This window comes from Phaseolus vulgaris, chromosome 3, assembly GCF_000499845.2.
Source record: "Phaseolus vulgaris cultivar G19833 chromosome 3, P. vulgaris v2.0, whole genome shotgun sequence".
Lineage (NCBI taxonomy): Eukaryota > Viridiplantae > Streptophyta > Magnoliopsida > Fabales > Fabaceae > Phaseolus > Phaseolus vulgaris.
In genome coordinates, this window is record NC_023757.2 from 42,872,425 (window position 1) to 42,944,513 (window position 72,089).

Genomic DNA, 72,089 nt, shown 5'->3' on the forward strand with positions numbered 1-72,089 from the left:
ATGAGTTCTAAGACGATTGAGTCTATGACATGGCATGCATCAAAGGATAATCAAGATGGGTTGATGAGGCATCCTAGAGATTCTGAGGCTTGGAAATCATTTGATTTATTGCATCCAGAATTTGCAAATGATCCTCGAAATGTACGATTAGGCTTAGCTGCTGATGGCTTCAATCCTTATGGAAACATGAGTACAAACCATAGTATATGGCCAGTGGTTCTCATCCCATACAATCGCCCCCCTTGACAGTGTATGAAGCAAACATCTTTTATCCTCTCCATGATAATTCCTGGAAAACAAATGGTAGGAAATGACATTGATGTTTACTTAGAACCACTCATAAGCGAATTGAAGGATTTATGGTTTGATGGAGTGCAAACATTTGACTATTCAAAAAAAGAAATGTTTACTTTGCGAGTAGCTTTGTTGTGGACAATTAGTGACTTCCCTGGGCTAGGTAATTTGTCTGGATGGAACATGCACACTGGTCTTGCTTGCCCTACCCGTAACTTTGAAACCGACTCTTCTTGGTTGTACAGGGGCAAATTCTGCTTTATGAGACATCGTAGATTTTTAAATAAAGAGCACAGATTCAGATTCAATCATCATCTTTTTGATGGAACAAATGAACTAAGGGATGCACCAAAACCTTTGTTAGGGTCAGACATATGGAATCAAATTGAGGGTGTGAATGTTACATTTGGAAAACCATTAGACCCTATAGATACAAGTAAGAGGGCTCGTGGAAAGAATGTTGTTCAAATTGGAGCAGAGCAATGGAGAAAGAGAAGTATATTTTTTGAACTTCCTTATTGGCGGACCAACTTGTTACGCCATTGTCTAGATGTGATGCATATTGAGAAAAATGTTTGTGACAATGTTTTGTATACATTACTTAATGATCCTAAGAAGTCCAAAGATAATCTCAAAGCCCGAAAGGTTCTTAAAGAAATGGGTATAAGGAAAGAGCTTTGGCCAAATGATAAAGGAAGATTTCGGCCAAGTGTATTTTCATTGTCAAAAACAAAGAAAAAAACGTTTTTGCGGACGTTGAAAAAGGCTAAAATGCCAGATGGATACTCAAGTAATATTGCAAGGTGTGTAGATTTGAAAGGTGGAAAGATTTTTGGACTCAAGAGTCATGATTGTCATATTCTTATGGAACAATTACTACCTATTGCCATACGTAATGTTCTACCAAACAATGTGACTGCCGTGATAGTAGAAATGTGTTCATTTTTTCGACAATTATGTGGGAAAAGTTTAAGTCAATTTGATCTTAATAAACTTGAGTCTCGCATGATTCAAACTCTTTGCCACTTGGAAATGTTATTTCCTCCTACCTTCTTTACAATCATGGTTCATTTAACATGTCATCTAGCTGGTGAGGCAAAACTTGGAGGACCGGTACATTACCGTTGGATGTATCCCATAGAAAGGTAAATTTCCTGCGAACCTTTGTACTTTTTTTTAAGTTCAAAGTTTGATTATTCTAATTGCGAAAGAATTTTATAGGTATTTGGGACACTTAAAATCGTATGTTCGAAACAAGGCACAACCTGAAGGTTCTATTGCTGAAGGATACCTAGCTGAAGAGGTTTTGACCTTTTGTTCTCAATATATGGAAGGGATGAAAACAAGAACTAATAGACCTTCACGTGTAGATGACTCTTTCAACACAAATATTTCAGAATTGAATACCCTATTTCCACCAATTGGTAGAGTTGTAATTGCTGCTTCAACTTTTGAGATGTCAACTATTGAGAGAACACAAGCACATCGATATGTGTTATTTAATTGCCCTCAAGTTCAACCTTACATTGAGTGAGTATTAACACTCAATATAAATCTAATTATGTTGAAAAGTTGTCCTTTATGGAATTATTAGTAATATATTGGTTTCAAATTTTTTCTTAGGGAATTTAGACAACATTTACGAAGAAGGTCTAGAGGGAGAAGAATTCCAAATACAGAGCTAGAAAAGATTGTCAATAAGGATTTCATGAATTGGTTTCCTCAAAGGGTAGGTACAATATGTTTTTACAAGTTAAAAATGTCAATTTCAAAGATATACTGACAACAAGCATTATTTTTGTAGATTAAGAACACAGACATTTCAAGTACAGTTGCAAATGATCTTAAGTATCTAGCTCAACGTCCAACAACACATGCTAGAAGAATTTCTGCCTTTAATGTAAATGGTTTCAAATTTAGAACTGAAAGTCGAGAACATGACCTAAAAACCCAAAACTGTGAAGTGTTCTTAACTTCTTCAACATCATGTGTTGTAAGTGGTGTGGATCAAAATATTAGACAAGCAGATTTGGCATATTATGGAAAATTAGAAGATATAATTGAGCTTAATTACTATGGTCATTTTAAGGTTATCTTGTTCAAATGTAAATGGGCTGACATCACAAGGGACTGTGGGTTGAGGAAGGATCCTTGGGGTTTCACTTGTATTAATTTTTCAAGGTTAATTCACACGGGAGATCGTGAGGAGCATGATCCATACATTGAAGCTTCACAAGCTGGAATGGTATATTATATAGATGATGAGGTGAATAAGAAATGGTCAATTGTTGTCCATTTGAAACCACGAGACTTGTATGATATGGGAGAAGGAGATGGTGAAGTTTGTGAAGTAGAACCGTGTCCACAACAAGACTTACATGAATTTTTCAGCAACTCTGACCAATTGGCATTATTTAGGGAGGATGAAGATGATGAATTACTAAATGAGGACAACAATGATGATGAACTTCATGAAAATGACACAATGTCAGAGTAATAATAACCTTGGTTCAGCTGCACTATTAATATGTTCATTCATCTACTATGTGCATGTATGAAGCTTTTAATATATCTCCACTTTTAATATATCTTCAAATTTAAATTATGTTGTTGATTACTTCATTTTTATGTGCAGATATGCCTAAACCTAAAAGGATCAAGAACTTGCTTAAGTCAGTTGCTGGTTCAGACAAATCTGTGGCCAACTATGTAAACATTAATGCTACGCCTTCTACTACACAGGACCAGACAAGAACTACTTCTGCAAGTCCATTTGGATCTCCACTACCACAAGCTTCTCAATCTATTCATCAACAAACCTCACAACCTACACAATCACAAACTTCACAAGTTCCACAATCACAAGCTTCACAAGTTCCACAACCACAGACTGAATATGAAAATCTTGAATCATCTGAATCTGTACCTCCAGCAACTTCTGAATCTGCACCAGCACAACCAACTTCTGAGTCTGAAAGAGTGCAACCAAGAAAATCAAGGCAATCAAACCACTATTGGTTTGTTGATGCTATAGGTAAAATCTTTTGTTTTTTTTTTCTTTACATGTAATAAGTTTCACTGCACATGAAATAATGTATTTGGATTTTTATAGATGGCGAAGGAGTTAGTCAAAAACTAAAGGTGAAGGTTAGGGATGCTCATAACTTACCTACCGGATTACGTGTGGTGGTGAACTATGATGACAATTTTCAACCAATTGGAGAAGCATCTGGTTTACTTGCTGGAGTTTGTGGACAGCTAGCAGCAAATCATGTATTGTTCCCTATTAGTTTTGAAAAGTGGTCAACTTTGCCAGATACTTACAAGGATACAGTGTGGGAGAGTGCACTAAAGGTAATATAACTTACATTGAAATAACTTTAATTTATTCAAGACATTTGGACTAACTTCTTTTCTTTTTTTGAAGTCTCGATTTTGTTTCAAAGTAAATGAAGATTTGGCTAAAAGAGATGTTATGTTTAAAATTGGTAAACTGTGGAGGGAATATAGATGCAAGCTTTGGAATGAATTTTATGACCCTCTTATGAGCAGAAGTGACCTCATCAAGAATGTTCCAACTGGATTAAACATGGAACAATGGGTTGTTTTTGTTGATTATCGTTTGAGGCCTTCTACAGTGGTATAGTAAACTCTGTTTTTTATTATTATTAATAAGCTTACTTTAAGTTTACACAAAACTGATTCCATTTTCACTTTGTAGAACATGTGTAATAGAAATAGAGATATAAGGAAGAGACAAATTATTCCTCACACTGGTGGTGCTATGTCTTTGTCAAGAAGAAGAAATAATTTGGTATTTGTTTACTTATATTGTGCTCTTTATTTTAATATATTACAATTTCCATCACATTATACTTATATTATTATTGTTGAACATATAGAAAATTGAGACTGGTAAAAATATTGGACGAGCTGAAATGTGGAAGATCACACATAAGAGGAAAAATGGCATATATGTGAATGAAGAGGCGCTGGAAATTGGGGTAAGTGTTTGGACTACTTTGATGATGATGTATTGATCATAGAAATATATTGGACTGCTTTGATGATGATGTATTGATCATGGAAATATACTGGACTACTTTGATGATGATGTATTGATCATGGAAATATACTGGACAGCTTTGATGATGATGTATTGATCATGATGATATATTGAACTGCTTTGATGATGATGTATTGATCATGAAAATATATTGGACTGCTTTGATGATGATGTATTGATATGGGAAGTGGTGGATAGGAAAAAGAAAAAGCAGGAAATCTAGAAATAGTAATAATAATAAGAATTATAATGATAAAAATGAATGGTAGTTTATGTGATGGTGACAGGCACAGAGAGGTATGATAGCATGAACTTAAGTGGAATCAAGGGTGGGTAATTGTTATTTATAGATGAATAGGTGCATCTATATTTAGGGGTATGATTTTACAAATTTTGTCTCTAAGGTTCCATTGGGGAATGACTTGGGCAGCCATGCAAGGGCATTGCTATTTACGTCGAAGACTTAGCATAAGCAACCACATGGTCTTAATTTGGATAGTGATTGATGAGTGAGAATGCTATCATATAGATTTTAGCACTAGATTGATTGATGACCAAACACATGGTCTGTTCTTAATCGCACTAGATTTTAGCATGCTATGGGAAATTAATAATGGAGTGCAGGTATAAAGAACCTTTTACCACAAGAGAATTTTAAAATTAATCAATATTTTCTTTTATAGCATGCTTTAATTATTACGTACCATTATTCCAAACACAATCACATTATTATGTATAAATAATTAATAACCAAATGATAAAGTCACTAATCAATATCTGCATGCATGCTCCCCTTTTTCTTTAGTCAGTATATTCAAGCCTTTAATTTCTCAGTTTTTTTTCTTACCTTTTTACCTTCTTTGGGTTTTAAGTCACTGTCATCAAAATTGTAGAGAATTGGGATGAACTTTGGATGGTTTCTTTTATACCTTACCCTTATTCTATGTTGTAGTTGAGAGTTCAACCATTTCATTATGTTTACTGCTGCTGCCATGATATAATTTCAATTTTATCCAGGAAAAAATTGATGAACTAATGTTGACAAATCCAAAAGGTGGTTCAAATATATCTCCAGAAGATCCAATTGGTGTCATATTTGGTAAGGAGCATCCGGATCGAGTTAGAGGGCTATCATATGGAGCTTGTCCCAGCCTTGCTTTCAAAGGATCCACAACAAGGCTAAGTGGTATGAACCATGCTTCCTCTAGTTCAACTTCATCAAATGTGGAGGACAAGATAACTCAAATGGAAAATGAGCTTGCAACTGTGAAAAATCAAATGAACACTTTGCTTGCTTATATTGCTTCAAGAAAAGACGTTCCAGAACATTTTGCTGCAATAGCAGCTAATTTGGTTCATGCATCCACCAATGAGGTATTAATATATTTAAATATTTATTGGTGTCTTTTATTTTATAATTATAAACATACAAATTCATTAACTTAAAATTATTTATTTCAGGCATCAGATTATGGAAGTGGTGCTCCATCACCTAATCAAGTAATAGGATCAAGTGCCGAAAGCAAAACTGATTAGAGATGTGTGTTTTAATTTTAAACTTGACTAAGAATGTATGAACTTTTGAACAACTATGTGTTGGAATTTTAAACTTAATTAGGGATGTATGAACTTTTTATGTGTTTTAAACTTTTGAACATTATTATGTGTGCTTTAACTTTCAATTACATATAAACATTTGAACATTATTATGTGTGCTTTAATTTTTAATGAAATGAATGGATGATTATAACTTTATACATTATTTTATTTTATTTTGAAAAGTGGTGGTTAAATTTTATAATTGTATAAAACAGATTATAAAAAAGATTATAGAAAAGTGGTGGTTAAATTTTATAATTGTATAAAACAGATTATAAAAAAAGATTATAAAAAAGTGGTTAAATTTTACTTATTCAGTAATAAAATTACGTCAGTTAAAAACGCCACTACTTACGAATATTATGGTGCCGGAATCTTCTTCAATGATTGTAAATTGTGACAATTATAACTGACACTACTTACATATAAAAACCGCCACTACTTACACTATGTTTAAAGTGGCGGGTGTTGCGGCGGGTAACATAAAACCGCCACATTAAACTTTGTGGCGGCCACAAGCGTATATTGTGGCGGTTATAAATGTCACTTTATAAAAAAAAACCGCCACAATATACATTTTTTTTTGCAGTGAATGTTGAGTAAATAATGCATTTGTGTGTACGAAAACAATAATTAATAGTTTGATACGGTCATGTTTGTTTAACATATTATTCTTATTTCACAATAATAACCATGATCTCGAGATACAATAATTTAACTAACGTCAGCTTTTAATATTAGTTTTAAATAAATAAGAATAAATATAATATCAAATTCTATTTTTCTTCAAACCTTAATGTAAAAAATAGATAATTCTTCAGTCCTAATAAAATATTTAAAATTAATTAATTTGGACTAATAATACCATGTATATTAATTTATTATATATGTATATATATTAGAGATTATATTTTTATAAAAAGCTGAAGATATATTTAAAGAAGAAAAAAGTATAGTAGTTATCCCAATTAGTGATACTAGGTTACTCCTACCTAATACTTTCGCACTTATCGAAAAAGTGCAGAGTGGCCAAGTTCCATGGCATTCAGAAGGAATTTCGTATTATAAAATACAAAATGTTTTTAAATAAAAAATATTGAAAATTGATAGAGATTTCTTTTTCGTGGTTATGAGTCATCAACGGGCACCCTTTGGTGTGGGGCAAAAAAATTCATTAGAAATGGAAAAGAGTATTACATAAGCAACAGACAAAAGGAGGGAAGACTAACGTGCAGAAGCCAGATGGTGATTGCTCAGTGAAACTCAATGTCTATAGTTTTCCAAACCCTCACTGTCTCATCAAAATGATGGAGAAAGCATAAGATTGAGATTAAATATGGTGAATCACACATACTTCTGTCTGCAGGAAGCGTGTAGTTTTTTTTATTTCAGCAACATAGTTTGGTTTATTAATCATTTTATTGCATTCTTTTGATTTTTACGAAGTAATGAAATATTTTTATTTTTAATTGTTGTGTGATTTCTAACCTACTTTTCTCATATTAAGATATTTCAACTTATAAATTTGGAATCTCCAAGAATTTCTGAGACACTATAAAATTTGAATTATTGAATCTACTACAAATTGATCAATAATTAGTAGACTCCGGCACAAACTGCCCAGAGCATCTGCTTTAACACCACGTGAAACTTTATGGTAGAATTTGGGTTCCAATTTAATTCAATTTTACATTCTTTTCATCATATATATATATATAGACACACACATTTGGGTGTAAAGTAGCTTAAAAACTCTCATCAACTTATGTTCCGTTTGAATTAAGATTAAGGATGGAAAGTGCGCCGCCACCTGACAAAAGAAAAAGAATAAATTAGAAATTTGATGTATATAATTATTAAAAAAGCATAAGTTTCAAGAATCTAAACTTTTTTGCATAAACATTAAAATTTGAGTGGAAAGATATTATGTTGAAAACTGATTATATTACTATTTATTAATAATTATATGTTTTAGTTTAACAAAAAATATGATATAACAAAATAAAATATTAATAATAAATAAATATTTTTAATTTTTTTTCTCAATCTAATAAACTTTTTTTTTTTTCAAACAAAGTTTTAGAGTTTTGAGTTAATCTGAAATAAAGAAGCAATTTCTTCTAATAAATTTAAAATAAATAAATTTGACATGACTTCAAAGTGAGTTATTCTTAGTCGTACTGCATCAAAACTTAGATCAACCCAATTAACTTAGATCTCTAATAAAAAGAGTACAATCCAAAACAGAGATTATGAAACAACATATAAATGAAGACTTTTAAGCTTAAACTATAAGACTATTATGGCCAATGCCACAATGACTCAGAACTCATAGTAAGTGGTTGGATTTTGATATTTACACCTCCTTAATTAATAAGTATATCCCTATAATATTTTCTTAATAGGAAAATATCCTTTTACTATATAAACCTTTTATAATTATTTCCTGTTTTTTTCTCAATAAAAAAAAGATTTCCCAATAACATTAAAAGAAGCATGTTCACCAGGAAAAGAAAAATCCAAGTATATGCCAAACATCGTACTTAATTTAGGGAATACATTTATAATATTTTTAATAAAGAAAAAATATATGTTTAATATTTAATGAAGAATGAAGATGAGATGCAAACATATAGTTTAAGAAATAATGAAGATGAGTTTGAGAAAACAGTGTTGATGGGGTAAAAAATGGAAAAAAGAAGAAATAGAGTATTTTAGTGATAAAAATATAGAGAGAGAAAAATGTGGTAGACTTATTAATTCGGAGGATGTGAATATCAAAAGTTTACTTGTGGGGGAGTTTTCTTTTTTGCTACTTGCCTTGCATACTGTTTACCTCTGTATGGGCTTGGTCATACCTTTTGGAAGCAGCTGCTATTTATTGCTGCAATGTATTCTTCGGCTCTTTTTTCATGCACTTCATAATTTTATTTTGGAACAAACATGATCCATAAGATATTTGGATTGAAAATATCTTCTCGATTTTATAATGTATTTAAAATAAAATAAAATTATAAAATCTGAAAGTATTTTTAAATTATAAAATTCAAAAAATACATTTAAAATTTTGTAATCTAAAATATATTTTTTAAACAAAATATATATTGTAGAATTCGAAAGGTATTTATGGATTTAAAGATATCTTTCAGATTTTTACAATTTAAAAGATGTAAATAGAAACAAATATACTTTTAAATTGTAAAATTTAAAATATATTTATTTAAATTTAAAATATATTTATTTAAATATAAAATAATCTTTTCATACCATATTCTTTTAGGATTCTTTCTTCCTACACCTCCATACCTTTTTATGTCACCCCATATTAAATATGAAAATACCATTTTATCTTTTTTTTTTCCATCCCTTGGATTTGAAATAATAAGCCTATGGATTATGTAATCCGGAAGTCAATTTCATATTTAGAAAAAACTTATGAATTATATAATCCGAAAACTAATAACGCATCTAAAAAAAAGCTTTTGGATTAATAATTTGGAAGCTAATCTTATGTATAGAAAAAACTTTCAGATTATGTAATCCGGAAGCTAATCATAAAAGACTTCTGGATTACATAATCCGGAAGCTAATTCTGAATCTAGAAAAAGACTTTTAGATTATGTAATCCAGAATATTGAAAAGGATATTTTTGGAATACGAAAAATTTATGAGGGTGGCACAAGAAGGTATGGAGGTGCAGGAAGAAGCAGTATTCTTTTAGTGTAGGCAACTTAGCCCAGCCCGTTCAACCTTATTGGGCTTAGACCATTAGATATTTGAAGAAAAAAACTTTAGAGATTGACAAATCCTTATAAGTATTTAAATAAAACACAGCTCATAAACCAGTAGTTACATGTGACTATCTAAATAAAAGGTATAAATACGTTTGAATCCTAGAAGTTTTTAATAAATTTTTCATTTAGTGCTTTTTTTTTTACTTCGGAGATCCCAAACTTCTTTTATTTTGTATTTTGTCCCTCGCAATATATTATTTTTATTGATGTATACATCGTCATATAATAATAAAAATTATATTAGTTATTGTGATACAAAATTTTAGGAAGCAACAGATAAAAGTAAAAATATTTTAGAGACCAATTTTAAAAATTAAAAATAATGGTAGAGAAAAAAAACGTAGATGCATATTTTTTTAGGGACGAAATACACAATTTGTAAATATTTCAACAAGAAAAATTCCAAAACAAATATTAGAAACTACATACGAAATTCTAAATCTTTAAATAATTAAAAACATATTTAAGGGGAAATAAAATATGAATTTTTATAGTTTAGATACAGTTATATTTCATTTTCATTTTTCATAATTATAGAAAATGAATGAATTTTTTTTATTTCTTTTTGGTAAAAAAACATAAGTAACAAATGTAAAAATATGCTAATATGATTAGGTTAAGTGATGCAACATCATAATTGTTTTAAAATGTTTATTCTTGCTAAAATTTCTAATTTCTAAATAGGTAAGACAATCAAGAACAATGGTAGTATCTATATAACAACCTTAATATCAACTACCTAATCACATACTTATGAATATCATGAATGGTTCTTAGTGACTATGTATGTTAAATGAAAGTGTTAAAACTACACAATATTAGTAAGAGTTTGGGAATTTTTTATTTCACATTAAAATGATATTTTAAAGATCAAACATGATCAGTGTTAAAAAATTATTGAATTTAGAATAGGGTGGAGTGAATTCTAAAAGATTTTTAAAATTTGATTAAGTATTTACTTTAAAATATAAGTTGTTCTTATTGAGGATGAATTGTTCTTCTTTCGAGGTGTTTGTATGAGCATTGTGAGTTCTCTAAGTCGTTCTACCGAGTGGTGGGTCACCTGAAAAAGATTATCTCACGCTCGAGTCAGTACGAATATAGGTGATTTGTAAGTGAGTAAGTGAGTATGAGAGATTATATATATTTCTTGATAGAATGAAAGTATTTATAAACTTTTGGATCTATATAGGAGCCTAACAAAGTGACTACTTTATCGTAATCGTTAGACAACGTTTTCTTACATGTGTCCAATTCTTCTAGGTACTTGGCAGTTAAAACCGAGTTATGTATAATGTGGGTAGTTAGTATCAAGCTATAAGATGAACTATTTGACAATTTTTGTCCACTAATGCATAATGAATATACTTATTGCAATAAACATATAAGAAATATCTATATTTCAGGTAATGGGTAGTACAAAAATGTTAACTTACCTTCCATTGTAGAAAATACTTGTTTTTAACTCTAATTTCAAATATGTAATAAGAAAAAGAGAAACAACAATAATTTATGATTTACTTTTATATTATAGCTATATTTAGCTGTCTAATAGCAATTATTGGATTGATATAGTAACATTCAAAGTTTTACAAAACTACCATAATAAAACTATAATGGAAAACTAGCACACCTATCAATCTTGAACTCTAAAAGACCTTTTACTACCTTTTGTGAAATCATGTCTCAAGAACCACCTTAACCTCTTAGTCAAGAACTTACACACAAAAAAATAACAATACAATCATTTACATAAAAAAAATAACATAAAGTTTTAAACTCAAAATTGAATATCAACATCCAAATAAAATCACAATCATTTCAAAACTAATGGTTGAAAGTATGAAATCTTCTAACTTCAAACCTTTGAATCAACAACCACAAGCTACTCTTTTAGCTTTTTATAAAAAAAACACTCACATGTCTACAAATTTTTAAAAAAGTTAAATATTCAATCACCTTGATTTTTTTTATAAATTGCATTTTGACTTAACTCAATTACTTCCTTGACAATGTATTTCTCAACAATAAATGACTCTGGATGATACGAATTCTTCACATACCCTTTCAATATCTTCATGCATCATTCAACTTGGTACATCCAACATAAAAATACAAGACCACATATTCTAATTTCCCTCACTAAATGAACAATTAGATGGACCATGATGTCAAAAAATGAAGGAGGAAAATACATTTATAGTTGACACATGATAATGATAGCCTCATTTTCCAATTCATCTAAGTTATTAGGATCAATGACTTTTCTACAAATTGAAGAATATCCATAGACGAGTGATCACTTGTCTAACATTTTTTGGTAAAATTCCATGAATAACAATTGGGAGAAGGTCTTGCATGAGAACATAACAATCATGAGACTAACCTTAACAATATATAAAACTTAAAAAAAACTAACCTTTGTGTGGTCGAATCATAAGCTTTCAACGACGACAATGTTCAGTGGCGACAGTGAAACAACCCTCTCAATGTGCAAACAATGGAAAAATGGGACAGGACAACAAATAACAATGATAGCAAGGAGCAACGATAGTGACGATGAACAGTGACAAAACAAACATAGCTACATAGTGAGCAACGAAGGCAATGGCAACAACGTTTTAGACAAAGCAAACAAATTTCAAGCGCAAAATGAACAGTAAGAGCACGAGAAAGAAAATAGGGTAAGCGCATATTATATCGGTTCTTAGTAATAACCGATGTAATATATGTACCTGACATTAGTTACCTTTTAAAATTTATACATTTTAATACATATTACACCAGTTGGACCTCCTAACCAATGTAATATATCATCTTGAAAAATGTAATTTTTTAAACATTTTTTTCACTCAGAACCAATATATATTACACCGGTTGGGCCTAACAACCAATGTAATATGTCCCTAGAAAAATGTAATTTTTTTACACTCAAATTCAATACATATTACACTGGTTGGGCTTAATAACCAATGTAATATGTCCTTGGAAAAATGTATTTTTTTAAACATTTTTTTACTCAAAATCAATACATAATACACCGGTTGAGAGTAACAACCAATGTAATATATGTCAAATATTTACATAAATGGCACCACATTTTTATTTACACCGGTTTTCATTTAACCAACCTAATATGTTATTGTAGAAAACATTATTTGCACTAGTGATTTTGTCATTTTCAGGGTCATTAAATTATTGTCTACATCCAAGATTGTTTCATTGAAAATAAAATGCTAGTTAACTAGTATCAAATATCCATGTTAGCAAGGAATTCATCACTTATGCCATGTTTGCATCCGGGTGAACACGCGCATAGAATATTATGAAAATAGGTTGTTTGTATCAGTTCATTGGAAGGGAATTGAGAGCGTGAAAATGCAATGAAATAGAGGAATAGGTTCCTCCATGATGTGACGCGATTGCAGAAGAAATACACGTGGACCAAGCTTTATTACATTCTTACCCTTTTGAAAAGCTTGTGAGATTCCTTTGTCAACCATGCACAGTGTCAAAGCATGAATGCACAATTGATTTTGACGAGAGAGAATCGATTCTCATGGTATTTTTATTGGAGAATCGATGTTCTAGCAAGGCATAATAAAGACATATATAATCAATATTTGATATTTTTTTGTAGGAATAATCAATTATCCCCGTGTAAAATCGATTATCCATCATGGTCTCCTTATGATTTTGTTAGTTGCTCCTTCTGCTTCCTGTATATATGTTATTAATAAAAGTAAATAATAATTAATAATAATAAAAATAAATATAGTTATTCATATAAAAAAATAAATTTATATAATAATAATATTATTAATTATAAAAAACAAATATATAAATGAATTAATATCTTTTATTCAAATATTTTTGTAAACTTACATTTTACACCTTTTAAAATAGTTAAAATTTTTCCCACACACAACACTCACAAACTTCAATAAACCTTTTTAACAAATTCAACATACTCTCAATTCAAACAACTTCACTTTCTTTGTACTTTCCATTCAAATAATTCCAATTTTCCTCTCCATTCCAAATACACAATTAGAGATATAATGTGAATTCATATTTATTTTAAATGATGAGAGTTTTTTCATGTACAAATATTAGTTTCATGTTAATTAAATATCTCATACAAACAAGTCAAAAGACAAGATGTCAATAAAACCCTTTAATATTAACACACATGTTTATTGAGGAAAGTCACCCTCTGTATATATATACTTTAGGATTTCTTACAAAGTTGATATTAGACTTTGAAATAAATAACAAAATAGAAATAGAAATAAATTAAGTTGGAAAAGAATAACAATAAGTAAGAAATAAAATTGAAAAAGAATACAAAATATTTAAAAATAATGTAATTTGATTTTTGATAAAAAAAATAAAATAAAATATTAAAAATAAATAAAAACATATGAAATATAATATAATATATTCCACAACTTTTACTTCTCTCTTTCCTATATCAAACAATCAATATTATTTCCTTCGTCCTTACTCGTTTACACCCAAACAACCTCAGGGTGTGTTTGGATCCAAGGGTGGTACTGTTGTCGACGACGGAAGTCACAACAGCACCCCATTTGGTTCTATGGTTTGTTGCGGGTGAGAGTGCAGCGAAAGAGAAAGTTGAGGGAATTTGGTTTCTTCTGAAAGGTGAAGAGAAAGTGTCACTGTGCAGTGGAAGTGCCAAATCATCACCACCCATTTCCAATCTTGCCCTCACTTTTTTGCTTTTTTTTTGCTGGATTCAAGAAGCACATGCCTCTGCATGCATGCCAAGTGAACAGCAAGATGCGAAGTGAACAGCAAGAGATTCCTGACTTGGTTCAGGAATCTATTGACCATCTTAAAGTTTGAGACCTCATGAATGAAGTGGGTGAGAGGTAGGTGTGTGAGGTTCCTGGTTTTTCTTTATAAACGTTGCTTCTGAGTGAAACAATTCACAGATAAGCGAAGAGCAGAGCGAAGCATAGAGTGTGTAGTTGGAGAGATTCGTAAGTGATAGTGTGTGTTAGGGGCTTCATTAACGTAGAGGTTATTCATCTGAAAGTGGTGTGTTCATCTCTGGGTTCATCTGTGCCTTCATCTGGTTCATCTGTGGGTTCATCTGAGGTGAGTTCATATGTTTCATTCAACGGTTAATCGATTATGGGTCAAATATCACAGGCAAAATAATCGATTATGGTGGAATCTGCAAATTTTTCGAGGGATAATCGATTATGTATAGTGTGTAAAATGGGTGATAATCGATTATCTGTTTGGGATAATCAATTATGGTCTTTTTTAGCCTATCAGCATAATCGATTATGCTTTGATAATCGATTATGTGATGTGTGTGAAACGGGACATAATCGATTATGTGTTTGGGATAATCGATTATGGTCTTTTTTAGCCTATCAGCATAATCGATTATGCATTGATAATCGATTATCCTCTCTGTGTAAGTGATGCCATAATCGATTATGTTCTTGAATTTTTGAAATAAAATTGTTTGTTAATTTATTTGTTTTCTGGTATTTTCAGGTGTGTTGATCTTCCTATAAGGCATCCTATTGCTGTTGTTGTTGTTGAGTGCTTATCTTCAGGTTTTAATTTTTTTTTTATGTAAAATTATTTTATTTAATTTGTGTTTTATATTTATGATTATGGTTTTGTAATATAATTTGTTTAGAATTTATTTTAGTTTATTATGTTAAGGCTGTTGTTGTAATATAATTTTTTTAGAGTTTAGTTTAGTTAATTATGTTAAGTTGTTACTAGATAGTTAATTAAATATGTTAAGGAGTTTAGTTAATTAAATTAATTTTTTCATGTTATATTCCAAATTTCTATTTTTTTAAAATATATTTATTTTGCTATTCATAATAATGAAAATTATTATTAAAATTAATTTTATATATATTTGTATATATATAACATAACATAATTTATAAAATCATTTATAATATTAAAATTATGTAAACAAATTAACTTAAATAAAAAATAATTCTTAATTAATAAAATGTTAAATAATATAATTATACTTTAATTTTAAATTATAATTAACTAAAATATGAAATAGGATTAATCATTATTTTTTTTTATATACAAGGGTAAAATTGTAATCTCACAAACTTTACTATTCAAAATAATTTATAATATTCTTACAACTATCACATCACTCACAATTTCCAATAAACTTTCCTCACACATCCACTCTAACATACCCCAATCCAAACAACCTCAACTTTCTTCACACTTCCACTCCCACTCACCCTCAACTTTCCACTCCCCCACACCCCCTAATCCAAACACACCCTCAAAGTTCACCAAAATTTAAATATTACTGATTTGATAAATCTTTTATACTTATTTCAGTGTTTATTGTATACACCTATGATATTTTACAACAAAAGTTCATCAATGCCGAACTAGCTAAAAGTTTCTTACGAGAAAGTCATAAAAACTCCAAATATAAAAGCTAACTACAATGATTATTGGAATTAGTTTAAATGGTTCATTTATGATATATGAATTCCGATTTCTTTACCAATACTTATCAATTATTTATCATACACTTGATTGAGACATGTACTCCAAGCAATCCTGTGTCACTCGATTAACTCCGATCTAATTTGAATGTACAATCCTTTGAGTTACTTTATTATCTTGATAATATAAAAATCAACATTATTTGTTTTTTTGCATTAAAAATATTTAAATCATAAAGATATTTTGTGTTTGAGATTTACTAATATAAAAACCAACATTAGTTATTTTTGCATAAAAAATATTTAAATTGTAAAGATACTTTGTGTTAAGATTTAGTAGATTAAAAGGGATATTATATTAATTTTAGAAAAATATAAATAATTCAAGAAAAAAATTATAATTTAAATATACTTTGTATATTTCTTTATGTGCGCTAGATCCGCGGATTGAATTTTATTTTACTTTATTTTTCAGTGTATATATTATCATATTCCAGTGCGTTTGAAGAAAATAAAAAAAAAAAAATTCTATTCATCGCACCTACAGTAACCTAACGACTAAATGAATCTTGCCAATTTAAAAAGACTCTGTTTTTTTGTTGGAAGAGAAAAAAAACAGTCTGAAAAAAAAGCAAAGAAATTGAGGGATTCAAAAAACCTGGAACTCAAGATTTGGATTGGGAGAGAAGAAAGATGGAGTCCCCAATCTCAATCTGCGACGCAGAGATTTCTCTTCAAACGCAAAACATCGACGCTTTCACCGCTTCTTTCGCCGAATCCCTTCATTCTCTCCTTCCCATTGCGCAAGAAACCGCTCGCTGTCAAGGTCCTTCACTTCCATTCCATTCAATTATCTCATACGCTTTCGTCTCACAGATTAGGGTTTTCCACTAAGCTCCTTTACTTCACTACCTTCGTCTTAGGGTTTCCGTTCTCACTCTCTCTCTTCTTTCTTCACAGTTCAACTAGACGAGGTAAAAGCTAAACTCAGAGACACCGAGGATGATTTGGTCAAAGCACTTGCAGGTGACTTCAACTTTTTCTATTCAATTTTAATTTCGCATTTCCGTTTCAATTTTCATTTCAATTCCTTTTCGCCGTCAAATATCCGCTTATATTTTTACGCGCAGTCAAGACTCGCAAAGAGGCCAAGCGAATGGCGTTGGTGGATGCTGTTGCTTCTGCAAAGGCTAGAGTTGAAGTCCTCAATGCAAGTATTCAGGAGCAGCGTACCAAAAAACAAGAATATGCTGCAATTATATCTCAACAATCTCTTGGTAATTCACTTCCTTCTCTACCATATGCAACTTTCTTGCTGGATGCTTATATATTTATATGTATTATCTTTCCTTCTGGATGCTCATTTATACTGTATAGTTATTTAATTTAGTATTTGCAGAAAAGTGAAGGTACTCAACATTCGCTTATTATATTATGTTGTGCAAAAACTAAACAGTTAACTTTGTTGGTTGTCTACGAATGTTTGTAGTTTGAGATATTTTCTAGTCTGTATGTTTATTTTGTTTGCAGGGCTCATCTTTTGTGATGACGAAATTATATGTAAATATGAACACGATAGGGTTCATCATTGTGGCATTAACGTAGCCAAGTGCCATCTTGCATTGGCATTAAAATTACATTTATTGAGGTTGTCACGCCTATTTACTGACATTTTTGTTCTAATAGCTACTTCAACATGCAGTCTATCTTCTGTTTCCTTTTCTGGAAGCAAAGAACTTTTTAGGACAGGAATTATAAGACAATCTTTAATATAATGTTTAATGTTTTAAGTTTCACTTGTTGTAAAAGAAATTCTATGAAGGTTGTCATTTGTGCCCTCTTGCCTCTTCAGGACATATTGGAATTGTGTTTGTGTCTTTTAACTTGTATATATTTGCATTGTTCTACTTACTATTGGATATCTGCATCAGGAGATATATTATAAACAATTCTAAGCTAATTTTTCCTCACCCTCTTCTCTTTTCTTCTGTAAAAGCTTTGGCTGCATCTAAATGGAAATTAAATGAAAGCGTTGAACAGAAAGATGAAACGCAAGAGGTCATTTCCTGGTACAATAGGGTCCTTGGTTTTCATGTAAAAGGCGGACGTGGTAATTGGTTGACATTAATCTTTTGTACAAGGATTGTTTTTTCTTCTGCAAATTGATATCCTAACTAGTTCTTCTGCTCTTCAGGGGTAAAATTCACATTCAAGAATATAAATCTGAACAATCCAAATGAGGAGTACTTTTTTACTATCTTCCATGAAAAGGATACATATTCATGTAAGCATGGTATCTGATTTTGTATATGATCTTAAAAGTATATGGATATACTTCAGGAAGTCTGAATTACCTCCTTTGTCTTTCAGTATTGAGTTGTGAACCTTCCCTCAGTGAAACCAAAGAGTTGATCCACGAATTAAACAACACAAATGATCTATTTAAATTTGTCAGAGCAATGAGGAAAAAGTTCCAAGAAGCAGTGGCACAAGGTACAACAATGGTTCTTTCATTCTTTTACACGAGTGCAGTCATGAATTTTAAGAGTTCTGTATGTTGCCAGATGAATTTAGTTTATTGGGCCTTTGTCCAGTATGATTAATTTTTGAAAATTGAAACCATGTTTACTGAAAACCAAGTGAACCAGAGTTATCTGCCAAACCAATAAGCCTTGGCCAATTCTGCTAGTTTATCCATAGCCATTGTTGTAGACATGGAAACCAATATTTGGAGAAAGGATTTTACTTGGAACTCATGCATAGTTATTAGGAAGGATTGATCTATCTATATTTGTGACCATCTCCTCAGTTGGCATTTGTTTTAAGGTATCGTATTACATTTCCAGGAATCATATTCATAAGAATCTTACAACTAAGAATGTTTTCTTGGATTTTTTAAAAACATGTTTGTTTACAATCTTAATATTCTGAGGAATATTTATTAGAGTTTCAATTAATTTAAATAATAAAAAAAGTAAAAATGGAAGTTACATGAATTCTAGAAAATAACTTCCTATTGTCAGGGTAAGTTTCCCACCTCTCACTGGAAATAGAAAAAGTGCAGGAAAAACACGATAGTGCAACTTTCTCAAGGATAATTTTGTAAAACCCATGGCAAACATGAGAATATTATGTGCCTACGTTTACACTATGGAATCAGCTTATATTCTGTTATACAACGGCACTCTTAATCATTTGAACAATTTTTCTTGTTTTTGGAACATTGGTGAAAATGCTGCTTATTATGAATGTTATTTTTTTTTTTAAATTACATAAAAACAGGGAGTTTAGTCGTGACAGATGGTGAACATGAACAGTCTGCTTTTAACTCTGCATCTGCTCCAGTTTTGTCAATGTCATCTGTTAGAAGTGATTTTCTGGGCAAGGAAAATGAGTATCAAGTTGAACCTGCAGAAGGTAATACAAAAGTCGGAAAAAAGCATCATAGAAGGATAAGTGAAGTCTTATCTCCTGGATCTGCATCATCTGTTCGCCAGTTTTCTCGTTGAAGGTATGAGATCTCAACTGCTGTATTTATTAACTTAAAATTCCTGTCTCATCACACAGCATTATCCCCATCCAAGATCATTCTTTTCACAAAGATGCTCTCCTGTTGACCATTGCCCATCAAAATGAATGATTAAGAAGTCAGTCCTTTTATATCTTTTTCTTATCTATTCTTGGTGTCATCAGTCAATCTTAGCTTAGAGAAAGATGATAATGCTTACCTGACTCAGAATATCCAATTTTATCCTTGATATGGGCGCTGTAGATGCTGAGAATTTTATATTAGTAATTGAATTGTTATTTTTTGAAATAGCCTAAGTGAGTGGAGTTGACTTTGACCCCATTAGTTTTTTAGATTAAAACTGAATTGAGTTTTGCCTATAACTTATAATTATAACAAGGAATGAAAAGAGGAAATTCTTATGAACTTGATTCTATCTCTCTCTCAAATTTCTGGTCAGACGGAAATGTGTACGAGGAGGAAGGATGAATTTTTTCCCCTTCGTTATGTGATTGAGTTTTTCCTCTTTTTTTATCTGACGCTGGTCCTTAATTACATGTTTAGGTTTAATTGTGCCATTTAATTGCAATTCCCTCTTTTATAGGTCTTTTTCTGGATCAGAAATATAATTATCTTTCTTGGAATAATTGCTACGCCATACTGTTTTATGTGCATTGGCCCTTTTCAGTAGTATCCTACAATTCCTTTTGGATTTTTCTTTACGGATGATGGTTACGAAGGATGGGGGGTTTTATCTTTAATGCATTTTTGGGTTCTGTGGTGCATAGATTTGATGTCGGGGGTTGCTGTAATCTCAATTTTGACATAATTTAATTGAGAATAAATTGATATAATTCTTGTATATAACTATGTATGCATACAACAGCCAATACCTGTCTCGTTTATATGACAGACTAGGAAAGAAAGTCGAGGGGAGGATGCTAGCCACGTCATTTGTTGATACAGATTAAGGTTGACGCATAACTCATGACTCAGGTTGCCAAGTTAACAAATAGACACAATTCCAGACATTTCTGCATTCTAGATGTCTCAATCTGTACATATTGATCAGATGATCTCCACAAAACAGGTCAAGCGTGAAACTATATTGGGAGGAGGAGATTTGTTGTAGTTTAAAAGTTCTCGACATCTTGTAATATCCATTTTTCTTTTTAGTTTGTTTAGCTTGTTGCTAAACTAGTTAAGTGAAGCAATGTATTCGAATGGTTCTTCGTGATCTTTCGTTTACCCGTGTTCAAAATTTTCAATTTAACCAGTTATTGTATTGAACTTTTGAGATTGATTCTAGGAAAGATTGTCTCGTGACCTGGATATTCCAGATTCTAGTTGAAATAGTCTGACACAACAAGACTCGGGGCTCGTTCATAATATGTCAAGTAGAACTAATTATGAATTGTTGAACGAAATAACCATTTCTGCGGTACACAACTTGAGGAAATGTGGCATTCAACTACAACACTCTTAGTTGTTGTTTTGTTGTGAAATTCAAATGATTATAATGTAGATTTTTACGTTAGAGAGATGATAATATAATTGTTGTTAGATTATCTTGAATTGTTTCTCAACGAATTTAATAGTAAAATCAGTAAATCGGTGTTTAGAACTAACAATAAAGATAAAATTTAAAACAATAAGATAAAAGGAGTTGAGATTGTTTAACATAAAATATAAAAGAGATTAAAACAATAAAGCGGTTGATTCCTAAGTTTTTCCTCTAATGAATTCTTCATAGGTCATCCATCCTTCAATCCTCAAATAGAGCTAAACGAGATTGAATATGCATTGATCTAATTTAATTTGAAGATCACTAGTAAAACATGCGTCTACTGGATTAATTAATATTCACTTTGTTCCATGTGTACATTCTATAGGAATGCTTATCTACTCTCACGAATCATGTGCCCAATAAATTAATTAGAACAATGCGAACTAATTAAGAGATTAATTAGAACAATGCGAACTAATTAAGAGATTAATTAGAACAATGCGAACTAATTAAGAGATTAATTAGATCAATGCGAACTAATTAAGAAACCAAAATTTAAGATTAGGAAGACGGTCAATCATGGGTTCTACAACCTCTCACAAACCAATTTTTATCATGGGTTCTACAACCTCTTAGTAACCAGTTTTTCAAGAGATTATAATATTAAAACAACTATTGTAGACAATTAAAAAACGAAATTTTTATTGATTAAAACCTCATAATTCAATGGGGAATTACAAAGGAATCAACTTAAAAGGTTTAGCCTTTCATGTGGAGACAAAACAAAAAAAATCCAAGAAGAAAAAAACCTAAGAAAACCCTGTGTAACTCCCCTTTCTCCTTGAGGCTTGTATCTTTTATAGGTTTTTCTACTCCAAGAATCTTGGAAAAAATATTTTGATTTAGATTTTGTCAATAGTTTATCAGTTTCCAACTTTTCAAAATTTTGTATTTTTCAGAAGATTTGCTTCCAATTCTTTTTCTGAGATATTATATATTTTATTTTCTCTTTCTCCTCAGATTTTGTTTTCTGTTTTGATTCAAAGAAAGAACTTGAACTTTTACATATTTAACTCATTTGTAAAAATATACACTTCCTTCATACTAATCTAAAACACACAAAATTAATATAAAAAATAGTAACCCAAATAAACTCAATTATATGAATATGAATTAAAATAATAAATTTATTTATTATTATAATCAAATAACTTATAATTAAAATAATTAAAACTATTAAGTATGAAAAAATATATGCTCGTAACTTTTTCTTCCACTTTTTTGCCAGGAGGAAGAAAAAACAAATAACAACACGCCTTTTGTTCTCTTACATATTCTTTGTTTTAATGTGGAAAAAGTGTTAATGTTGGGTTGGGATTCAAAGAGTGGTTGCCGGTGGATTGTAGAGACCATTTCTTGCAACTTGGTGAAGGTTGGTTGTTTGATTGATTTGCCCGTGTTTGATCATTATGGTTACTCAGTATAATTTTTTGAAATGAGATATCAATTAGTGAACTTGTGTTTGACCTCATTGAATTTAGATCATGGTTATGGTTGACTAGTAGGAAGTTGAAGGACTTGTCTTGAGTGGTCTATGATCTAAAATAAAATAATGCGCTTAAAGGGTCTCTGGACAACATGTATGACATGATGGTTGGGTTGCTATAGTTTAACTTTACGAGCTGTTAAATGTCTTGTTGATATTAGATATTTTGTTTTTGTATATGGATTTGGTATCCTTCTACCCTTCTAATATAATGTTATCTTTTGGCTGAAATAAAAAATTAGAATGTATGCCATAAGTGAAAGAAAATGGTTGTAGGCGTTTGCCAAATTGGCACTAAGATTGTGCACATCTTACCATGCTTAGACCCTAAAATAGCAAGAACTTTGTACTGAACTTCTAGATGGAGTGAAGTTTAAACTTAAATTGCTAGGTGTGTGTCTCTATGTCGGCTGCAATTTGATTACGTTGAGATGAGGGGCATATTAAGATTTTAAAAGTAAATAGTTTAAATTTCAATAGATTTATATCGTAAGATCGAAAATATTTGGACGGAATATCACGAAAAAGATTATAAGGATTGCACAAGAATATCTAAATCACTTTCAATGAATAAAACAAAAGTATAATGTATGATGAAAAAAAAAAGGTTTAACGATACAAAAAGAGAATCTTAAAATTTCAAAGTTTTGAGTGTAATTGTTTAATAACAGTGATATTCATATGTCTTATAACTAAAAAGTCCAATGAAATTTATTGAAAAAAATCTATCAATTTGTATTATAAACACTACTGGATATTTCATCTTAAAAAAGTGTTAAAACTTAATTAATTAATATAAATTTTATACACGAATCCCCTTTATAAAGAAATAATTATATTTAATAAACTAAAACTAATATTACTGATAGGAACAAATCATATGATATTATGGTGATCTTATTGGTGGAGTTAGGATTAAACTCCTTGATAATATAAGTTAAATAATTTACAAATAACCTAATTATCTAAACCTTTTACTCTCTCGTGAACAGTAGCACCTTTAGGAATTCTTCAGCTATCTCAGACAATGGCACTCATTTTTAGTTTTACTGGAAAGTTGTGGCTATTTATTTGGTAAGTAATTTGTACAATATATGATGGTAAAGTGAGGCAGTGAAGGGTATTCCTCTGGTGTGGTTTTGGGCGTGAAAAGATAATTAATTACAAATATACACAGATGGTGTAGAAGAGTAATAGGTATAGAAGAGGGGTAAGAAAGAGTTTCAATTTGTTGCTTGACGTAACCGTTTGTGAAGCAATGCGCAGGTATCATTCCATAGCTTTTTTGCTTCTGATTCCTCGTTTCCTAGACTTGAGCAGTTACTCTCGTTACAATCTGTAAAATATTTTCCACTCACTCCTTCTGTTTTTCCACTCAGCGCAACATAACACGTCGTTGATGCTCCCTACCAACATGCATTCATCTACTAATTAATCATACTCATAGTGGAAACTCATCATTAATTAAGCCCTAAAATATTTACAAACCTGTGATATCGATTTCAGTAACTTCGATGCAATGAAAAACAGGGAATCTGCATACAAATCTTTTTAGTATTTAGTTGCTTTAACCTTATGAAATCACTGACTTATTAAATTAATTACCCGTTATTAAGCCCTTATGTGCTCTAATAATTCCCGTCTTCACAATTCCTGGATGCACTGCGTTAATTGTTACATTTGCATTCCTTTCCTGCGATCCCACCCAAAAATTAATTAGAAATCATTGAAAATGTATTTTTAGGATATTCGTTAGTATTTGGCTTGGTTTAATAGGCGTGGTGATCACGATTCCACACAAATAATAAAATAAAATAAAAGAATAGAAAGTTTGGGGAGTTAAGTTATGTGTCATTTTCTTACCTTAAGTTGTCTTGCCACTTCCTTGACATGCAGAATTGTTGCCAATTTTGACTGAGCGTATGCGCGTGTGCCATTATAACTGCATTTGTTATTTAGAAATAATTAAGCTGCTTGTTATCTACATTTAATGCAATCAAATTTGATCTTAATTTTGCAGAGAAAGGGATCAAGTGGGATGGTGTTTGTACTTTTTTCCGCAGAGCATGTCGTTGAAACAAAACGCTGATCTTTTCACCCAGCTGTGAAGCACAGAAGAAACGTTTATTATTCTTCCTTCAATCCCTGACTTCTTTGCAGTATCTATCATTTTCTCTATCAGCATTTTCGTTAACAAAAAATGTCCTGCAATTTAACAAATAATATGGAATTATTTTTTCATCTCCTCATTTTTAATCATGCTTCACTTTGCTTCTTTAACTTGTGTGCACGCGTTTATGTCGTGGTTAAGAACTGCAAGAAATAGGTAGAATGGAGAAGTACCTAAGTAATTTGTAGCAAATGTCATTTCAAGTTTCTCTTCAGAGAACTCCAAGTTTTGAGAGTACATTCCTGCATTGTTTCTGTGAAATAAATATATTCCAGTCCAACTTTTAGCACTTGATCAGTATACTGACTTCACTTTTCTTACCTAATGAAATGAAGGAAAAATATGATAAAAGTAAAACTTACATGAGAATATTAAGGGGCAATTCTAAAGCTAAAAACTCTGAGCAAAATCTCTGTACAGAAGCAAAAGAGCTAAGATCGATCTCCAACAGAATAACCTCAGCATTAGGACTCTCCTTTTGGATTCTCTCTCTCACTTCCCTCGCCTTTCTTAAGTCCCTCGCACCAATCACAACCCTTACACCTCTTTTTGCAAACACTCTAGCTGTTTCAGCTCCAATTCCAGAAGTCGCACCTTCAATTCAAAATTCAACCACATTGCAACTTCATTAATTGAGCTAATCCCACATAATTTGAAAACAACACCACATTTGTTTAGGTGAAAGCTTAGCTGGTAAATTACTATCATATAGTATAATCCAAGGTAAGAAAAAGACGGATAGAGACGTCTGACACAGACAAAACAAATGCAGATTGAGCAAGTACAAATGAAAATGCGAGTGACATGGCAAGTAGAAAGTTTTCAAGAATATTCAGAATTAAGTGATGGACAACACCATAGCTCTGATCAGATTCTTGAAAAATTGGAAGATCAGAAAGGTTTGATCCTTAACCGTTTTTTATTCTTATTTATAGACTATATAGGTTTGGTCACAAAAATATGAATGGAACTGGAACCATGATATGTAACCATTTTTCATGATATATATTATTGATGTTGTTATATGGTGACTCACCAGTGATGAGAGCGGTTAGATTTGAAGGGAGCAAGGAAGAGAAATCTTCAGTAACTTGCTCAGCTGTTGAATTTGAGCCGAAACCACTTGGGCCAGCAATGCCTGCTAAGTACCGTAGTGTTGCCTTCATGGATTTTCCTGCTTTAGAATTTCACAAGGACAAAGCATTCGTGTCTGCAACTAAAAGCCACATACCTATATATATGATAACTCACACCTAGGTAGTGTTTGCTGATAATTTGCTATTTTAACATAGAAATTATCGTATAACGTAAGACTATTATGTGTTTTTGTTTTGACCAATATGAAACAGAGGACTGATTTCAATTACAGATCTTGTAAATATTGATCAGAATCGTAAACATTGTAAGAGTTGTGAAGTATGTAATTTTTTTAACCGCTAACATAATATAATTCATTTATATATCTGTGCTGATTTAACACGTGTATGAAACGTCATAGAACTTGCACTCAGAGCGTGGACTTGGACCAAGCCAAAGCCAAAATGATGAGCTATTATTAATATATTAATGAAGTTGTTTAGCAGCAGCTGAGCTCAGAGTTTTGTACAAGGGTTAGTGAAACGTAGTTGAGTTAGTGCATTGAATGGCACACAGTTTCTTCTTCCTATTAGAGTACCCACTAATTTTGAAGTAACATAATTGATTGAGAGTTGAGACCACCCATGTCGGATGGTCCACAAACTATGTGATTTGAAGCTACCAAAACGGTAGATATTAATTAATTATATCACCACGTATTCCATCCATCATCTCTATTTGCAATTCCTTTCGACATTTCTCCCTTTACTTTTCCGGTTTTCATTTCTCATAATTACTGCTGTCCTTATTAAGTGGCTTGCATTTTCCACTTGGCTGTGGACTTTGGTGTGTTTTTGGTAAAACTTTCAGAGTAGGTAATAATGAATAATTAAGAGTAACAATGAATCATTAATTATGTGAAGATTATTTCTCAAGTAAAACCCAATTCTAAATGAATCATGTTTCCTACCTGTTCCTCCTCCTCTAGTCTCTTTCACTTTTCTTATGGTAATCAATTTTTGAATGTGAATTATCTTGCCCTCTTTCGCAGTATCGAAGCAAAGTTATTTCCTTCAGTGGGGGAGGTTCATTTTTAACCCCTTCACTGCCAAAAAATAGGTTGTTACCTTAGTGACAGCAACTTGGCCTCCAAAAATCCTTACCAATGTTGGTAATAATTAACAGCTAAAAGGGTTAGCAAGAAGTTGGAGTTTCCATCATTTAAGTTGTGCCTTCCATTATCCATCAACAATCCATGACTTAAGTTTATTTTGTTTCTTTTAATATATGCTGACAGAACTATATCATCTGATGCTTTATACAATTGAAAGGACAAAGAGTACTAGACAAGAAGATCCACTCTCAATTGCTCAGCAAGATACGTGATCTGCTTTGCCCAACTTCTTTTTTCAAACTCCGTTCATATTATTACAGAAATAAGTTTTATTTAACAAAATAAAAAATATCACTGTCACATTCATATATTCCACTCAACTTCCTTTTTCTCATTCTTTTCCTTATTTTGGGTTACAACTATCATTTCCAAGTTTCAACCACAAGATACTGTTGGTATATATATATATATATATATATATATATCCAGTGTGCGGTGCGACATAAATATAGCTTGTTGCACCAAAAGTCACCTTCTTCTGCACGACCTAATTATATATTCTACTTCTTACGATACGTTAACGTCAAGAAATACAAAGAAAAAAAAGGTATAAAAATGTGTTTTCATACTCTCATCTTTTGCTTCAAATTATCTCCCAAATATATATCATCTATTCACCTTCTAATGATCATCTACGTTATACTATTTGTTACTTTTCAATGTAATAATAGTAATAAAAAAATCATTTTATATTACATATCTTCTTATCTTTACTAAACTTAGCAAGTAACCACATTAAGTCTTTATTTAAAAGTACGTTTCCTTTCTTTTTCTTGCTTTCTAACTCGAGTGCACAACTTGTTAAATAAAGGTATTCTTATTGTTTATTTAGTATATTTAACATCACTAATTATACTACTAAAAAACATCACTAGTTATATAGATATATTACAACGGTTTTATACGTATTGTATTAGTTGCAAATTAAATTTGTTCACACACTTGCACGCACGTAGTAGTTAAAACTTTCTTTATGCATCTTTTTTTTTCTTCAACAAGTTTTTTGACCATGGTCCTGCATATTAATTATATATAAAAAGTTAATCGTCGCAGTGACCAAAATGTTTAGGATACGCCAAGGTATCCAATCGTTCGCCAACACTATGAATGATTTGTAGAAAAAATGGTGCAACTTTTCAGAAAAAGGGAAAGAATTTTTCTCTTTTTGAATACATGAATTGTTAATGAATAAACCATAGAAATCAAGTGGCAAAATTCATGCACGTCAATTTGTTTTTATTAACGTTTTCTATAATGACCCCTACACATATTTTCTTATATAAAAATTGACCCCTACACCAAAGATTATTAGTTTTGACCAAGATTTATTATATGCATATATATCCCCATCTTTAAGTAAAGTAATTACAGTATACTTAATTCATGGTCCCTTTTTTCCCCAGGTGGTGCTTGCATGCACTGATGAAGAAAGAAGGTATGAATATATATGCATCCTCACACGTGTGCCACTAGAAAAACCAATTATAATTGCTAGCTACAACATGCATTGAGGATTTGAATTTAGACAGGGTTGCAGAGGAGGATATAGAAGAAATGAAAAGATTAATATGGCATGAACTTTATTCTTTAAATACATAAAAGATTTTAACAAGAGATATGTGTATATTATTATGGGTAAGGGTATGCTTATTCTTTTTTAATAAATCTCAGCGTGTTAAAAAGTTAGTATTTGACTTCTAGTAAACTAATGAATATTTAAAAACTGAATTAATGATGGATCTGTTTAAGACAATGAAGGTTGATACTTCGTTCGATATAATAAAATTATTACAAAAAAAAATATTAGAAAAATATAATATGATATTAAAATATATCAAATATGTTACAGTATTTGTGAATATTTATAAATAAACATTACTTAATATGTTGATGTGATGATGGCGTGGGTGATATAGGGGAATAACTTATTGCTATTTTTTTTTTCTTAGGATTACTTTTGTAAAATTTACAAATATGAGAGAAATTAAATTAATTTAGCATAATTTTATCACGAATAAAATGTGAAGTTGTGTCAAGTGTCATAACCTAGGTAGCACATAACCAACACTGATACCGATATGACACGAATACGGATATGGAGATACATATAATCTTTAAAATGTAGGACACTAGGACACGAATCTACATATTATATAATTATGAATTATATAAATTGATAATAAAGATTTATATGTACTAAAAATGTTTCAGTTTTTTTTTAAGCAGAAAGATGTTTTTCATGGCTGGTTCAAAATGATTTAGTCCTTATTATTATAATCATAATAAAAATTTATAAAGTAAATTTGATTTTTTAGAAAGTTAATATATTTTTTTTTTAAATTGTGTTAAACTCATAATAGAATTGTCAAAAATTCAACAAATATTTTTTGAATTAAACATTTCACCGATACGTGTCTTATAAGTATGCATCATACGAGAATCGATATCTGATAAGTGTGTCCGACAGTAATACTTCATTTAAGATTTTAAGACAAGTGTCTGAGATTCCTATCATAACTACGTAATCTTTGACATAAATGTTAGAAATTGTGGCACTTTGTCACTTGACACAATCTTTTAAAATTCTTAATTTTTTAAAAATAATCCAATTTTGATAAAAAGAAAGGGAGAAAAATAGGCATATGTAGGAGAAAGAAATAGAAAGCATTAGAAGCACTAGTTAGAAAGAAGTGGTGATGGAGAAAGCTGGTTTTGATGTGTGAGAGAATGATGGGTGGTGTTGGAGGTTTGACGGGCTAAAAGTAAGGCATTGATAGCGACGAGCCTTTGAAGGAGGGAATGCGAAGTGCATAAGGGTCCCATTCTGTTTCCCAATTTCCCAACACCATCTTATCACCTCCCACACCTCTTTCAACATCCACTTAGTTTCACACGTGATCTTCATTTCTTCATCCCATGCGCCTACACATTACTCAATCTCTAATTACTCCACATCAATCATCACAACCATTTCTACTCTTCCAATTCCACACATATATAATGCATACCTCACATACATCCTTCCATCACACTAAACCCATCAACTCCCTCATATATATCAACATGAAATCGTCATAAAATAATATAACTTTAATTAAAAATTATTATAAAAAATCATATATTGACTTTCTTACAAGAAAATTATGTCACAGTTACAATTTTATCAACTGAAGACTGGAGTAATAAGAGAGTAAGAAGGGTAGGTATTTAATACACACATGCTTGATTTAGTTGAGAAAAAGTCAAACAGTAAAAAAAAACAGATTTGACATCGAAATCACGCGTGTCCTTGTATTACGATTGAACAGATCCTTCCATAGAATATTTCCCACATAAAAACTAAATAATAATCAAATATATTTAATTAACACTCCCAAGAGATCCAAAATTATCATGTGTGACTTAACCTTCAAGCTAATTAGACATTCCACCTACAAAATTATGACTAGTTTCGCAACGTAGTTAGTGTGAAATTTTATTTCACGCACCTGATTAACACAATGTAACTCGTTAGTTGAAAAAGGTGTTTTTTCTTTTCAGATATAATGACGTATCATAAATTCGCAATTCAAATTAAACGCTTTAATATGTTGTCTTATTTCTCACTTTTTAATGTTATGGAACTATGTTTCGCGTCATCCTTCTCCACTCTTTTAATTAAATGTAATGAGCAGTCTAATTACTTTCATCATTCATCAAATTATTACACATGCCAATATTGTTAATCATTCCATACTACTACTATATGTGATCAATTAGTTCTTCTTATCCATTGCACACCACAAATTTATGCTGCTAAACTTATTGTTAAAATATAATTGTAACATAACTAAAAAACCCAGACACGTTTAATTTAAAAACACATTATAGTTATTGAATAAATCTTACTCAATAGCCTGTATGTTTAATTTTGTAATATGACTACCATTATAAAAAAAACTAACATTTATAAATTAAAAACCTGAGATAATATATGATTAGAATTCTATTAACATATCATATTCAAATAGTTTAAATCAAAACACAAAAATAAGAGATTGGTTTATCTAGGGGTGAAATTAATAAGTTGATAGGATTATTTCCATTATTGGTTGTTAGCAAGTTATATAATTAGTCCATAACTTTATTTGCTAGAGTCTATAACCTACTTATCTATATAGAAAGTGCAAGTCCTTTCACATTTGAGGTTTCTGCATTTGAGGTATCATAGCCTTTCTCTTTCTGAAAAGATAGAAAGAAATATTAAATCCACCACCACACGTATAGGGATGTCTTGTCTTCTTCTATGATTATAGAACTATATATGAACATATTAAAGTCCTAATTGTGTTGATTATTACTCGTATCAAATCATCAACAGCTCCACTTTATGGACACTAAAGATTTGTAAATTGGACCATAATCTAGCCATAGAAGATGGTATTTTTCTTATACAAAAATATATATTGTTAATCTTAGCTGGCTATTTTCAATGATAACAGTGGGAACAGAAATAGGATGAATAAATGTAGAGAAAATACAAGTGACGTGTATGTTACCTTTGACGGAAAAAACAATATAGTACCTCTAAACGACCATATGGTCCTACTGTCACAACCTTGTCCGCTACTATAATAGCCAAATTTACATACCTCAATATGGATATGCCTTCAACAAAGTTGAAATTTAACAATGCCGACAAACCCTAAAACGTTCCCTCCCATCAATCATAATACATAACTGCTCGTGTTTTCTTTTCATCCATATGAACATCAAAGATAAGATTACTGAAAATGGAGAGAATGTGCATGTTATGCATCATTTTGACTAGTGGTAGCCTCACGTGTGATACACCAATGAGAGTGTGAGAAGATGGACCCACATCACACGAGCCAATCACGGAACATATGGATGTGGTGGGCACACCAAGAATAGATTGTTAATTAAGTGCTACAATGTGTATTATTATTATTATTATTATTATTAGTATTAGTATTAGTATGAGAGATGTTTCCCACTGTTGGGGACGCTTGTATGCTAAGATTTGAAGAAAAGGTTGTTTGTCTTTATCGTCTTGCACCGAGTGTAAACAAAAAGAGCATGTTTGCACAATCCAAGGAGAAAATTACACTGTTGATTGTGGTTGATTGAGGATAATGGCATGTTAGCAACACAATAATAAAATAATAATAATTAAAGAATAACAAATAGTTCTTAAAAACCCATGATTACGTGAGTTGTTCTATAAGAAGATTGAATGGTGGGTAAAGGAGGCATGTGAATTGCAAACAATATTTTCGGGGACAGTATCATGTGTTTGCTATTTCTCGAGTGGGTTTTACAGTGGAATTTGGAGACTCTATGAAGAAAACAATTTGGAGTAGAACAAAGTAACCAAGAATAATGCCTACAATATCTAAAAATCAAATTCAGTGTCCAATAATTTTCTCTTTCTTTTTATAATCTTGTTATGAAATATTTGCTGATTTTATTGATGATTAATATATTTTAAAACTGATCACTTTATAATATGATTTATAAAATTTCAACCACAAAGTTTACATCAATTTAGGTCTAATTGAACTCTCCGTGGTTTTAAATGCAAGAAACTTTACTCTCTGAATATTAATCATAAAGATTTAAATTGTCCAAACCATACACACCTCACAAAATGGCTTGTATAATTTTCTCAATAAGAAACTCTGTCCTCATCTCTGAGCTTTTTCACAAAAAAAGGCCTGGCCTGTATTCGTAGAAGTCACATGGGGCAAATTTTTCCTGCATTGCTATAGTTTTTTTTTCTACTCTCGTCGAAAAGATCATATAATCTTTAAAAAATATTTATTTGAAATTATATAATTTGAAAGATATTTTGGAATTCACCAAAATAATCTTTAAATTGTATAATTTAAAATGATTTTTTTAAGAAATATATTTCATATTTAGAATTTAGAATGTGTTTTTCAAATTAAAAATACCTTCTAGATTTTCCAATAAAAAACATATTTCTTCAAAAAAAAAAAATTGTATTTGGGATGTAGAATTTGAAAGGTATTTTTGAATTTATAAATATCTTTTAAGTTTTACAATTTAATTTGTTTTAAAGAAATATATTTTGGATTATTGAATTTGGAATGTATTTTCAGAAATACCTTTTAAATTCTATAATCTATAATATAATTTTTTTAATAAAAAATAAATTCGGATTATTGTACAGGAAGAATTAATTTTCTATTGGTTTTGAAAAAACTTCAGGCCCAATACTGAGCCCAACAATCAAAGACTAAGAAGAAAGATATTTGGGCTGAAGTGGGTCAAACAGAAGCAATAGAAGGCTTCTTGTATTTACAGTTCCCTTTTTACTATATACACTGTTTTATTTATTTCTTTTAATGTGGGCCTGTTGCATTATGCCCGATTAGTGTTGGATGAAAGCTTAGTTTGTTTTTGTGAACCCCGTTGTTTGGATTTTTGGATTATATAAATAAATACTTGAAGATATAGATCAGCCATGACGGATAATTAGGTTAACTTGCCGTATAACCCATTTTTCTGATATGGTATTAACAAAAATTGACCAAGTCGAGACAAAAATGATTAACAAGATATTTTGAAGCAAAACCATTCTCTCCAAATGTTTTATAATTTTACTTTCAATGAATTAACAGTGTAAAGTTTTGTAATATTATTATCTAATCATGGATTATTAATACTGATAAATTTATTAACTTTAATAACTATTAATTAAAGATTATTATTAATATTTTTTATCTCTTCATGTATATTAAATTTAAACTCTTTAAATGAACTTTTTAAACTGTATTTAACTCAATGAATCCAAACTTATATAAAAGAAAAGTTCAAGTTTTTATATTATACTATTAACTATAGTATTAAAATTATTAATATTAAATATTGTATTAAAATTATTGATTTTTAATATATTATCAATAGTTAAACATTTTATACTAACAACTAAGTTTAAATTATAATAAATTTTAGAATAATTATTTTTTAGTTAACAAACTTATCCAGTTATGACTCTAAAATTTGACTGAATTGTCATAACTCACCGTATATGATATTTATATACATTATATCTTTTTTATTATTAATTAATCTTGAAATTTTAGAAATTATAACTTTACTTATTATTATTAGTTCAAATCTATAAATTAAAAAAATTTATAACTTCCACTTAGGTTTTATAGTTTTTAAATAAAAAATAATGACTGATAGTTACTAAAAAAAGTTAAAGCAAAAATATAATTACTCAAAACATACACATTTTACAAAACCAAATAAAATAAAATATAAATACATTGCATTATTATGATCTAGTGTAACTCTTAATACTAAATCCTCTTTTGGCTTAAATTTTTTAAAAATATAGCAAGTGTTGTGCGTTTATTGCATTATATAATTATAGAAAAATTTGCCTAAATTGAAACCAAAAAATCTAACTAGAGAAAATGATTTAAAACTTATAAATCTAGCAGTAAAATTTGGCCAATTTTAACTTCTTTTGAAAATTTTAACTTAGTGAGTCTCACACTTAATTAGAGATTTAATAAATATTTAATGAAGTAGGTCTCATGTTATTAATGAGTAACTAATGATATAACCACTTTAATTTATGAATTGTAACTTCAAAAAATTCTACAAATTTATATGGCATCTCTTATTAAAAAATAGATTTTAAGTTTAATTCAACTTAACAAATCAAAGTTTAATTTGCATCCCGCTTATATGCAATAAAAGATTTTAATATTACAACATGTTTTCTTACTAGCATTCCATTAAATCTAAAACATTGTGATTTATATTTTTAGAATATTAAACATTTAATTTAAGAAGTGTTAGATTATTCTTGATCACCTCTTTTAAGATTTTTGATTTCTAGATGCTTCTTGTAGTGTTTGGGTTCTAGATGCTTCTTGTAGTGTTTGGGTTCTAGATGCTTCTTGTAGTATTTGGATTCTAGATGCTTCTTGTATCACTTTAACCATAGTTCTTGTTTGGACTCCTTCATTGACCTGCACATTTGATGCTACTCCTAAATTTTCATCACAACCAAAAGAACGAATCGCGAAAAGGAAAATGTTGTTTTCTTTTAGTTGAAGAACCCATTGGAGTAAAAAGCACAATGAATCATATATTTGTATCTTGACACATGAATCTTTGGAGGAGGGTTTCATGCTTTCCTTGGGGAGTGAGAAGATCGGAGGCGCCACAACGTCATCGCCGATCACAACCGCCGATCCCAGCCCTCCAGCTCTCTGGCGAACAACACGCCCTCAAGTTCAGCTAGGAACTCAACTCAATTCTTTTTCTTTCATTGCTTCCATTAATCAAATTATTAGGGTTTTGTATCCTTTTTTGTAATGGATATAATATATTTTACCTTAACCCTTCCTTTACGTTTCCGTAATCCATTTCTACTTCTGTCTGGATCTCTGTTTTTGTGCTCATCATTAGAAGTTGGGTTGTGCGTTTAAACTGGTTCGAGTTTATCGTTTGTCGTAGTTATGCCTTTGATTATAGGGTGATTGGGGTTCATTGTTGTATGAAATTGTTTTTAATTTTCTGTGTGTGCTTGGTTGGGTTAGGTTTGTACAAATTATCCATCATGTTCTAGGACCACCAAAATGCTTTCTGATTTCTTTGTTAATTTTGTGTGTATTTTGGTTTTGATTAATTATTTTATCCCATGAGGTCTTTTGCATTTTTAATATCACAGAAAATATGGAGTATCTGTGAGCATGTCTAAAATCAGTCACCTTTTGCTTATATTGTATTTAGAAAAGAGGAAGGGATAGAGAGGTTGCTTATATTGGTTACAGAGAGGTTGCAGAAGCGTTGGAGAGGTTTGCGGAGATTTATGGGAGAGTTGAAGAAGCAAAACACAGGCGAATGGTGGAGTTGGAGAAATAGAGAATATAGTTTGCCAAGGATTTAGAACGCAGAGAATGAAACTCTTCATGGAAACTCAGTTTCACTTACAAAAACTCAGTCACTCCAATTCCAAAGATCCTTGTGGAACTGATTAGTTAAGTTACCCTCTTTTCTTTAATGTCAATTAAACAAAATCCACAAATGAAAAAAAAGAGAAAAGTTGAAGTACTGTTTGATTGGTGTTGTTTGGATGAATTTCTCCCTGATAACTTCTAGTAGAGAAAAAACTGAAATTGATTTCTTACAATTTTTGGTAGTAATTATATTAGAGAAGTTCTATAAATTATCTTATACAGAAATTAATTTTAATTTATTGAGAAGTCAATTTTATTTTATTTTCCTAGAAGGTTTTTTTTATGAAGAAGCTCGTCCAAATATGTTTAGCATGATGCATTATTGTTTTTAAACTTACCTTTGTCACCACAGAACAGGATGGCGACTCCTTAGCTGTAACAACAAAAATATTTATTGTAAGAAACAATCTTAACCCACATAATCAAATGACACTTAAGAATTTCTTTATGTTTTTCCACTGTCTGTTAGAAAAAGACAAATTTATTACTTGTTGATAATGTTGAAATTGAAATTGAGAGCTGATACAATTCACAGGCTACAATTTTTTCTTTAATTGTTTCCATCACCAAAAATGAAACTTCAATATCACAAAGTGGGAACGCAAATAGAAAGGACAACCATGTATTTCTTCTACGCTGATCAAAATACATAGATTTGTATGCCACTCATTAGCCCCTAGTTATGGTCTTGGATGCATTTATAGGCGTGTGACAGATTTATAGGGGGGAGATTGGGGGAATAGTTGCACAACTTGTACCGGTCTTCAGGGGGTGTGGCCTGTCACTTATATTAATTATCACTACAAAGGTCACAACGTGCCTTTATCTCTTGCATAAGAACTTCAGCGTTAGAATAGTGGTGATATCTTAACGCTTTACACAGTAAAAAACACTTAATTCACAAACCAATAAATCAATATTTTAATTAATATGTAATTTATTTTTTAATTAAAAATATTACTATAATGGACTGTCAATTATATGTATTTTACTTTTTGACGTCAACAAAATCTTTTTTCCAGTCAAAAAGATCTGTAAGCCTGTTTTCGATTACTTTTTTTTTGTTTTTTTCTTATTTCGTTGTTTTGATTGACAAATACCAACTGTTGTGTGCAGCATTGAATTGCAGCATTGAATGATGGTGTAGTATATGGAGAGAGTTTGGGACTGTTCATGTGATTCTAACATTTATTGGTCCCCCAATTCACGTTGGTTGGACTGTTTCTCATCCATCACCTGCATTCATATGAAATTATGGTAATTCAATCATTCCTTACTTTTGGACTATTGTGATGTTACGCTGAGTTATTATTTAGAACAAATAGGGTCAGTCAGAAAATTTGGTGGTCTGTACATTTAAATTTGAATTCTTTAGTTTGCATTTTATGAATTATATATGCATCTCTTTGTGTCCTCATTTTGCATACCGATATGTAATGTATCAATGTCAATAACTTAGTTTATGTTTCTTTGTATTTAAGCATAGATGTTTGTGGCAATTGTTTTGCGCATGATAAACTTTGCAATGCATTTTTAAGTCTTTCTTAGACTGCTTATGGCAAGTGGTCTCAATTTTATTTTTGTTGCGGGGTATTGGTGTGAAGGAAGTTGGTTTTGCGTCTAACATCAATAGTAGAGTGGGAGGGCCCAAAGTCCTGTACTCATTTTCATAATTATCCAATTTATCTTTAGGCTTACTTAGGAAAAGTTCTTTTATAATTATTTTCCCATTTTGGTTTCAGAACTTATGTTCTTCTTTATAAATGTTCTAATTTGGAACGTAATATAGTTTAGTTTAATTTTATCAATTTATGGATTATTAATTGACATTGGAGCGATGAACCTTGGATGGTTTAAGTGGACATAAGCTGAACCTTTGTTCCTTCCAGAAAAGGTTGGACTGGTGCAGACGACATTCATCAAATTTTGAAGTGGCAACAGATAAACAATCAATGACGAAACTTTTTTGTGTCCAAGTTAGGATCCTTTGTCACCTGTTTTGAAAATCTACTTTCTATCCTTCCTCTTTGACCATAGAAAGAGTAGGGATCATGATCACACTTGTGAGAAACTGAGTGTAACACGTCATTTTGATGCATTTATATCAGAGGGACCCAAATATAAATTAGGCAGTTGTAAGTTTTAAGTCATTTTATGCTCTCTACCCACTTACCTAATTTACCTGTTTGTTACCTAGAGGGGCTCACCGACAATGCCTTATATACATTTCAAATAAAATTACGACTTCAATCTTCATCTTCATATACTAAACATGGTCGTTGTTGTCAATAGTACCCCAAAGACAAGGGGAATTGAGTTTTAGATTCAATGAATTAATTGCCTATTTCAGGAATCAATAAGAGTGGACAGTTATAGATACGCATCGCCAGTTAACATAACGGCGCAATTAAACTAATTTATTTCTTAATTATTTAATTCATTCACGTTTAGATTAAACTAACCCATTATTTTTAAACATAAGTAAATTAATTAATCCATGTGACAGAGTTTTAATACATCGAATTAAATAGTTCAAAATTCATTAGTTGGACACATAAATATGCAATGGTCTCTTTTGATTAAATCAAATTTAAAAAGAAAAGAAAAATACAAGAGGAAAATAAATGGAAATAATGGAATAAATGAAAGAAAAAAATGTATTGTTTTGTTTTATTATTATTATTTCATATGTATTTTGTCCAATAAAAATGATAAGATTGCACAAATATATAACTCTAGTACTATACATACTAATAAAACATTATTGTCCTTATCTTACATCTTTTTATAGTTTTTTGTTTTTTTTTTACTTATCCACCTTTAAAATACTCAGTATATATTACATTATTCAGTAGTATAGTATTCAATTATTTGATTAGTTGAATATTATATTTAAAACTAAAATTAAGTATTTATTAGTCTAGTGGCGGGAATTGAATATTTTATTTTATTATTGAGCTTTATTTACATATGTTTCAAAGTGTATAAATATACATTGTTGTAAAAAGGGCATGCATTTAACTATTTTTCTACACTTTATTATATTACTCTTCTTCAAAAGTTCTTATAAACTTTCACTATTAGAATTTTTTTCATAGTATACTTTCATTTTATATTTAAACATTACAATCAAAGATCCCTTTCAAAGAGTCTATTAGTTCAATAAGGAAACTTTGCTCCTTCCACGATCCGTCCAACAAAGTTTCAAATTTAAGGAAGAATATTTGGTGTTTATAATTTAGGTAAATCCTTTTCAAACCACACATATTTATGATTATTATTGGAATATAAAATATTATCTTCACTTCTTCAAATTGTGATATGAATATTTCTTCATTCATAAATAACCTCACGACATATAAAAATCTTATTTCAAAAGAACAACAAAATAATGCAAAATAAAATCATAGTGATTCAACAACAAAACGAAAAAAAAAATCATTCAAGTTCAACTTGCCAAAGATCTTGAGTTCGTTCGTCAACAACATCAAATCAAACTTCAACAATAACATAACGAGCTTTAGATGTTATACAATTAACAACACAACGAATTTCAAGTTCTAATGACTAGATAAGCATTTTGGTTAGTGATCAACAATAAAGAAACACCAAAGATAATCAGTGAACCCATTATCCTTGACATTTCAAGAATGTCATTGAATCACACATTTGAAAAGAAGCCAACACCCAAAAATAATTCACACAAGTGCTTATCCAAAAAGAGGAATCCAAACAAACATGAGTTTCCATGTAATGATATCTCAACAAAATACCCTTACATGAAAAAAAAAAAAAACATTGATAAATATATTCCTCTCACTTCTAAGATCATAGTCATCAAATTTTTCCCCAAGTAGAAGTGCATGAACAGTGAGAGATACAACGGGCTGTTGCGCTATATGACTCATGCTAATATTTTTTTCCGATGACATTGTCATTCATCGTAGAATTTTCTCGTGCATGCTAAAGGGATCAATTTTACAGTGGTATTATAAGTTACTATGAAACTCGATAGATTCATTCGAAATAATTTTCAAAAAAATCACAACAAAGTTTGTTACTAACAAACTAATGGTTAGGGATGGAAAAATGGGTCAACTTGACAAGTTTGACAACTCGTATTAAAGTTTTTTTTTACTAACTTGAATGTCGGAAAGTCTTATGGAAGTGAACTTGCATTATATTTGAACATTAAAATCACATTTCATCCTCAAGGAATCCACTAACTCAAAAGAGACTTTACTCCTTACAAAGTTTGTCCGACAACACTTAACATTTCAATAAGAAATTACATAATAATTATATAACTTAAATTTCAACTATTAATAATTTTAACTATCACTATCAAATGATGTGGATACAATACTTCTAACTTTTATTGACTCTTTGTTTTACATAATCTCTCTTTAGCTAAATCTAAAATGAGTCTATTGCTTCTATATTTTCATATTGTTTTGATTTCAGTAAAATACAAGAAACATTCATGTTATATTCTTTGTCTTCATTTTTCATTTTTGTTTATCTCCATTCTTTTTTTATAATAATTATTAAAAAAATTATAAAATAGAAATTAGTTTTAAAGACAAAAAATAATTAATTATTAAATTAAATAATATTTTATAAATTAAAAAAATTAATGATATCTACAATTTTTAGATTGATATTTAATATTGACTAGCAAATTTATAATAGTTTTTTCTCCCATTAGCAAGCATTTTCACTTAACATGAAAAGTATATATATAATGCGGGCTAGCTAATGCTTATATGTACGTCTATTATGAATAGTTTGTGTTTCCCTAATGACTTGGAGTTTATGCTTTAAATGCTGACAAAGTTTGTAGTTTGTTGGTACAATTGATTACCTATATAAAGATTTAGACATTTGGTGTTGTTGGAATAAAAAAACCCACGTAGTGCTCAATGAAACATTAGCAATTTCGAATTCTCTTTTGAATGTCTTCCCAATAAGTGGCTACAGAATCTCATGATGCAAAGTCTAACTAATGCACCTTCCACTCAAAAAGAAAGAGAACTGTATATCATATTCAAAAGAGAAGGTAGTTGTGGAAGAAGGAATATTCCAATGATATTTTTGATGTTTCTGAAACACAAGTTCAGTAAATTAATCATAAATTCAGTCTTATGAACTCAACTTCACTTTATTTGCATTCTCATTTCCTCTGTTTGAAGATAATGGTTGTGGTGATGCCATGTGTGAATATGGCACGTGAGATTTATACTCATTACACTAATAAAGCACCCTTAGTAGGTATAGTTGAAAGGACAGTGAGGACATGCCACTCAATGGAGCCATGATTGCGTACTGTGTCACCAATTTCTTCTTTCCCTTTTCACATTCTTCCACTTTTATGTGTTTCTTGCCCATCATTACTTTGCCTTATATGTAGAACATTTTTCCAAGACTTGTCAACTTATATATATATATATATATATATATATATATATATATATATATATAATTAATAAACCCATGACAACTCACATTTAATTTATATCACAATTTAACACCGATTTCGCATTTAAAAAATTTACATAATTTAGTATGGGATTTCTATATTCAAGGATTTTTCAAATGCCTTTTCAACCCCAAAAAATAAAGTTTGAGACCCACTACAATTAATTAACCCTCCCATGTTGGGTCTCAACGTGTGATTACCAATCCGAAACGTATACCCGTAATGAAGGCATGTGCAACTTGAAAAGGACCACAATCATAGACCATATCAAACATGTTTATGGTTTGCTTTCTAGTATCTCGAAATAAAAGTTTTTCTTTCTATTTTATTAATTACTGTAAATGTGCTAAAATTATAAATTCAAACAAATTACATTGTTTAATATTTTTTACTAAATCATAATTTTTTTCAAAAAATATTAAATTGAAAGTTTTTATCACATACATATTATATATATTTATATATATGACTTTATATTAGTGTAAAATTATAAACCCTAAATTCTAAATTATTTGATCATCTTGTTATTTAATTTTAGTAAAAATTTACTTGAATAATAGTGATGTAAAATTATAATTCAACAACTAGATTAACATAACTCAATTTTTATAAAAATATTAACGATGTAATATTTAATTATATCATTCATCTATCTCTCTCTCTCTCTCTCTCTCTATATATATATATATATATATATATATTATATTAGTTTCATCCTACTACAATTAAGAAGGAGATTACAAGGGATGTCAATAACACAATACTCACATCAATCGACCCCAAATAAAAAGTAAACGGGACCAAACTAGTAGGTGGTGCAAATTCCATAACACATGTGGACACCAGTTTGAAAGTATTACTCGCAAATAAAACAAATTGAGCAAGTGATCAAAGTTGGTTCATTGGCAAAGTATACATGAAAAAAGACAAAATAAATATAGATAGAAGATTCATCAAATTGAAAGCCTTAATTGTCCATATAGAGATGACAAAATAATTTGTACCATTGTTAGTTATTTTTATTTGCATATTTTTTAGAATAATTGACCAAAGTAAAGTTATTAGAGAAGAAAACCTTAACAATTGAAGAATTTTTTTATAAATTTATGTTTTTATTTAGACTTATGAGATTAATTTTATTTAACTTTATACTTAGTGGCGCGTTTAATTTTTTTTAAATAACTAACTGTATTTGTACTAATATTTTATGATTCAATTTTATTAGGTTATACTTTAAGATCAATTTCTTTATATAATATTTTTTTGGAAAATTCGTATTTAAATATCTTAAAAGTAACCTTGGATAGTAGCAGGTATACAATAATCCATAAGTACATTCATAATCACCTTTTCAGATCAACACTTTGAAGGTATGATCACAAAGAGAACAACACTTTGAAGCTATGATCACAAAGAGAACTTAGTGGTTATATTCTCACTCATTATGGGATACAAAGGAAAAGAGAGTCGTTATGGGATACAAAGGAAAAAGAATTTTCACTAATTGAAACAACTTCATTGACATCCTATACTAGGACACTTTAGTAGGATTGAAAATATCCAAGGACATGCTATAGTCGCAATTATGAGATTTGATTGGAATCATAAGGGATATATCCGAAGAATATGCTTGTTTGAAAAAGGTGAACAACAAACAACATATGACATACTTTTGGGGTGACAAAGTTTGAACAATTTTTGAGTTTTAGTCTTCATTATCAACATAAGGGTAAATTATTTTATCCAAGGCGAGTAATTGGTCACAATAATCAGTGTAGGACAAGATATAGATCAAAATGGTAACAAGTATAACTTATACTCCGACAAAAAAATCCACACGGTCATAAAGCCATATGTACACATAAATTTCTTAGATTTGGGTCCTCAAAAAGATAATGTGGAATGGACATTAACCCAGTAGAATACTCAAAGAACATAAATCTTGGAAAATATAAAATAGTTAAAATTTGAACAAATCTAACACTTAATATAAAAAACAACTTGTTGAGACCCTTGTGAAAAATAAAAATGTCTTTGCCTGAAACCTATAGATATTCTCAGTATCGATCCTGACTTCACTTGTCACACCATTAAACAATTGATCTAAATGTCAAATTGATGATAAAAAAAAGTATGATAAGAAAAAAAAGTAAGAGAACTATATTTGAAATGTATCTTATTAATCACGGTGTGACTTTATTTATATAAGCAAAGGTTCTCCAACACCCTTATTAATAATAAATATTTCAGACAAGACTCTTCGTTATCCCATCTAAGAAATATGACATCTCACAATAAATCAACATTAAAACTCTTCCAAATTTACTCATTCTTCAAAATATAATGTTGACTCGAAATTCCTCACAAAAGAAGACACATAATGAGTCATTTTAACCTACTATGGACGAATAATCTCAAAAGGTTTAAACAAATAGCAAAGTCAAAATAACACTATAATTATTTTGAAACATTTGGAGATTACGTTACACTACAAGAAAATCATGAAATAACAACCAATTTTTAGATATCAAAATAATTAATTACAATAGTAACTAAATTAGAGATCATTTTAAAAAATAAAAAACAAATGGTTTCTAAATTAGTTTCTATTATTGTTAAATAGTTTCTAAATTGGTATAATTAGCAACCAAGGTTTTAACTACCAATTATTTAGTTTCTAAATTTGGTAGCAAAAACCTTGGTTGTTAATTAGATACCAATTTAGAAACTATTTAACAATAATATAAATTAATTTAGAAACCATTTTTTTTTTCTTAAATGATCTCTAATTTAGTTACTATTACAACTAATTATTTTAGTCTCTAAAAATTGGTTTCTATTTCATGATTTTCTTGTAGTGTTATGTTTACGAGTTAGACATGAGTTTGATTACACATTTGATTTCTTTTGTCCTAGGCACTCAAGATTCAAAAATTGTGTAACCTCCTTTATAACCAAAATATATCTAACACTATGTCTTAGAGAAGAATATGATCAAGTTGCTAGTATGATACTGATAAGTCATTACATTATTAGAAAGATTTCTCTTTAAAAATAATAACCTAGTCTAAAAAATCTCCAAATCAAGAACAAATTTTAGAAGGAAAAACATTACTCAATAAAAAGTGATTGAAATAAGTTATCTTTATTATTACTAAAAATTATATACCAATAGTTTTAATTGCTAAAATCTAAATGAGTACAATATAAAATTACTTTAAATATTTGAAAATATAATTTTATTTTATAATTATTATATTTTACTTGAATAAACGACTTAAAATAAATATACTCTTTCCAAACATTATTACAATAATTGTTATTAGATTCATTGTCAGTTATATATTATGAATATAAGTGAAATTTAAATCTCTCATGATATCTTGGAGAATAAGGAAGGAAAAAAGAAATATAGATATATAAATAAAGTTTTTAAAAAGTCTGAATAGTGGACCATTGTTACAGTGACAGGTCTTGAATGCAGGAAAGATGAGGCACAAAGAAATTGAAATAGTGAGCATGAGCGAAGTTCCACTACTGATCCATGCCCATAATGAAATCGGTCCCGGCATACAGAGGGCTCATTTCGTGGACCCTAAATCTGCCAGAGGTCAAGGCCCTCTCTTCTCTCTCACTCATACAACAAAACCACTGCACCACTTAACCAACTTCCACAACCACGTCAAAAAATCTTAACCTTTTGCCTAGATATTAACTTCTTTACACTTTATCTTAAAAAAAAACTTTAAAATTAATTTAATATTATAAAATTAAAATTTAAACTAATTTATATATTATAAAATATTTTTATTTTAATTAAAATAAGATTTTTAATATATTCTTTCCCATCGAGACTTGGTCAACTTATACATTAAACTATATTTATAAGTAGTTTGATATAAATAATCTAATAAATTAAATAAATTTTAATATTATTTTAAAAAATAAACTTTAAATTTAATTCAATTTAATAAAATATTCATAAAATGAAATTTACATTCATTATATATTTCATGTTAAGGTTACTTTATTAAAATTATTGATTTTTTACTTTTATTATTTGGTCTTTCGTTCTCTAATATGCATATTTATTGCAAAAGAAGAGGTATTTTTTTTAATCTACTTTTCTCTTAAAAATTGCGGGTTTTGTTTTTGTAAATACACTCAGACGTTCACATTCTCAGATATGCTCTATTTTATAAATGACAATTAGTGATATATTTGAAAAAGGTCTATTTAAACTTATGTATGTCTTATCGTTTTTAGCAGTTCTTGTTTTTTAGTTATATACTCTTGTGTTATAAATTAGAATACATAATTTAGAAGAAGATGAGACTTTTACTTTTCCTAATATATAACTAAAATATACATTCTTAAGATTTCTCTTATTTTCTTGCTCACTAATTCAACTAATAACAAAAACAATTGCACCTTAATTATATCAAACTATCTCTATCTTGTATTTTTTTTATATTTAATATTCATAACTATTTATCTCTTTGAATTTATAATTTTTATTTTCATCTCCAAATTTAATTTAAAATAATTTTATCTTTAAATAAAATATTAACAATTATAAATAATTTATACTATAACTTAAAGAGTAAAAAATAATTTTATTCTCTATATAAATTGTCTTGGTCGGCATGTTAAGTCTATTATCCGATCAAAGCATGCCAAGTACGTAGTCTAATCATTTGAGTTCTTAGCCCATCAGTCGGGGGTACCTGTTGAGCATACCATAATTTTAGAAATTGGCCAAACATGATAAGACCTAGTGTCTCTAAATAGTGTCCACTTCTCATTTTTGACACGGCCCAAACACCAAAAGAAGATTTCATCTGATTTGAGTTAGTTGTTGGAAGGAAAATAAAGAAAAGAGACTCAGTCATGGATGATACTCTGCAATAGATGCAATTCCGAAACATAAGGGACAATATTAACATATATCATACGTAGTTATCCATGCTTGACAACTACTATAAAGGGGCCCTGAGACCCTAACCACTAGGTAAGTTGACTCTACGCCACTTACACTATATTATAATATATAAGTGCTCTCACTGACTTGATCGTAAGAATGTAATCAATAGGTGGAACACCCTCCGTTAGAATTTGCGACAAAGATAGAGGGAGATAGCAACCACCGCTACGGTCCGACCCAAGTCAGTCAGCAAGAACATAAATGATCCAACTTTAAAGATTATAAAAAAGGTTAAATATGATGAGTCTAGATGTATAACTAGTTATCAGTTTAATAAATTAAATTATATGTAAGATAGATTTATTTATATTATAAGAAGTGGACTTTAAATTTAATTTAGTTTAATTTTATAAAATAAGTTGTATAGTAAAGTTCGCATTCACTTATATACCATGAATTAGTTTTATTTGTTCCATTTTCAACTTCATACATTTTTTATATTAAAATTAATTTATTAAAATAAAAATAAAAATTAGTAATTTAAAAATTATAATTTTTATATTACATTATTTAAAAGATGGAAATATATAATAATTTAAATAATTAACATATACAAAATTGTAATCTTATCACATTTATTCACCGAGAGATTAATTAATAAATTATATAATTAAACATATTTTGTAATATATATATATATATATATATATATATATATATATATAATTTAAAAATATAAAAATAATTGACAAATTAGTTTTCTCTAACCTATTTTAGTATGCTAGAGGCAAGAGGGAGAAAAGAGGGACTTACTTTCACAACTACCCTATCACATTTTTTTTTACCAACAATGAAGAATGAATAAATAGAACTTTTTCAGGAGTGATCCAATCCTTATACAAATCATGCAAATAAAGTACACCTCACCTAGTTACCTACCCCAACATAGGGAAAAAAGTCACCACCTAACTAAAGAAACCAAAACACTAACATAAGTGGTCTCAACTTAAATCAACGGAACTAACAACCCAACCAAACAAAATAAAGAGCACCTATATGTGACACTCAACCCAACTTCTTAAACAACCAACACTCAACCCACACAAGACGTCCAACCAGAGACAAACATAGCAAACAACTTAAATCAAATTCAGATAAGCTAGGGGACAAAACACCAATCAGAGAAGGAAAAGTGAACGGATGGAACTTTAACTACCCTATCACATTATTCCCATAAATTGAGAAAATATTAAACAAATATATGAATTTATTATTTTTTAATTCATAATTAATATATATTAATTTGATCAATTTTACTCCAACATTTTTTTTTAATTTTGGACTAACCTTGTTTTCGATTTATAATTTTATAAGTTTTTTTTTTCTTTTCCTGCGCCTTTTTTTTATGATGGGAAGACATAAAAAAATCCAGGGAAGAAAATATCAATTTATCCAATTTAAATTATTCATTGTATATTAAAAATATTGTTTATATATTTAATAAATTCAATATATCATAATTTTTAATAATTCATTAATTATAATTTTCATTATGTAAAATAAAAGTTTATCTTGTATCACCGACAAGTTAAAATAATGGTTTAAAAAATATTTTAATAAAATTTATGATATAATTCCCCTTATTAAAATTGTTTACTTTATAACGGAGATGACAAAGCTAATGTAGGCTACGTTGAGAAAAAAAATGTTTCAAGTCCAAACTTGATGAAAATAGTTTTTTTTTTTTTTTTTTTTAACTTAAGGCAGAATGAACCTCGAATTAGGTAACTTAAATAACAAATTATATTTAATTCAGTCTCAAATTTCAAAACTCAATCTTTCAATTTGAACTAAATAGGCTAATCCAACTTATTTTATATAATTTACAAATTTTGTTGTTTTAAATGATCTTTAACCTAAGTACACCCACGAGTACACACATTTTAGTTTTATCAATAAATTGGAAATTTTTTACACAACTTATTTAAATTTATGTCTCATAACTTTTAAAATTATATTTTCAAGTTATTTTAATAAACTTGATTATCAAATTCAGTAACAGTTAATAGTTATATAAGATGGTAAGTGTATATCTCGACCCAGCATATATTATTAAAGAGAAAAGGAAAATTTTCATTAATTATCTCCTTATTTAAATTAATCCACTGAAATTTTCTATTTGTATTCAATTTCAACCAAAATAGTGTTAAAGAAATTATTACTTAACACTTTTGATTAATAAACAATGAGATGTCAATTTCAAAATTTATATTTTTATATTAGTAATTTTTTATCTTAAAAAATACAATTATATTAATGAAAAGAAACAACTAAAAAGAGGATACTAATAAAAGTAACGATAAAGTTGTTAGAATAATTTTTAAAACTGTCATATTTATTATTAACTATGTAATATTTCTATATTTTTCCATATTTAATAATTATATATATAAAATATTAAAATAAATATATAAACATAATACAAATATATTTACAACTCTTTCGTATAATGTTTCAAAACATATCTCTCATCATAAAATTTTAAATATTTACATAAAATTAAAATAAATTTTCAAAAAAAGAAAATAAAATATTTTTATCATCTAGCTTTTCACGGAAAAACTTTATCACCTGTAACATCATTTGCTCCCGTGTAAATACACGATCATCACAAATTAAAAAAAAACAACCACAAAACTAAGTTAAGGTTAGGTTGGCTATTTTTAAAAACTGTAATAAATATAACTTTAAACATATACATAAAACCGTCAATTTTCATGCATTTCACATAACTATCAAGTGTTTATAAAAAATTCACAATTCATATTTCTCATGTCAGACTTCTACTAACTCACAACACATAAACACTTGACTATATTTTCGGAAAAGTCGTGTATTGAAATTAGAATCATGAGACTTGCACCTATCATACTACTCTGTGAATCCACATAGCCATGCACATAAACATCTCAATATCTCATCATCTTGTATGGCAGGGTAAATTCATATGACCTGAAAGACCAGATTATATTTCAAACCACAAACAAAGTCATATGAACCTCCATCGACTCTCACCAACTAAATAACTTCATTTATGTGATTTCATTATATCAGTAGAGTCAAGATGTCTCATTACGGGTCTGACAGATCAATACACCATAACAACAATCTCAACACGGTATTTCTTTTCCTGAAACTACTATGTTTTTATCACAATTCCACATTATTTCATACCTCATGCAACATATCAATACATCATTCAATCATATCATATTTCAACTTTTCCAAACAACTCAAATATATCTCAAAATTCATTGAAACACATAACTAAGTTCCTTTAATCATATTTTTAAATAAGATTTAGTTTTTTCACTTAAAAACAATAAGCAATAATACACTAAGATTTCAAAAGCAAAAATAAAAAATTTAAGTTGTTTTTTTAAAGAGAGTCTAGCTTGAGCGAGAATTTGCTCGCTTGAGCGAGATTGAACCCGAGAGCCCCAGATTTTTATCTCAGGTCTCACCTGAGTGAGATTCCTTCTCGCTTGAGCGAAAATGGTCTCGAGGAACCCCATCTTTCCATTATATTCTCGCCTAAGCGAGATATGCAAAAAAATCTGCATAATTCTTCCTAATTTCACCATTCAGAGTCAAACAAAAACAATTTCAGCAATTCATTCACTTCAAAAGTAACTTGCACTAATCAACTATACTAATCAACTAAATTTTCAGATTCAAACAAAATCCTCTACCATAAATCATCTATATCAAAATCAACATTTTTCACATTTTATTTCAAATAATACTACATTACTCATAAACAATCAATAAGGTAAACCAAATTTAGAACTGGTAGCGAAGTTACCCCACATCCAAATCTTCTAGCCTAGGATTCTATTGAAAATTTAAACTAGCTTCCCTTACTTGAACTTGATTAGATGCTCCCTAAGAGCTCCAGACTACCAAAAGCTCAATGATAGTTTAACATGCACAACAAATTCTTGATAAAAAATCTAACTATATATACCACTAGGATCCTGAGAGCTAACAAAGACTACTTCTAAAGATAAAAAAATCACATGCAAGCTTATACTAAAGACAAACCTATCCATATCAAAACTAACTCAAAGGAAAATGAGTCAAGATTAAACTTACTCTATCTGAGATTTTGATGGGCAATCTTGTAGAGTTAACTGTCAGGTGTCCAATGACAGACTCCGATCGTCAAACTGATAATCGAGAAGGTCAAAATCTTGGAAAGAATATAGAGAAAAAGGAAAAAAGAGTTTTTTTGTAGAGAGAAGATAGTTCTTTTAAAATGAAACCTGAATAACTGAATTTTTATTTATATAGCTTATTCACTTTAATAATAAAATATTTCGATATCATTTTAATTGTACAATTTTTACTATAAGACTATTTTTTTTTGGTCTTATAAATGTTGATTATTAATTCAAATTTTATTATTATTAATTCTGATTTTATTACCCTTAAACTATTTTACTGTTATTATTGCATTAATGGTCAGTTTACAGGTCACTAGTATTCCTATTTTATAGATTCCAGTAATTATAATTTTATTATATATATATTATTGATTAAATCAAAATAAATATATAAATTCAGTAATTTTGCAATCTTGTGCGATTACGTTCAATTAGTTTCTATAACCTTTTGCATCTATTTCTTCAATTAGTTCCTACAACAAATAGTATAATTGAATCAAAGATATGCTTTTCAATTTAATGTTAATAAGTATGATAACATATTCAAGGATATGAATATATAATTTGTTAGTATAAATGATGTTGTCTATGAACATGTATTTATATACCATTTACACTGTGTTATGTATGTAATATTCATTTGTTTATATATAAGTCTAGATAAAAGATATTCTTGGACATGTAACTTTGTCTACAAACATTAATTGACGAATAAATGTTTTGTTTTAAAAATTAATAATATTCGTTTATGTATTTTTTGTAAAAAAAATTTAAAATAGTAATGTTAGGATTAGTACGTAATGAAAATTAGATAATAAGAAATAAATACAAATAAAAATTATTAGTACTAATCTCTTTCTAAAGGTATAACCCAAACACCACAATACACAACCCTGCCTCTATTTAGAATGCCAAATTGTTCCTCTTCCATGGATTAGAATTAGCTCTTATATCACAAATGGAAATAACGTCCTAAGAAATAATCTATCTAATAGAAGCACCACCAATAAATAAAAACATAAATGGATTGATACCTCAAATCCAACATTTCCGAATATAAAAATATTTTATTATTTAATATGCAGTATTTTATTAGAAAAAATTGCAAATTCAATCGAGTAACTTTTATAAGATAAAATTGTAAACAACCTCATGAAAAGCTAAGTACTTTATACACCCATAAAACTTATTAATTGAGTTTGTATGGTAAACATATTCAAATCAACTCTTTATTTTTATAATAATTTTTTCTCAACACCCACTTGAAAACAAATATATATATATATATATATACTTTAATAACATAATGTTAATATTTTACACAGTACAAAACTAAATGAAATTAATAGGTCATTTTGTCTTAGTAGGAGATAGCAATGACTATTTTTCTTTTATGTATGGATTTTCAGATGAAAATGGGGAAAGATTGTAAAAAAAATCATGGATACAAAAATATAAGTCTTTAAACATATATATATTAGGTCTTTGTTTATTTTTAGAAATGATTATTATAAAATAGTATACATGATAGTTGATATATCTCTAATGAGGCGAATTTTTTAACCACTTGTTTACCTGAATTTTAATAAAAACTCTATCAGTTAACATGTCCATATTTCAAAGTTAATTTCACTACATAATTATTTTATTAATTATATATATTTATTATGTTGGCACTATAACAGTCAAATATTTATTATAGCACACACAGAGCATTCACCACAAGTATAGCTTTACTGTTTTCAAGATCCAGCATCGGAAAACTGTGAATTTTCTGGTAAAGGCAACTCAGGATTTTCTTGATTACTGTGATAATAGACTGGCTCATAATCTATCTTCTTCCATTGGTTCTCACTTCAATATCATATTCCTCTTCATACCACAATCACAATCTCCTCATTTAATTTTTAGGAAATGTGTTATTATTACCAAGTGCCCTTTATTCCCTACTTTGCTTCAGCCTTGCTGTCTCCTATATCATCTTCCTTGCCCATTGCCACTTTCTCTATTAAATCCCGGAAAAAGTTTATGAAGATTTTGAAGATTGGATTTGATTTCTAACTCTCCCTCTCTCAGACTTGATCTGAATTTCCGATTTTTTAGTTCAATCTTTTCCGTTTCATGCTAGATACTATTGAATTTCCACCGACTCAAACCTCCAACTTTTAACTTCTCTACCAAACACTTGTCACAAGAGCTCTTTATTGCTACCATTTTTTTAATAGAGGTGAGTGATTTCGAAAGCACTATAAAACATAGACCAGACCAGACCCTGTTCACTCCAAGGTGCTATTTCACAAGGTGTTCCTTCTATTCTGTTTTTTATTTCAGATTTCTAGTGCTTTCTGTTTTGCTGGAAAATGGTTGCTGTTCCATCTCTGTTTTCCTTGAGGCACTTGCTGGTGCTGTCTCTTGCCCTGAATGTAAGTCTTATCCTTAGGGCACTTTATCATGAGAGTGGAGAAGGCAACAAGTGGTGGTTTTGCTTCAAGAAGAAAATGATGGCAGATGCAGAATCATGGTTGGCTATATCTTCTACCCCGTCTCTCCATAATTCTACTCGTGAAAAAGTCATCAACTTGGACCAGTAAGTGCAAGCTAAGCTAGTATTCTTTCTATTTTCTTTCCTTAATTTTGTCAACATGTCTGCATTACGGCTGCCAAGGTAGCTAATTTTAGTGTTGTTTGGGCGAGCAAACAACTTTTCAACATTTTTGCCGCATCATTTCGTTACCCTTTTGAGAATTCCTTTTGTTCTTCCCATAGTAAACATCTTTTCCTTTTGGAGGGAGGGGGAGTTAATTTCCCCGTAACAAAAGCACAGAGAATTAAGGTTAGAGTTATGCCACTGCTTTTTATCTTTTTCTTTTTTTCAGCAGAATCTCCCGCTACACCTAAAGTTTTATGTTGAAAAGTATAAAATATTTCTTATTTTTATACAGCAAAAATATTCCTTATTTTGTGAAAAGTTATTAGATATTTCTTAATAGTACTTTTCAAACAAGGCTTCCATTTTATAAAATGAAAAAAAAGTGTGGGTTTTCGTCTTCTTGTGTGTGGTGCAGTCGGAAGAGACTATTTGTGTTTCTGTTACTGTTACAGTATTACTTACATTGTGCGTCTGGAGAGGACAGAGACAAGTCATGGTCCTGAGAATGGTTTATTATTTTTAAAATATGTCAGTGACATTATGACATATACAAAAATAAATAAAATATCATCTTAAAGAAGCTTCTCCATTAAGTTGCATTTAAGACAGTGCCCCGCTCCAATAGATTTATTCTTTTATTCTATAAATTAATTAATGAGGATGTTTGTATAGTCAGTTTAATCTAAATATGCACAATAAATTCCTCTCATTAAATTTAACCATAAATATATTCTTATTTAGTTCAAACGAATTTATTTTCAAGATATTTATATTTTTTAATGCATTTTATTTTTTAGTTTTTCAAAAATATTAAATGTTTTTTATTTCAAACACAATAATTTTTTAATTTTAAAATGTTAATTTCAAGTCTTCAATTTTATAATAGAAAGAGGGTTGCATAAGCGACAAACATCAGCGGAAATCGAGTCTAATAAAAGTTAATATTGTAAAGTTAAAGTTTATATAAAATATGGACTAAATATTGAGAAAAACTATTAATTTACTTAAAAATTGAGTTTAAATCTAATTTATGTTTACAAAAATTTACTTAGCTGATGCCTTCACGGAGTTCAACAAACCTCGAGATAAATTCTAATAGTTTATTGAAAAGTAAAAGGAAGTTTAACTCATCTCATAAGATTGATATGTAAGTGAATCTTGTTTTACTGTAAATTGGTTTTATTTGTGAATAATCTAACATTTTCAACTTTATTTTTTATCGCAATTTGAGAGTTTTAATCTGAGTAATTTAATTTGAATTAATCACTAAATAAATTAATTTATTTTTATTATAAATTAATCCATGTCATAACCATCCATTTACACTGTACATGTTGGGACCTGATCAGAGCACGCCAATCGGTCGGAAACTTTTGGAAACTTTTTTGAGGGTAATGAAGAGAAATCGATAGGTGTTTAGGATAATTAAAAATGATATTTAGATAATTTTCTGTTAATGAAAAAATAGCGCAAATATTTTATAGTGTTGAGAATTTTATTAGTTAAATAAAATTAAAAAACAAAAACATTTTTTAATCTGAACTTATTAATTTGTTATAAAAAGTTTATTTATTTATGAATTATATTTATCTAGGATGAGTTGCAGGTGATATTAATAAGTTTTTGAGAATTGAAGCAAATTAAATATCTAAGCTAGGAACAGGGTGGTGCATATAGCGTCTTAGCAGCACTAGACACAACACTAGAACACTAGTGCTGTTGTATAGAGTCTAACGTAGCACCATGGGAGGTCCATGTTTTTACTTGACCAAGAATGATAATAATAATAATAATAATTAATGATGATTGTTGTTGTAATGTTTGTGAAGGTAGCAGTGGACCTCAAAGTACTAAAAACCTGCACATCGAAACTAGGGCTTTAAGAGCACAAGGTAGAGCAATGTGGAGTGGCACAATATAGGTGTTGAAGATGAATTGGTATTAGCAAAGAAGTTGGTGGGGGCCATGTGCCTGATGCGCACACAGCAATACGAGGACACCCTTTTGGTGGCCTTTGCTGTGAGCAAAGGACTTATCATATGAATGAAAGTGCGCCTTGGGTTGTGAATTGTGATGAGAGAGATCTTTACAACTTTTGGCCGCCCCAATTGTGAAACACTCAAATGTTGCTGTTTTAACTTTATATGTGTCTTCTTTTTCTTGTTTCTTTTCCCCGTTTCCATATGGGTCGTCTGGATCATCAACTGCTTCCTGGGCCCTCCCTGAATGGAACTCCATGTCTAACGTATTTTGTCTTTCCTCAGCTTAGCATGCCACAGACCATTGATCTGATGTTTATGCAGATCCCATATGCAATCATTTATCTATCTATCTATCTTTAATCTATTATCTATCATCTATCGTTCTATCTAATCCTACTTCATAGACCCTTCCACCCAACATTTTTCTTCTTACCTCATCCATCCATAATCCATGCAGCCATTAACTCCACTCTATCTGTTTCTTCAAGGACTTCATCCATCCCTTCTCCTTTCTTTTCTTACCTGCCCCACTGTGCCTTCACTGTTTCACTGTTTATGCAATCTACCCTGCTCATTTCATATATGCTTTTCTAGGGCAAAGTAAAGATTGTTCTAGGCCATTCATAGCACCACGTTGTTTCAGATTTCAAATATCAGATCATGCCCTACATCTACATGGGTCGGTTATATTATATTACCCACTTTACAAGAACGAAATGACACAGATACACCATGCTACATGTCGATGGAATAAAACAAAAACGCGGTGCAATCATATCTCAACTTTACTTGTAATTATAGAAAATGATGAGCAGAGTATAATGATGGAAAATTTTACTAAATCTTTTAGCACACATATCTGTTTTATGTTTTCATTATTTTAAATATGATTAATGATGATCCGGTTTGGTATCCGGACATTTTGTTTAGCTAGATAGATTCAAAGATGGTAATTAAGTTTAAATGTTGATGATATGTAGTGGTGACCCAACAATGTATGAAAGATTTTGGCGACAAATGGGTGACAAGACCACAATCACAATTCCAGGATGGCAATCCATGAGTTATTTATCTGATGTCTCAAAAATTTGCTGGTTTTTGGAGCCTGAGTTTGCAACGGAAGTAGTGAGGTTGCACAGAGTGGTGGGCAATGCTGTGACAGAAGGTCGCCATATTGTTGTTGGGACAGGTTCCTCTCAGCTAATTCTGGCGGCCCTTTATGCTCTGTCCTCGCCTCATGCTGCTGAACCAATCAGCGTTGTATCTGCCGCGCCCTATTATTCGGTCAGTCATGCATGATCATCCATATTTTCATACAATATAATATTTCTATACTTTAACATTTTTCATCTTCAAGGAATCTAATGTGCTCAATAACTAAACTCATAGCATATAATTAAAAAGGACACATCATTTAATATTTTAAAAGGGTAAACAACTATTTCTCTCTCTTGTTTATATACTTACTATGATCAAGTGTTTGTGAGAATTATTAATAGTGTCACATTGTCGGTAGAAAAGTACATTATATGTTTTTTAAACAAGTGGTTAAATGTTTAATACATATTAAAGATATCAGTTCTTTAAATAGATATTTCGATTTAGAGAGATTAGAATCTCACTTCCGGTGAAGATACTGTGTTCAGAAAACAAGAAAGTATTTGAGAGAATTTAGTATTTCGAAGTTGTTATTTTTAAAGGAAATCTCTCATGTGGCCATTACCGAATCTGCCTCCTCATTTAGTTCTTCTCGTGTTTGTCTTCATCAATGTCTCTCCCTCTCTCTCTCTCTCTCATGGACCTGAACCTGATCACATGAAGACTTGTGGTGAACAGTGCATGTGCTAAACTGAAAAAGAGTAAAATTTAGCTTCCAGACTGTCATATAGTGAATCCAAACTAGACTGCCATTCTTGCAATTTATAAAGTACGTAAAGGAAAAAGGGATCTGGCTAATTAAGTATTTAGAAAATATCATGCTATGCACCCTTCCAAATTTTTTATAAAAAGGTTTATATTGGCAAATTTAGGCTCACTAATTATCTGGGGACATCATAAAGAGTATTGAATACTTCTTTTATTTATTATTAGGGGAGAGGCTATAATATTGATTATGAATATTCAAAATTATTCTTTCTAGTTGTACATGCACTTACAGAATAATAATAATTCTGAACTTTCCTAACTATGTTTTTTCTAAACATTCAATAAAAGTAGTATTAATATTGTAATGTTTTTAACTTCTCAAAGTAGAACAATTGTGAGATAGGAAGATATAACAGAGAAATTTTGTTGCCTTGTTTTTAGTTTGAGCAGTTCATGGTTAAATGTTGAATTGAATTGACGAATTATGTACTTGCAGTCCTACCCATCAATGGCAGATTACCAGAAATCAGGGCTTTACCAATGGGCTGGTGATGCAGAGAATTTTGACAAAGAAGGTCCTTACATTGAGCTGGTTACTTCTCCCAACAACCCTGATGGATATAGAAGGAAATCAATGGTCAACCGAAGCCAGGGACTATTGATTCATGACCTTGCCTATTATTGGCCGCAATACACTCCAATATCCTCGCCATCAGATCATGATCTCACGCTTTTCACTGCCTCAAAATCCACTGGTCATGCAGGAATGCGAATTGGGTAAGTTCATAACAGTAATTGCCCTGCCTCAACTGTTCGTGTGGAGTAATCCTTTTATAAATTAGCACAATCTGGGCATGGTTTCGATTTGGTGGAAATTAGGGTGTCAATTAATGAAAAGTTCACCTTATAACGATGTAGTTTTAAACAATTATTCAATCGTGTGTTCTTACATCATTTAATACTTCTCTTTTAAAACCTTTTGACACGATGACTCGTGAAAATGCTTGAATAACAGTGCAGAATATCTTATCAAAATAAAACTGATATCTAGTGGATCATATAAATGAATTTCTTAGTAGTCTTCTTTTCATAATACTTTGTAGGTGGGCTCTTGTGAAAGATAAAGAGGTAGCAAAGAAAATGACTAAATTCATAGAGCTAAATACAATTGGTGTCTCGAAGGATTCTCAACTCAGAGCAGCCAAGGTTTTAAAGGCAGTGTCTGAGAGCTGCGAACAAGAAAACCACCAAAACGGGGAATCTTTTTTCAAGTACAGCTACAACCTCATGGCACAAAGGTGGAAGCAACTGAGGGAAGTAGTTGATGCCGGTGATATGTTCACATTGCCCCAATTTTCTCCCGCATTCTGCACCTTCTTTGGAAAGGAGACGGAGCCTCAACCAGGTAAATAACCGATTAACAAATTGGATTGAGAAACTTTCTCTCAAACAACATTAGATTTTCTTGAATGGATGGATATGATTTTTTACCCCTTTGTTATATTGTACCTACTTGCAGCTTTCATGTGGTTGAAGTGCGTAGATGTTGAGGATTGCGAGACCTTCCTTCGGGGACACAAAATTTTAACCAGAAGTGGGAGACAGTTTGGGGCTAGCCCAAAATATGTAAGAATTAGCATGTTGGATACAGATGAAACTTTTATAGAGTTAATAGAGAGACTATCAGCTATACAGGAGCTAGAATGAAAATTTATCATATGTGCATAACAAATAAAAGGCGATAGTTCATAATTCGCAACTGCAATTTTGCTGATCCATGCATAACAATGTCTTCTCCTAAACATATATGGTCTTGGGGATCATTCAATATCAAGTGTGGTACACTAGACAAATAAGTTTGCCTTAGATACAAGAGTTGATGAAATTCTTAAAATCGATCTCGAGACGCCAAAATAAATTCAATTCGCAAAGCATTACATTGATTTTTTGGGTCTAATTGACTCCAGACTGATACTCAATTAACAAATTTATTCCCAGAAGCATACTACAAACCAAACACTTCATTCTTTTTATAACAGGCTTCAGAGATCAGAGTACTTAAACTGGGACTCTCTTTGACACTTAACTCCTTTTCTTATGGCCTTATATAGCTCAACCAAACTCACTCATGGTGATGTTTCGTTATCTTAACCGGCTTTTTCTGTTTTACTACTTTCTGTTTCGTTCCAGATATGACGTGAGGAACCTGTTGGAGATGGGAGATCCCACATTGAATACGAAGTAAAAATCAAATAATACTGTAGAAGTGTGTTGTGATATTGAATTAGACATAAAGTGAGTTGAGAGATTGAGAAGGATGGATCCGAAAGGCACAAGGGCGGCGAGGAGCAGAACATTAGAAGTGGGAGAGTTTCACCCTTGACAGTTTGGGTTTGGTGTAGTGGTGTTGTTGATGGTGGGGTTCTGCCATGGTGGAAAGGGAAGTGAAGGAATGTGGGGTTTGGAAAGAGAGAAAATGAAGTGAGTATAAGGAGGAGGAAGGTGGTGATGAATACTTGAGAGGAGGGTTGCTTGAGGTAGATGACGTTTGATAATGGGAAAGGTGTTATCGTCACAGTGTTTGTGAACAGTGACTGAATATGCACGTTGAAGAAAAAGTGTTCATATTGCTACTTGTTTAGCTTCGTGAATTGAACCATGTCTTACTTATTATAATATCTAACTTTTTATTATCATAAACAATGCATAAACAGACCTAAACAAGATGAAATGGAGCTTTTGATTTGTATTTTGTTTAAATGTCATTGTAATACAGCATAACTTAAGTCTGAATCATTTAGGATGGATTGTAAGGATGCTAATGCGAATTTCACTTTTTTTATCCAAAGTAAGAATTCATCTTTGTTTCTATCTTCATATCTGTTAAAAAAAATCTCATTCTTATATTTATTAAGTAAGGAGTGTACTCATATTCCTCCTTTTACTTTTCCAAATACTAATTAAATTTTTTTTATAAAAACTTAAAATCATAACAAACTCTAAACCTTCGTTGATTCAATATAAAAAATATAATATTTTTTTTTCTAATAACAAATATTAAAAAAATTATAATTACATAAATAACATAATATCGAATAATAATTAAATAAATATTAAATAATTTATAACAAAGGATTCAAATAAAACTTAATACAAATTTTTAAATTACTTAATAAACTACATATATTTTAATAATTTAAAATAAAAGTATTATATACATCCACATCTCTATATCCAATCTAAAAAAATATATTATCCATATATACACTCATCTATTTTATATAAGAATTTCATGTAAAAACTAAAATAAGGTTAAACAATAATGAAGTGACAAATTTATTTGTTATCACTAATTAATTTATGTATGTCGAACGTTTATAGGTATAACCTAAAATTATTGTTTTAAATAAGCAAATTTATATTTTTTTTTATCAAAGCTAATTCATATTAAACAAGCCCTGAATATTTAGCCCTTTCAATATTTAACTGTCTTTTCTTTTTAAGTTAGGATATGTTTGATCTTTTATCATGCAAAGTATTTAACAGCTTTATGTTGGGTTTTAAAAATCGTTTTCAGCATTTAATGACTTTTATAAAAATGTTAATTTAATTGTAAATATCTTTATTCATTATTTTTGAATGTTTGTAATGGAAAAAGGTTAAAAAGTAATTGTCTTTCTCAAAACATTTCTTCTGTATTCAGTGAATAAAATATACAAATACAAATTGTGATATTTATGTAACTACAATAAACAAGTAAATGAAAGTAGTATTTTAAAAGATCTTTGTTTATGAATGTTCCCCACCTACATTGAATGCAGACACACTAGAAGAAGCTTGGCCTGATTCTTTTATGCTAAAGCAAGTGAAAGAGTTAGAGTTCATACATTCTGAATGTTTGTGTTACTCTACAGATAAAAACTGTTGAACACAATGTGTATTCCATCTCATTCATTAATGATTTGATTAGGAAGATTTTGAATATATTTAAATAAAAAGAAATATGAATTCTTTGATGTCTTAAAGAAATTTCAGTACTTCGATTGAATCCTCTCTTATTTTTTGCCAATAAAATTGCATGTTAAGTGATTTAATTATATGCTTTCGTGAAAAATTCAAGTAAAATAAAATTATTGAGAGACATATATGTTATTGATCTAGAAAGACATCTAGCAAAGATATAAAAATAAGGTTTCACTTTTTAAAGAACAAGTTAATAATGATAAGTTGAAGATTTGGATGTTGTAGAATTGAAATTTAATTTGCAATCATACTTATTAAGACTTTACAATTGGAGACATTTAGATCTGAGAAAGTCCATTAAAATTGTTTATACAAATGAAACTTTAAATTAAAAAATCTTCGAAATAATACTAAAAGTTTAAAAATTTGTTGCCAAACTATATATAAGGAAGATCAATCATGTTGTAAGGAAGATCAATCATGTTGTTTTTACCTAATATAAACATTCTATGAAATATACATTCTTTAATTCTTTATGTGATTATGTATACTCACTTGGATTCATCTATTGGTAATTTGTTATCTTATTTTTTTTTTATAATTTTTTTATGTTAGATATCTGTGTACAATTTGATATCTTAGTTACTTACAATCATCTATTATTACAAGAAAAAAAAATATTATTAAAAAAAAAAGTCTAAAACTCATGTTATCTTAATTAACTAGTTAAGTAATTTGGTGTGTTTTAACAAAATGTTATTTTTTATATTATTAATTAGATTATTTTCTTAAATATTTTAATATTATATTTGTATAAGTTAAAAGAAAATAAATGAATTTTAAAAATTGTCATTATTTTCGGTCTTTTCAGTCTTAAGATTTCATTATTCTTTCAACAGGATGAAAAAAAAAGGTAAACTCATACATGACAATTTCTTCCATTAGTGCTCATGCAAGAATTTGAGTAAAATACTAAAAAAGAAACTGGGCAGATCTCTCCGCAATTTTATTTTATATTAAATTTTTTAAATTTAAATAATGAAATTTTATTTCTTTTTCTTTTTTGTCCAATATCCTTTTTTTAAATTCACGTGTATAAAAACAGTGCAAAGAGAAAACCATTTTCTTTAAATAAATGAAGAAATGAAGAGAGTATGGGCCCAACATTTGAAGAAGAATGTCGAAAATTTGGATCCACCTAATTCTCTATTTATTCGTATCAGCCCATCTACTAAATTAAAGCTCATAATTTTGAACCCGTATTGTCAAATCACGTTTTCTCGATGGCACCATATCACAGCACCCAATTTCAACGGAAAAGACGAAATTGCTCTTAATATATTATTTTTTTTATTGCGGATTTTAATATTTAAAACGGGATTTTATTTTTTTTTCCAGATTTTTATATCCGGAACATCAAAAGCTCTTCCGCATATAATTTTTCTTGAATGTATTATTTTCTATTTTGGATTTTTATTTTCAAAATAAAAATTATTTTAAAATTTTAAAATTATGTTGGGTGTAGGTTGAAATACGTCGAGTGTAGGAAGAATTTGCCTTTCTGAATTAGGCGCAAACCGAATGGACCACATTACAGTAACATGGTGGCACCCTCTCTTTTAAAAGGTAAAATATATTTTGAACTATTTCCAAAATAGAATCATTTCACATCTCCTTCTATTAATACAACAATAATAATATTTATTTATTTATTTAAGCTTATTATTATTATTATTATTATCATATTAATGAAAAATATTGAGTGGTTGAGTTTAATATATAAGGACTTCTTTTAAAATAAAATTATAAAATACCTAAATACCCATTTCATCCTTATTCTTTTATATACCACCACCCTTTTACCATTACACCTCCCCTATGTCCTCTTCTTCACAGCTTGTCCCACTTAGGATTAACAAAAATAGCTCAACATGTCTTATTTTGATCCATTATAAAAAATAAAACTGTAAAAAACACACACAAAAAACATACAATTTTTTTAAAATGATATCAAAGACATTTTCTTGCTTATAAATACTATTTTCTTCCTTTATTGGAAAACAACAACAGAAGAGCAGAAAAGGAAAACAAAGTACCGAAGACCGGTTATAATATTTGTATGCCCTGACAAAACAATAATAAAGATTATTGTATATACAGATTTTAGTTTTAGTATGTAAACATTATTTTTAAAATATCAAACAAATATTTTTTCAATTTTTAAAATAATAAATAATGACACAACTTTTAATTTTAATACATCAAAAGTAATTCTTTTTTAACAAAGAAGGCAACTTTTTTAAATATTAAAGATAATACTTTTTTAGACTTCTCCCATGGACCAATATTAAAATAGACCGACCTTGCAAGTGCGACACTAAAATAGGTTGGTTTCAATTTAGAAAGAAAACGAAAATAATTTGAAAAATATCATTGTAACTTGTATGATTACAACACACACAAAATTATTCCATCTCATTTTTATTTAAAGATATTTATTTCATTCTATAAATATACTATTTTCTTTCTTCCCCTGTTTTCTATTCTTACCACTTCTACCAAAACTACTTAGCAATTAATTATGTTAATTTTCACTTTTTTTTTTGCACTTTATGTATCTTTCATTCATAAACCAAACAAAACATCGTAAGCCCTTTCCTCCTTCATGGGCACAATACATGTATTCCCTATTCATTTATAGCAAAAATAGTTCCCTTAAATAGTTCAGCCGTTTTAAAAGAAAAATAATTACATAACATATATATGTTTCTGTCAAGTTAAACTTTCAAATTTCATTAATAATCATATACATTTAAAATTAAATTTGAATAATTGATCTAACTTTAGGGTAAAAATATCACAAATGCAATAGAATAGAAACTATTCATAGCATTAGAATTATTCTATGTCCTTATATAAAGTTCTCTTTTGTCTCTAAATTAAAATTCTTATATTTGCATGACTCTCCAAGTTCTTATCTGTGTTGGGGAAAGTCTTTATCTTCCACAAGTTTTCAAACAATAGTACATTCTCACCCTATATCTCATTCCTTAAAACACTATATGTTGTTTTAACCATATATCCCACCAGATCTTTTTCATCTCACCTACCATTACTCCAACCTCCTACTTGCCTAACATTATCATCTTTGTTTATGGGTAAAAAGAAAAGTCTTGAAAATTTAACCTTTAATTCTTCCTCTTCCACCCACTTATCATCCCAGAACCTTACACTCATCATATTCCCTAACCTCCATGTGACATTACCTTCAAAGTCATGGCCTTGTTACTCCAACTTCCAAATTTTCTTCAAATCCCTCCATCAATGAAAAATCTTACTTTTTATATAGAGAGAAAATCCCTACTTTTTATACGTTGGTTCTTCAATTTCCTCCACCTTGTATGAATGTAAATATCATCTTTATTATTGCCAAACATTTTTAAAACATCAACATATTTATCTAGTGGTAGAATTTGATCACTATCACTACTTAAGAACCAAAGGCCAATAGGAAAACAAGGTGTAAGTCCTTCTACTTTCGCAAACTCGTTAACACATCACGTGCATTCCAAAATAATCAAGATTCACATTTCTTATCTTACTATTATATATGAATTTCCTTAAAGTATATCAAAATGTTTACATATAGAAAGTAAGGACCACTGCACTATATGACTCATTCATTGTGTTGACTATATTAGACAACAAAAGAAAGGGCTAGTGTAATCATTAAACATGCATTTCGAGATTAAAGTGGCTTATGTCCACAAAAGTTCATTTAAGTTATATTTCTATATGGTCTCACTTCACCAAATAACAATAAAATGGTTCTTTAACTATATATATTGGTGTAATTAACACAAAAATTATACTTGAAAACAGTCTAAAAAACGAAATATCAACTCAAACATGTACAATAAATATTAACCTACGATGATGTTTTATCTTTTAAAGTCGATTTCATAGTTACAAATCTTTGAGTTTTAACGAACTGTTGCCTTTACGAAAAGCCAATTACTCTTACTCTTTATACTTCAAACTCGATCCTTTCCTTCTCGACTTCATTTGTACACATTTCAGATCCTACGCTTTCGTGCACGTTTCAGATCCTACGCTTTCTAGGCATTCCTTAGTTTCAATATATATGTATGCAAGTTAGATTTTAATGCATGAGTTTCTGTAAGTTTATTCAAAGATTTAGGGTGCATTTCGTTTTCATTGTAACTTTGTTTAACAAAATTTTCCCACACTTTTCAGGATAAAGAAGTAAAATAAATAATAGTACGATGAATTGACATTATGTGTTCAGCTGAAAAATAAAGTCGGACTTAGAAAATATGTTAGACGCAGGTTGGACTTGACTGTTTATAGAGAGGGCAAATAAAGGTGGGGAAAGCCATCTCAATCAAGGGCTTTTTACTTGGAAGTTAGAGATTTTTATTATAAACAAACTCTGAAGGTAGAGAGATTAATGAAGCCGCATATATCATTGAGATATTTGAAATGGATTGGCAGGGGGTGAAGAACTTGACAATGACAAATGATGGCCAAATGAAGTGAAGTAAAAATGAGTGGTGATAAGTTATTATCAAGACTGAGAGTGAGGAGCTTATGAATGATGACCAATTTCATTAGCAGTTTGAGTTATGCTTTTCAGAGTTGGAATATTTTTGGTACACACAATTGAAATGGACACATCATATGTGCACGTATACTTGTCTCAACGACTGCCTGTAAATACTATTGGGGTGACAATAGACTTGTTTGTCTCTCTTGACCATAATGTGACGAATGACGAAAGTACATTAGTACATGTTTGGGTCTGTGGAGTGTATGTAGAGAGAGAGAGAGTAAGGGAGAGAGAGAGCTTGGAAATTAAACCACATAACGCGAAAGATACAAGTCCCTGGACCCATTGTGGGCTTTTATTAGGTGCACGAGGACATAAAGAATTTGTTGTGGGGGCTTAAATAGGGATAGGACCCCCCCACATGCTTGTCCTTTCTAATAACTTCACCCTGCCAATTTCACCTGCTCTTTGCTTCTTTTCCACGTCTTAGTGCAGAGTGAAGAAGATTGATGGGTTTGATGGATTCTGAAATTATAACTATTGCATTCATTCAGAGAAACAACAAGTTCAGAAAGCCATACTCACTTTTTCTCTGAGCCACAACAGTGTATATATCACACCCCTAATTTCCTTTGGTTATTTATTCGCCACAAATTATTTAGTTTTGTTAGTTCCAACGCCAACATCTCCAATGCTATAATCTAATCTTATTTATACCCATTAAAAGGGACTTGACGATGTAAGGGAGATATTCTGAGGAAAAGTTGATCAGGGATTAGATTTGGTTCACCAAAAATTCCAAGAAAGAAAAGGTTGAGGCCTTTGGTGATCTCGAGGAGGAGGAAAGCGGGGTCATGGTGACTCTCACAGTCATGTTATCATATATAAAGTGAGAAAGAGAAGGTTATGAATTGGAGGTCTTCATATGGACGTGACTCTCTCGCTGAGAACGCCCTCGTGTCCCTCATACCCATTCATATTCTTTGGGGGGGGGGGGGGGGAGGGGTATGAGGCTTCTGACTTTTCTTGATTTTAATGAGTGTAACAGTGTCTGTGTGCTGAGAGAGGGAGTAATAAAGTGACTGACAAAACTGAAGGGAGAAACAGAAGATGTTTTCAGCATTTAGCTCAGTACTTACACTGAGTCTGCAAAGACATGAATATTATTCATAATTTAGATAGAGAGATGAATAATACAAGGATTGTCTCAATTTTCATGATTTGAAATTCAAGTTTTATTCTTTCTTTTTTCTTATCTTTTTAAAAAAATATACAATTAGGCTTTCTTTTTAGCTTGATGATTTATAATTACACGTATATGAGAGAATATGGATGTGCGCTTGCTTTATTTTGGTAAGAAAAATGTTTTGTTTCACCGTTGCTTTTCTTCAGGGAAATGAATTGATCGTGGAAAAAACCCTAACCCTACCCCTGTCATTTCCTCGGATTAAGATTTTTTTAAAATGCTGCAACTTCTGGGGTTCTGATCTCACCAGGATCGGATCAGAATTTTACCTGCCAAATTGCAAACTAACATTTGCCTAGATAAAAACAATCCAATGAAGAAGATGTATAAAGGCTATTAAAGTTTACCAATTCCATTCAATGGAGCTACATACACAACATTTTGATATCTGTACAGTTATCATCTATAATGATTTATATAAGTTGGAATGCATGCAAATTATTGTCAATGTAGTGCAGTCTATGAGAGAGAAGGAGACGGGGTCATTCATACTGTTTCACAGAATTGTCTGGAGGTGGAGGTGGTGTTGGTGGTTGATAGCAACAGTTTCGTAGGGCAAGCCTGCAGGGTACACTTCGAAGGGATATAGATGAAAGAGAGAGAAAGAAAAGCTGAAAACCCTAAGGATGAATGAACTACTACTATTACTTTATGTATGGGATCCAACAAGGACAGCGACTGTGGCTCACTATTTCAGATATTTTATGATTAAAGAAAAGTGGAGATGGAGCTAAGCCTCAGTCTCACGGGAAGACAATGTTTTAGACCGAGATATTCATCATCTAACCTTTTTTTCAGTACATGATGAAAACTACAATTCAAACTAGTTTAGATTACAGCAGAGACACAAGTTCAGAAAAACACTGCTCGTTTTTCCTGTTAGTTGAGTTCATCAAACGCCATACCCAATGCCCAATGTATATCTCAACAAAATTTTACAAGATATGACGGGCTAGCAACAAGATGCGTTGGATGATTATGATCAGGAGCATACTTTTACATGAAAACTACATACAACACTACATCATAGCTGCACTGAAGCTTAATATCTTGTCTTTGTGTCTTTGACTGTGACATTTAATTAATTCGATTCCCTCAGTGTCATTGACTTGAATATGGCAAGGAAAAATATTTTTATTATGAGAACTAGGCTGGTGAAGTAAAGTCACAACGGATAGTTAAAGAAAGGAAAACAATATTCCGATTAGTGAGTAGAATTAACTATATAAACTGGGGTAAGTAGTATTTATAGAGTAAAAAAAAAACTAATTAAAAAGGTGGTCCACAAATAAGAAGAAATTAAAGTGAGAAAACAGGCTGGAATGTATAGAGTTATTAGGCTTTAGAACCTACTAATGTTAATGCTTATTCTTAATCATAAATAATGACCGAGAAAGATGTCAATTCCGCTTCACATTGCACATGCCTAGAGTTGCAACAATACCCAATTAGAGGTCTAGTAGGCACATACATTAGTATGCATGTTCTACCAACTTATTTAGGCTCTAAGAAAAGAGTACCTAAGTCCCTGGATATAAGTTTTAAACAATACACGGTCATCATCTAGGAAAGAAAAGGCAAGAAAGAAAATTAAGAGACACGATAGAGCTTGAGTCACCTAGCTAGAAGAGTCCAACTAAGGCTACATAGCCAAGAGTCCATAATAGACACATATAATATCACCACGCCATCTGAATATTGCAGGTCACGCCTCAAAAAGTATAAACCCTAGAAGGGTTAATACTGCAATCATAATTCACAAATGACCTCCTCCCCCTCCTCCCTCACTGATGTCCTCCGAAGAGGTATCAGTCCAAGGAACTGCATAAGGGAAGGAATAAGCAGCAGTAGCAGATTGCCGATAAAACCCAGTTTCGTTACCAAATCTTGCAGTAAACTGCCTTTGGGGTATGTGTTGAAATGAAGCAAGTCCTGGTGGCACAGAAAGAGATGCTGGAGGGATGTCAGTGTAAGAGTAGCGTAGCAGATCAGCGTTTGCAGCATCAAGCTCCTTTTGGAGCCTTTGAACTTGTCTTTGCAGGAAAGAGATGGCTCCTACGCAGCCATAAACTGGGTCCCTCACGCGTGCCTCTGCTTCATATGCGAGTGAGTTCACTGCATCCTCCCTCTGCTGAGGGAGGAGTTCGTTGAGGAGTTTGGTCACATTGCTTGCACCAAATATTTTGTGGACGTTTGCAAATTTTTGAGGCTCTTCGGGTGGGAAGTAAGGCGCAAAGATGCATCCTGGCATGCATTTCCTCCTCAAGAATTTGCAGGCAGCACATGGAGAATTGTAAGAGCTGGATGATGCCATTTGCCTGCACTAGAAAGATTGGCATGAAACCAATTAACAAACTTCATATCCATGTCAAGTTCTTCAGTAAGCAGTTTTAGATTCAAACTTCCTATCAAAGACGAAGTAAATGAATGATCCGAAAACTGGATCTGATGCAAGTTCGGTTGCACCTTCCACTTATTCTTATAGCCTTGCTATATTCCACTACTTTTAAATTTGTTCTCGGACTTTTATAATCATGGTTGCAGAATACATTTTTCTAAGTACTTAAAATTGGAATAGTACAAGTCCTATCATAGACCCTTAAGTCTTCTATAAATCTCCCCCAGACAAACAACCCTTAACTTCCCCTCTTCCTTTACATACAAACATACATGCAACGAGATTATATATGCTGACTGGCATAAATTCAAAGATTCGTTGTAACTTTCAATTATAATATTAATATGATTATCTTTATCCTTTCTTGTTTCCTTTTCTGAAAAAGATGTGTTTTCCTTCTTTCCTCTTTTTCTTTTCTTTTTCTGTTCATGACCAAAAAAACAGTAAAGAACTATTGGTTTTAAGCCTGTTATCTGTAAAATCTTGATCTGAATTTCTCCTGAAGTTTATGGTATGTTTTCCACTTCTGCTTCATTTCCTTATCTCAGGAAACATTATAGTTAATGTTCAAACACTGGCGGAGAAAAGAACACTTTATCTGTATAAATCTTTCTTCTGCTGAAGAATTAACTCACTGCATGACAACGTAGTCAGTCATAATTTCCTTCTGAAAATAATAAATAAGTTAAGCCAGCGAGGGATCTGGCTTCTGCAAGAAACCATGATTATTATTTCATGACTACAAAGAAAACAAAACATAAAAATAGAAAAGCCCTAGAAAAGCATCGTTTTTGTTCTATCAACCGTTAATTTACTTGAAAGAAACAAAAACAGAGAAAGAACTATATATGCATAAAGAAAAAGAGCAGAGAAGAAAGCAACACACAAACATGATTTTACCTGTTTTTGATGTAGGTTTCTTTGGTAATAGATGAACTAAAAGGGAAGTACCTTTTTTCCCTTGTTGGAGGTCCTTCGGAAGCTGTTCTCTTTTTTCCTCCCGAGACAAAGTAGCCTAAGCCAACGAGAGGTATAAGCCTCAGATTTGTTAAAGGATGGAGCACTCCTAAAGAGGAAACCCTAATTAAAGAGAGGAACAAGAGGAGAGCGACAAACAGATATAAGTGAGAGAGAAAGAGAGAGAGAGAGAGTGAGCGATGAAAAGCTGATAATTAAGTGGTAAAAGGTGATAGTAGAGGGGGGAAGGCAAACAGCATTGAGTGGATGGAGAAGGAATGGATGCAAAAGACAAAGGTAATAAATGGAGGTAGACTAGAAAGAATAACTATGACCTTGTATCCAATAATAATATCTATCAGGAATGTGGGTGGGGATGTCTTACATTCTCCATTCTACTCCAACTCATGCACTCAGACACATTTATATTTTAGGGAAAACATCAAACCACATTTTTCCACACATAGGGATTTTGAAAACAAAAACAAGGGTTAAGAAATTATTACAGCATGAAAGAGTAAAATACATGGCAGTGGTGTGACATAAGATCAAATTGATAATAATAATAATTAATCCCTTGACCAACAAATTTTCAAGCCTGTCGGAAATACTTAGTGGCTTGCTTTACCATCTTGCTGTATAAGGACACAAAGGGTAACAACAATGCGTGTGTGTACGATCATTTTCACACAGGAGCAGAGATGGTTGGACTTTTGTGTTTCAATAGATCATAATCCTCCCTATACTCTAAACCATGATGATGCGGTTGTTATTATATTTGCAAAAATCAGTATGGTATACATGGTGATATTTTGAGTACACTGCACCCAACTGCCCTCAGTATTTAATTAGACATTGACAGAAGTAGCTTATTTTGGCAGATTACAACAGTATCTAGGAAGATTGACCGAGGATAAAATTTCAGAAGAAAAGCTTTGTCTATATATGTGTTATGGTAAAGTTTGACAATAAAACATTGGATAGAAAGAAACAAGCAATCAGGGGTTGTTTTGTTCTCCAAACCTTAAACAAGCTGACCATAAAGTTGAAATTAAGACAACTCTATTAATTAAGGAAGTGTTTGGATGAATTAATATATCATACTCGCAGCCAATAAATACGTGGTTCAGTAATAGTCCTTAGGAGTGAATAGGGAAAGTGGAATTAAATTTGATATTCAAGTACGTAGTTACGGAACCTGGTTTACGTTGATGGTGGAATATTGAAAGAAAGTGATGGTGGAGAGAAGGCAGAAAATCTCTTCCCATATCAGAGTGATGAATCATTTCGTATATAGGTTAATCAATGCTGCCGGAGTTGAATCTCTAGGTCAAATTGCATTGACTGCGGCTACCCGTTTCACCCTCCTGTCCTACTAATAGATGTAACGTTTACCGTCGCTCACCATTTCGTATACATCGAATCAAATTATTATGCATAAAGTTTCATTTACACTCCTTACAGTAAAAAATCATTTTAGATTTCTTTTCTATTTAAATACAACACCCCTATAATATATATATAAATAAATTAAGTTGGATGTCTCATATCTAGCTCAAAAAGAAGAAAAAAAACGTGTATTTTTCTGTTAATTTTAATAATT

The 72,089-nt window shown here is 30.3% G+C and overlaps 6 protein-coding genes and 1 long non-coding RNA gene across 15 annotated transcripts; 5 read left to right on the top strand and 2 right to left on the bottom strand.

Annotated features, from left to right (window-relative positions):
• The first annotated feature begins 486 nt into the window (after window positions 1-486).
• LOC137807897 (uncharacterized) lies at window positions 487-2,092 on the top strand. The gene is made up of 3 exons (XM_068608741.1): window positions 487-1,439; window positions 1,516-1,824; window positions 1,918-2,092. Exons 1-3 carry the CDS (start codon window positions 556-558, stop codon window positions 2,075-2,077), a joined length of 1,353 nt encoding a protein of 450 aa, XP_068464842.1. The 5' UTR covers window positions 487-555; the 3' UTR covers window positions 2,078-2,092.
• A 694-nt stretch (window positions 2,093-2,786) lies between these two features.
• Window positions 2,787-6,063, top strand: LOC137807898 (uncharacterized). Its single transcript, XM_068608742.1, has 8 exons — window positions 2,787-2,846; window positions 2,930-3,328; window positions 3,407-3,648; window positions 3,722-3,934; window positions 4,016-4,108; window positions 4,197-4,298; window positions 5,378-5,734; window positions 5,822-6,063. The coding sequence occupies exons 1-8, from the start codon at window positions 2,822-2,824 to the stop codon at window positions 5,894-5,896; spliced, it is 1,506 nt and encodes a 501-aa protein (XP_068464843.1). The 5' UTR covers window positions 2,787-2,821; the 3' UTR covers window positions 5,897-6,063.
• A 10,737-nt stretch (window positions 6,064-16,800) lies between these two features.
• Window positions 16,801-21,096, top strand: LOC137807899 (kinetochore protein SPC25 homolog). Of its 2 annotated transcripts, none has more exons than XM_068608743.1 (8): window positions 16,801-17,061; window positions 17,196-17,261; window positions 17,366-17,512; window positions 18,232-18,345; window positions 18,430-18,519; window positions 18,606-18,728; window positions 19,518-19,746; window positions 20,657-21,096. In XM_068608743.1, the coding sequence occupies exons 1-7, from the start codon at window positions 16,929-16,931 to the stop codon at window positions 19,742-19,744; spliced, it is 900 nt and encodes a 299-aa protein (XP_068464844.1). In that variant the 5' UTR covers window positions 16,801-16,928; the 3' UTR covers window positions 19,745-19,746; window positions 20,657-21,096. The 2 variants fall into 2 exon arrangements, with proteins under 2 accessions (XP_068464844.1, XP_068464846.1); XM_068608745.1 differs by having other exon boundaries at window positions 16,805-17,061; window positions 20,630-21,096.
• Window positions 21,097-23,660: 2,564 nt separating this feature from the next.
• On the bottom strand, window positions 23,661-26,305 carry LOC137807900 (short-chain dehydrogenase TIC 32 B, chloroplastic-like). The gene is made up of 8 exons (XM_068608746.1): window positions 26,003-26,305; window positions 25,329-25,560; window positions 25,140-25,219; window positions 24,848-25,001; window positions 24,660-24,738; window positions 24,402-24,489; window positions 24,285-24,331; window positions 23,661-24,202 (listed from the first exon to the last, which is right to left on the bottom strand). The coding sequence occupies exons 1-8, from the start codon at window positions 26,130-26,132 to the stop codon at window positions 24,020-24,022; spliced, it is 993 nt and encodes a 330-aa protein (XP_068464847.1). The 5' UTR covers window positions 26,133-26,305; the 3' UTR covers window positions 23,661-24,019.
• Window positions 26,306-35,077: 8,772 nt separating this feature from the next.
• Window positions 35,078-38,481, top strand: LOC137807901 (uncharacterized). 2 transcript variants are annotated; one of them, XR_011080612.1, is made up of 3 exons: window positions 35,078-36,245; window positions 37,342-37,482; window positions 38,115-38,481. It is a non-coding gene; the product is annotated as an uncharacterized lncRNA (long non-coding RNA). The 2 variants fall into 2 exon arrangements; XR_011080611.1 differs by lacking the exon at window positions 38,115-38,481 and having other exon boundaries at window positions 37,342-37,638.
• A 14,080-nt stretch (window positions 38,482-52,561) lies between these two features.
• On the top strand, window positions 52,562-59,154 carry LOC137807902 (tryptophan aminotransferase-related protein 2-like). Of its 5 annotated transcripts, none has more exons than XM_068608747.1 (6): window positions 52,562-53,081; window positions 53,186-53,441; window positions 56,467-56,770; window positions 57,849-58,129; window positions 58,456-58,757; window positions 58,872-59,154. In XM_068608747.1, the coding sequence occupies exons 2-6, from the start codon at window positions 53,215-53,217 to the stop codon at window positions 59,057-59,059; spliced, it is 1,302 nt and encodes a 433-aa protein (XP_068464848.1). In that variant the 5' UTR covers window positions 52,562-53,081; window positions 53,186-53,214; the 3' UTR covers window positions 59,060-59,154. The 5 variants fall into 5 exon arrangements, with proteins under 5 accessions (XP_068464848.1, XP_068464850.1, XP_068464849.1 ...); XM_068608749.1 differs by having other exon boundaries at window positions 52,582-53,155; window positions 53,295-53,441; XM_068608748.1 differs by lacking the exon at window positions 52,562-53,081 and adding an exon at window positions 55,334-55,749 and having other exon boundaries at window positions 53,304-53,441.
• Window positions 59,155-68,526: 9,372 nt separating this feature from the next.
• LOC137807903 (protein LATERAL ORGAN BOUNDARIES-like) lies at window positions 68,527-70,822 on the bottom strand. 3 transcript variants are annotated; one of them, XM_068608754.1, is made up of 2 exons: window positions 70,430-70,822; window positions 68,527-69,449 (listed from the first exon to the last, which is right to left on the bottom strand). In XM_068608754.1, the coding sequence occupies exon 2, from the start codon at window positions 69,443-69,445 to the stop codon at window positions 68,888-68,890; it is 558 nt and encodes a 185-aa protein (XP_068464855.1). In that variant the 5' UTR covers window positions 69,446-69,449; window positions 70,430-70,822; the 3' UTR covers window positions 68,527-68,887. The 3 variants fall into 3 exon arrangements, with proteins under 3 accessions (XP_068464855.1, XP_068464853.1, XP_068464854.1); XM_068608752.1 differs by having other exon boundaries at window positions 68,527-69,454; window positions 70,481-70,816; XM_068608753.1 differs by having other exon boundaries at window positions 70,481-70,815.
• Window positions 70,823-72,089: the final 1,267 nt, after the last annotated feature.

Bases quoted from the DNA above. Each gene is read 5' to 3' on its own strand.
- LOC137807898 (XM_068608742.1), top strand. From the start codon at position 2,822: ATGTTCATTCATCTACTATGTGCAT. The intron at 3,649-3,721 runs GTAATATAACTT...CTTTTTTTGAAG, and splicing joins TGTGGGAGAGTGCACTAAAG to TCTCGATTTTGTTTCAAAGT. The intron at 3,935-4,015 runs GTATAGTAAACT...TTCACTTTGTAG, and splicing joins GTTTGAGGCCTTCTACAGTG to AACATGTGTAATAGAAATAG.
- LOC137807900 (XM_068608746.1), bottom strand. From the start codon at position 26,132: ATGAAGGCAACACTACGGTACTTAGCAGGCATTGCTGGCCCAAGTGGT. The intron at 25,220-25,328 runs GTAAGTTTTACT...TTTATTTCACAG, and splicing joins TTGCCCCTTAATATTCTCAT to AAACAATGCAGGAATGTACT. The intron at 24,490-24,659 runs GTAAGAAAATGA...GTGGGATCGCAG, and splicing joins AAGTGGCAAGACAACTTAAG to GAAAGGAATGCAAATGTAAC.
- LOC137807897 (XM_068608741.1), top strand. From the start codon at position 556: ATGAGACATCGTAGATTTTTAAATAAAGAGCACAGATTCAGATTCAAT. The intron at 1,440-1,515 runs GTAAATTTCCTG...AGAATTTTATAG, and splicing joins TGGATGTATCCCATAGAAAG to GTATTTGGGACACTTAAAAT. The intron at 1,825-1,917 runs GTGAGTATTAAC...ATTTTTTCTTAG, and splicing joins CAAGTTCAACCTTACATTGA to GGAATTTAGACAACATTTAC.
- LOC137807899 (XM_068608743.1), top strand. From the start codon at position 16,929: ATGGAGTCCCCAATCTCAATCTGCGACGCAGAGATTTCTCTTCAAACG. The intron at 17,262-17,365 runs GTGACTTCAACT...TTTTACGCGCAG, and splicing joins TTTGGTCAAAGCACTTGCAG to TCAAGACTCGCAAAGAGGCC. The intron at 18,346-18,429 runs GTAATTGGTTGA...TCTGCTCTTCAG, and splicing joins TCATGTAAAAGGCGGACGTG to GGGTAAAATTCACATTCAAG.
- LOC137807903 (XM_068608754.1), bottom strand. From the start codon at position 69,445: ATGGCATCATCCAGCTCTTACAATTCTCCATGTGCTGCCTGCAAATTC.
- LOC137807902 (XM_068608747.1), top strand. From the start codon at position 53,215: ATGGTTGCTGTTCCATCTCTGTTTTCCTTGAGGCACTTGCTGGTGCTG. The intron at 53,442-56,466 runs GTAAGTGCAAGC...GATGATATGTAG, and splicing joins AAAGTCATCAACTTGGACCA to TGGTGACCCAACAATGTATG. The intron at 58,130-58,455 runs GTAAGTTCATAA...AATACTTTGTAG, and splicing joins CATGCAGGAATGCGAATTGG to GTGGGCTCTTGTGAAAGATA.